Below are 64,249 nucleotides of genomic sequence, written 5' to 3'. Positions count from 1 at the left end.
GAAACTTGGTAATTCCCTCTTCTACTAGTGCATCTTTGAACAAGAAAAAAGCTGACTACTGTTGACCAACAAACAACACCAACAAGAAAAGAAAAAATCACTTGTCAACATGTGATTTTCAAGGTTCATAAATAAAACAACAAATCAATCAAATAAATAAAACTCCTTCCACAAATCCCAAATATTGACCTTAACTCCCATATTCACTTCAATCTCATCCCTAATATCCCAATGTTCAATTACGTAGGTGGCAAAGGGTATTATATAACATTGTAAGAAGCAAGTAGAAACATTTTTGCAATGTACTATTGAAATGCCTGTGCTATTACGCCTCATGAAAGCTCAAGGTTCAATTTTGGACACAACCCAGAATAATCTAGCATTATGCATTACGTAAAATGGAAAAATCTGAGGATTTCAACGTCCCAGGTTCAAATTTCATTGAATCGATCAAATGAAATTCAGGTTGAACTAAATGACAACGAAAAGGAACGGCTTTTTTAGCTCACAGGGACAAAGTAACAACATTTGAGTAAAGAAAAAAAATCACAACAGCGACAGCAACATAAACTAGAACCACATGCATTCAACTGGGAAGAGAAATGGCACACTACACTTCTGATGAATGGCAAAAATTACAACTTTCTTAGAGAGAAAAAATGAAAAATAAAAAACCAAAGGGAGAGAATGAAAAACAGAATCGGTGAAGAGAGGTGTACCAAATCACTGGGCGAAGGTGAGAATTGGAAACGTTAAAGTATTTACACAGAGAAATTGAATTAATCCGAATGATTTTGCCAAAAAACAAAACCAGAGAAGAATGAGACATATGAAACGAGTTCTATTCAATCGAGGCAAAATATAAAATAGAATAAAAATGTCTCTTTATTTATGTTTCTGATTAAAACAGGTCATTTAGTCGGGAAAATATAAATATAATAAATATTCTAAACTTTCTAAATTGTCCTCTGAATACATGAGGAGGGTAGACGATTAAGAAGGTTACTTTATTTAATCTTTTTAATAAAATGTGGATTTAATAAAAAAAATTGTGTAATTATTTTAAAAAAGAATCCAACTCAAAATGCACAAGTTAAAATTAGTTGATAAAGTATTAATTAATTTTTATATTATATAAGAAAAAATAGGTGACCATGTTATCTTAGTTGAGGTTGAGAAACTAATATATTGAAAGATAAAAATTTATTATTTAAGAATTTGACTCAATGTATGGAGATTTGTTTTATAAATATGATATATTTAATAATCAATTTAAGAATTAAAATATAGTTTAAGATTAAAAAATTGATATCAAACAAAAATAATTAGAAATGAGGTATAATTTAGTTGGTTCAACATGGTGCATAAGTGTTATAAATATCTTAATATTATCTTTAATTCTTACGATAAAAAACCAAAAAATAATTATAATAATTTAATAAGTAGTTTCATATTTTGAAAAAGGGGAAAAATATGTGAATGTTTTGGACTTTGGTATAAGCTTCATCGTTTAAGGGGTAAGAGTGACCTAAGCTCCTTTTTAGTGTTGATGTGAATGTTTTGGTATAAGCTTCATGGTCTTAGGATAAAGGCTGACAACCCAAAGCATTTAAGTGTGTGATATCCTCTTCATATTAGATTATGCCTACCTTCGTAATAAGTTTGTTCCTTATATTGTTGGACGATCCTATATCATGATATAGTTATCTTTTGTAATCTTTATGGTAGCAAGCTAAGTCATTACAACTTACAACAACAACAACATGTGTTTCCACCACAAGTGATACTATATTGGTGCCTCACATGCACATGATAAGAGTTTGTTAACCATCGAGTCTACAACTTAGAGGGCACTCAATTAGCAAATGACCCAAAGGATTTGTTTTGATATATCAAAATAGTCTTATTTTGCTTAAAAATCAAGGCCAAAGGTAGTTTATAAAAACCCTTCTCCTTAACCCAACAAGATGCATTTTACCAAGAACAAAATCATGACAAAGCCACTAAGCACCAAAGCGAACAATACCTTGGATAAGCTGACCTTAATGATGCTAACTAACTTGAGGGTCAAAACATTGACACTAAAAGGAAGGGCCTAAACTACACATGAGGGTTGGCAGGCTTCCTAGTCCCTTAACCTCGACTAGAGGCTATTGTTCCACTATACCAAAATAGTCTCTCATTGGTTATGAATTAAGGCTAAGAATAGTTTATAAACATCTTCCTCCTTTAACCCATTGAGGTTCCTATTAAGGACAAAATTGTGAACTCAAACCAACACTAAAGTGAACAATACCTTAGATGTAGTGCTCCTAACTATGTAGTGGACTTGAGTTCGAAACATTGAAAAATACAACAAGTTTTTGAAAAGAATTTCAAAATAAAATACGAATTTGGTTTAGAGACAGGACAAATGGAATTCAAAGGACCAAAATCATGATTTTAAAGTATATGGACTAAAACCAATTTTGACAAAAAAAAATTAGGAATTTAAAACATATTTTACCCAAATGTTTAAATTTTGAGTAAGAAAAAAAGATTTGTAGAATAAATCTAAATTGGAAAAAAATGTTTTTCGTTTCTATAGTTTCAAATCGAGGAAATTAGTCATTTATCTATTAGAAATTAGTGACAATGAATCGCCCCATCTAACCCGACTACTAACCATGCTGATATGGCAAACAAAGTGCAATTTGTGATAATTTATAGTACAATTTTGGACGATTTAGAACCCTTATAACTTGCATTCATATATTTTTAAACTTAACATTTACCAGTATTTTTTTACCACCATAATGTCATCACATGTCATGACTAAGCCAAAACAAATAAAATAAAGAAGATAAAGTCAACAAGAGACAAGAGATTACCAAAAGAAAATAATATTTAATTTAAAAAATAAATAAAAAACATAATAAAAAAAAGGAAGTATAAAAAAAGAGAACAACCATTATTGTCATCGCACGTGTGTTCTTGAACTCTTGGCAGTCACACCATTTTTTTTCTTTGTCCTTCATTCTATTATTTTCTTTTTGCTTCCATTTTCCTTTTCTTCTCTTTTTTCCCCTTTCTTTCCATATGTTTCTTTTTACAATTTCCCTATTTCTCTATATTTCACTTTTTCTCCCACATATTGTGCGTTAATGAACAAACATTTTGGAACTTAGCCACAAAAGCATTATGGTCTAGCTCAATTAAGAATTTCATTGCCCACATGCCATGAAGGGAGTGTTTGGCATGGGAGAAGTTTTTACTTTCCCAAGAATCATGATTTGAAAAACTTAGTTTCCTATGTTTGGTATGTATTATAAGAAAAATATTTATATAAAATTATGTTTCATATAAATCATTTTTGTCCCACTGCCCCATAAAAACATTCCCACAAAGAGGGGTAAAAAATCTAACTTTTTTGACTAAGGGGAAAGTTTTAAATATATAAGAAAAACCAAGTTATCCATTTTTCAAATAAATTGAATAGTTTAACAATCTATAACTAAATATCAAAAATCATTTTCAAATATATGTTTTATCTTAAGAATTCAAAAATGCTCCTAACAAGATGTAACTTCTTATCTATTTCAATCTATCATTTTCAAATATACATATGAAAAAAAATTTCTCATATCAAATGTCCTTGGAGAGTTTCAGCTTCATCTCAACCTAACTAAGGTTGAATTTTGAAATTGACTTTTAGGACCTAAAAAAGATTGCTCATCTTCTTTGTCACTATCGTTTATGTTAACATGATTTGAATGAAAGAGTAAGAGGTGGATTTGTTGAAGGTTACCATTTGGTTTTATGGGTGTCTTTGTTGTCATGGAGATAAAGCAGGTGGTATTTTTTATAATGAGTAAATAAGAAGTATATGAGGTTGAAGGCTTTGAGCTTAGCCTCCATGTCATTGAGCATGACATGGTTTTCGCTCTCCATTTGAAGTTTTATTTGCTCCAACACTTTGATTATGAACCCATAATGACATTTTCAATTACTAATCTTTGTAGTATTGTGCTTCAATATAACTCATAACCCAAGCTAAAGGAAATTTGAGGATAAAATATCAAAAAAAAAAAAAATTGATGTACATGTTTCACAAAAGAATAGTATAGATCTAGGTTTCACACATGCATGGGAATCCCCCTTCCTTTTGTATCTTTGCCCCTTACGAGGCACCTAATTTCTCCCTCTTTGCACACAACCCTTTTATTTTGTGATGGTAAAAATTGTTATGAAGATTTTATATCATCACAAATCTATTTTTTTACCACATAAACATGATCCCTAATTGAGTTAGAGATGAGGAACCCGAGTCAACTTTTTTTTTATAGATGGGGGACTAATTTTATCGTTTTGAAAATTCAAGCACCGAAACCAAGTTTGCCAAATATATGGAGACCAAAATACATTTTTATCATATAAATTTATATTGTAATTGTTTCCTTGGTTATAAATAATATCCAATTTTATGTTGAATAGGATGATTAAATTCATCAAATTTAAATGTATATTTTCAAGTACAAAAATACATAAAACTCATTGATGACAATGGATAATTTGATTTCATTGAATGAAAAATTTGTAAAACTTCATAAAAAGTAAAGATTTGTATGTTTATCTTCTCTTTGCAAATACCATAATTTTATACATGCTATTATTTTTAATAATAATATGCATCACAAAAGTTTAAAATCAAATATTGAAACAACTCAAATTGTATTTGAAATTGAAGAGAAAAATGACTATCATAGGTTAGAATTAGGGTTCATAACATCCATCAAATCAGAAACAAATCTTCATCGAGAGTGAAGAGAAAGTGATATCTTTATCTTTTTATATACAAATCTAATTGAATTTAGGGTAAGATATTATAAGGATAATTTAGCAAAAATTCTTATCAATATATTGTAGAATGTATTTGGAAATAAATAAAATTGAAGATAAAAAAAATATTTGACTTTTTAAAAATAAATATTAGCAAGTAACTCTGGTCGTTGACAAGAAAATCAATGATTGATATTTCATCATTTTTTATCTATGTTCACCTGATATTAACTATTGATTTCCTCATCAATGGTTTAGATTTGTTACTCTAATTTACCATCTAAAGTAGATTTCTTATTTTGAAGTACCTGAATTTGAAATTAAATATGATATTTCATTTAATATAATAAACGGGGGAATAAAAATGACAATTAAATGTGTGTATTACATGTTATTATATAAAAATAATAGTTTTGATACATTATCAATGTAAATATTATCAATCAACCATTTTTTAAAAGGCAAAAAATATTATTAACAAAGTTTCAAGGTGTGTCCAAAAGTAGTTCTTCCAAAAAGTACAAATATATCTTAAAATAAATTTAGATTTTAACCCGTCTTGGAGCATCTCAAGTGGAGAGTGCTCACATGAGTTACTTAATTTTAAGCAACATAGCTTAACTTTTTTTCTTCCACTAGAGTAGATGACTTGGAGTTGCTCTGTTGCTTATACAAACAATTGTTGCTTATACAAACAACTGTTGTTTAACAATGTTATTTCTCATTAATTCTTGACAAGCATACCAAGTCACGTAAAATAGTATAAAACGGGAAGTTTGAGTATCGTATCTCTAGGAATTTGCGTAATATTTGACAAAATAATAATGTTCACTAACTATCACTTTTGGAAACAACAATTATAATGATTGGATTGCGGAAATGTAAATAACAAGAGTATAAATAAACAAAAACTATTTTTGACATTTTTACGAATACATGAAGTGTGATAAAAAGTGTGACACCCTCTACCCTTACAATTATAACTAACTAATTAAATAAATCATACAAAATTTAATTAAAAGATTATAAACACATAATAATAAAAGAAGGAAAAAAAACATGCAAAATTAATTAATAATTTTCCTTTTTAAACACATTTAATTTAATCAATTCAAAAGGATAAAGGTTCACATCCACTTAGTGAAAACATAATAGAATATTACTTTTTTTAATAAAAGATAAGATTATCCCGGCTCAAAACAAGGCTGTCCACTCTAAATAAATAAAAAAAAAATCTAAAGTAGAAAAGTATAACACAATTATATCATTCAGTAAATCATAATCCCTATCACAGACTAAGTCTCTCCATCTCTAGCATGTGACTCATCATATGAAGGCTCACCTGAAACAAAGTGGCAATCAGCCCAAACACAAACACACACCGGGAGTGAGTTATCACATTCGTATATAATAAAACATTAGAGCATGTGAAACATATAATACTTAAAGCTGAATTTATATAAATAGCATTACTGCACAAAATCGCACACATTATTCACACCCATTCAAGTTTACACACTCCATAAAATAACATCAACCACAATTGTTAACTCAGTGAAATTCAAACACAAGCGTTATGCAACAATTACACTAAGACTCAAGCCTATATGCAATGTGGTACCATGTCAGTGAAAAACAACACTGAGGCGCTTAGGAGTACATGACAAAGCACACCACACAATGGGTATACTCGGTCACTCTCACTAAGTAACATCATAAGGTGACCAGTCAGGGTTACTCTGTTTTGCGAGAATGCCCCAACCACATGGGATCAACATGGGCTTAAAGGAGCACTCAAACCGAGTATCTTTACCCCCAAGGCCTAGACTCCGAAGAATCCGTTTGGGCCTCACCTTCCTGATTCAGGTCCAACCCCTAAAATATTATTTTTTTATTTGCACGCAGACACTGTTTATGAGTTATATAATACCCACGACCTTACTCTTATATTTCAAACATATTTAACAAATTGCGCTATAGTTTAACCCTTCAGGATCCTAACTAGGAATCCTACAATTTTCTTTAACACTGCGCATAAAAGTTCTCTCAAGGTACACACTGGTCGGGTTACTGTATAACTCATAACTCACATGACAAGTAATATCTCTACAAATATCAATCACACACTCATTCACAACCATGTTTCATGTCTACAGTTTAACATTTCACACTCTAACTAATTACAAAATATACTCAACAATTAGATAACAATGTATCATAATAATAATAACATACAATATTTAACTTCAAGGCTTATAAACAAGTAACTATAAAATACACATAAAATATATATATAAGTATATTATATTCAAAATATATAACAAAATATATATATTAACGTAAACGTAAACGTACATATCACATATAACATATAAAAAGTATTAAATATATATTAATATAAAGTAATCACAATAATATCAAATATATTATTAAGTAAATACAAATTATATATAACAATAAAATATATACTCATATTGATTTCTATGAACAACATGTATACCTATATTTTAAATATATTTCAACTAAGTTGTCAACATCAAGAAAATGCCTAATTACAATGTGAATACAATTTTAGTTAATTTCTTTAAATGATTTTAGTCAATTCAATTATCCAACAATCCCTACACCTATGAATTTCATGACAAGAAATTACCCACGTGAAATAAAATATACAGTTTGTAAAAAAACAGTATCAATATATATGTACACGTATACATTGCGGTGTAAAAATAATTATCTGGACACAATATACATTAGCACAGGAACAAGATTGAAAGGCCAACATATCTGGTATAAACAAAATCACCACCACACAATTTTTATGTTAATTATAAAGAATTCTAATTCCTAAGGTACACACCTAACAGAGAAACACATCAATCCTACAACAAACTCGCAACAGAACACATCAATTCTACAACAAACTCGCAACAGAACACCAATTGGTTCATCAAACACACTCAATCCGCGATTAAACATGAAAACATAATTAAATTCATAAACACCCCAAAATAACCCAAAAATTGATCCTCTAGGGATCCCTACACATGTTCATTCTAATCCCCAAGCGTGAGTAACTCATCCCTTACCTCGAGGTAGTCGCTTAAATGTTCTCTGTTAGCAATGGTGGCGTCTTTGGTGCTCTCTAGAGCTCCTCCTCTGATTGCTCTGTTAGGGTTCTTGTGCGTTAGAAAAGAAGAAAGGAACAAAATGTGTTTTCCAAAAAGCTGCTCTAGGTTAACATTTGGCTTATATATTGGGAATTTATGACCTAATAATTTTTATTTTATTTTTTCTTATTTATTTATGTATTAATTTATTATTTTCTTATTTACTTATTAAAGTTACGGCTGTTACAATTCCACCCCCCTAAAAAAAAAGTTTCGCCCCCGAAACTTACCGGTATCGAATAAGGTAGGATATGCATCACGCATCTGACCCTCTAGTTCCCAGGTGGCATCCTCGCCCGAAGCACTTCCCCATACTACTTTGACCAAGGGAATCTCTTTCCCCCTTAGCTGCTTAACCATACGATCGTCGATCCTCAGTGGTTGTGTTTCATATGTCAAGTTCTCTTTCACTTGGACATTGTCTAATTCGATCACGTGCGACGGATCATGGACATATTTTCTGAGCTGAGAGATATGGAAGACACTGTGGAGATTTGAGAGAGATGGTGGCAAAGCCACCTAATACGCAACTGGGCCGACACGCTTAAGGATTTCAAAAGGACCAATGAATCTAGGTGTGAGCTTACGGGACTTCAACGCCCTACCAACCCCAGTCCACGGAGTGACTCTCAGAAATACATGATCACCTACAGCAAATTCAAGATCCTTTCTTCTCTTATCATAGTAGCTCTTCTGCCTACTTTGGGCTACTCTCATCCTTTCTTGGATTAACTTGACCTTTTCTGTGGTCTGCTGAACTACCTCAGGTCCTAAGACAATGCTCTCACTGGAATCTACCCAACATAGAGGTGTCCTACATCTTCTACCATACAATGCCTCGTAAGGCGCCATACCTATACTGGAGTGAAAACTATTGTTGTAGGTAAACTCTATCAAGGGTAAGAAACTATCCCAACTACCCCTCTGCTCTAACACACAGGCTCTCAAGAGGTCCTCTAAGGATTTGATAGTGCGCTCGGTTTGACCGTCAGTCTGTGGGTGGTAAGCAGAACTCAACCTAAGCTTGGTCCCCAAGGCTTTATGAAGACTCTCCCAAAATCTAGAGGTAAATCTGGGATCTCTATCAGAAACTATGCTAGAAGGAACACCGTGTAGTCTAACTATCTCACTGATGTACAAGCTAGTCAACCTCTCTAAAGAATATCTGATGTTTATTGGGATGAAGTGAGCAGATTTGGTCAACCTGTCTACAATAACCCAAATGGAATCTAAACCTTTGGGGGTCCTAGGTAACCCCACTACGAAATCCATGGAGATGCTATCCCACTTCCACTCAGGTATCTCTAAAGGTTGCAACTTCCCTGAAGGCTTCTGGTGTTCTATCTTAGCTTTCTGACACACTAGGCATGCAAGGACAAACTCATTAACTTCTTTCTTCAGACCCGGCCACCAAAACATCTGCCTAAGGTCCTGGTACATCTTAGTCGCTCCCGGGTGGATACTCAGACTACTTCTATGGCCCTTTTCCAAAATCGTTCTTCTAAGCTTGGGTACACTAGGAACGCACACCCTATCCTGAAACCTCAAGACTCCATCAGTTCCCACTCTAAAACTACTCTCTCTCCCTGCGACTATGGACTCTAACAGGGCTGACAAGAATGGGTCAAACTTCTGACCCTCACAGATCTCGCTCAAAAGTTCGCTGGTGACTCTCAACATACCCAACTTAATGCTACTAGAGGTGATCTCACATGCCAAACTCATGTCTCTAAACTGCTCTAAGAGGTCCAACTCTCTAACCATCAAAGCAGACATTTGAAGGGATTTTCTACTTAAGGCGTCAGCTACTACATTGGCTTTACCTGGATGATAGCTAAGCTCAAAATCGTAATCCTTAAGGAACTCTAACCATCTCCTCTGCCTCATGTTAAGCTCTTTTTGATCAAACAAATATCTAAGGCTCTTATGGTCACTAAACACCTCAAATTTAGATCCATAAAGGTAATGCCTCCAAAGCTTAAGAGCAAAAACTACGGCCGCTAACTCAAGATCGTGTGTGGGATAATTCATTTCATGTATCTTAAGTTGTCGAGAAGCATAGGCCACTACCTGTCCCCGTTGCATAAGCAATCCACCCAAACCCATCTTGGACGCATCACAATACACCACAAAAGATTCACTCGGATTAGGTAACACTAAGACTGGTGCAGTGGTCAACCTTTCCTTAAGGGTACGGAAACTACTCTCACATTGGGCATCCCACACAAAAACTTGACCTTTACGAGTAAGCTTAGTCAAAGGTAAGGCTAGCTTAGAAAAACCCTCTATGAATCTACGGTAGTATCCTGCTAAGCCAAGAAAGCTCCTAATCTCAAACACTGACTTAGGACTCTCCCAACTCATCACTGCCTCTACCTTGGAAGGATCTACTGCTATCCCTCCCTTAGATATAACGTGCCCTAAGAAGCTCACCTCCTCTAGCCAAAAATCACACTTGGACAACTTAGCATACAGTCTATTGTCTTTAAGGGTTTGCAACACAACTCTCAAATGCTCCTCATGTTCCTCTCTCGTCTTAGAATACACTAAGATATCATCTATGAAGACCACTACAAAACTATCTAGGTAGGGGTGAAAGATCCTATTCATATAGTCCATGAACACACCAGGGGCGTTGGTCACACCAAAAGGCATAACCAAGTACTCATAATGACCGTAACGGGTCCTAAAGGCAGTCTTCGGAACATCTTCAGGTTTCACTCTAATCTGGTGGTAACCTGACCTAAGATCTATCTTACTGAACACACAAGCCCCTACTAATTGGTCCATCAAGTCATCTATCCTAGGCAAAGGGTACCTATTCTTAATGGTTACCTTATTCAACTGACGATAATCTACACATAGCCTCATGGTCCCATCCTTCTTCTTAACTAACAACACCGGTGCTCCCCAGGGTGACACACTAGGCCTCACAAATTGTTTCTCTAAAAGTTCCTCTAACTATTTCTTAAGCTCGCCCAACTCCACAGGGGACATCCTATAAGGTGCTATGGATATGGGTCCAGTATCGGGCACTAGGTCTATCGAGAACTCGACCTCTCTCTCAGGTGGTAATCCTGACACCTCCTCAAACACCTTTGGAAACTCTCTCACCAATGGTATATCACTCACAGGGGTTTTGGTCTCAACACTCATACTAGCTAAGATCATGTATACCTGTGCATCCTCCCTTAAAGATGCCTCAACTTGGTTAGCAGACAAAAACATATCACCTTCACTCACACCAGACTCAGGAAAGACAACAGATTTCTGAAAACAATTTAATAAGACATGATTGGAAGATAACCAGTCCATACCAAGAATAACATCAATCTGACTCAAAGGTAGAACAACTAAGTCAATAAGAAATTGTCTATCAGAAATTAAGACAGGACATTGCAAACACACATCAGAAGTTAAAACAGACCCACTAATAGGTGTATTCACAATCAAGTCAAATTTCAAGGAAGACACAGGCAAGGCAAGTTTTTCAACACAGACACGAGAAATAAATGAATGGGTCGCACCTGAATCATACAATACAACCAAGGGAACTTGACTTATGAAACACATACCTTGGATGAGTTCATCAGACTGTGCGACATCAGCATCACTAAGAGCAAACACTCTCCCTGTGGTCCTTGGTCGTCCACTCTGATTATTCAGACTTCCACTCCTCTTCTCCCTCCTCGGATATGGGCAACTGGTACTGAGGTGGCCCTTACCTTGGCAGTTAAAACAAGTCACCTCTCTATCTGTGCACTCACGTGCAATATGCCCAAGCCGACCACACTTCCCACACCTGAGTGGTGTAGTAACAATAGCAGGAGCACCACTACCACCACTACTTCTACCCGCAGATTGAGACACCCTGTTAATTGCCTGAGAACTCCCACCAACTGGTTGAAGTCCTCCACTAGTCCTCTGTCCTCCAGAATGGTTTCCATATTTCCCGGGAGGGGCAGAATATGGCTTAGCACGATTGTGAGTCACAGGCTTCTTATCTTTCCCATGACTAGCATTGGCATTCATGTAAAAAGCAGTCTTCTCCCGCTGATCTTCATCAAAGATTCTACACATGTTGGTCAACTGTGCAAAGTCATGAATACCGTGATAATTTACCATCATTTTTACTTCTGGTCGAAGGCCATTGACAAATTTCACACATTTGGACCTCTCCCCAGCTTCCCCCTGATAATGAGGAAAATACCTTACAAGGTTCTCAAACCTCGCCGCATACTCTGCCACCGTCATACTTTCCTGTTTCAGCTCGAGAAACTCCATCTCCTTCCTATTCTTCACATCTTCTGGAAAATACTTCTCCAGAAAAGTTTGTCTGAAAGTCTCCCATTGGACAACAACACCACCTGCTCCCTCTAAACGTGGGCGAGTGTTCTCCCACCAGTACTCCGCCTCATCTGCTAGCATGTGAGTAGCAAACAACACCTTCTGATGGTCCTGACACTCCATCACCCGGAAGATCTTCTCAATCTCCCTCAGCCAAGCCTCAGCACCCTCAGGATCATAACCCCCTTTGAAAGTAGGTGGGTTGTTCCTCTGAAAGCGATCTAACCCATGGTACATAGTTGCTCCTCCACCGCCTCCCTGATTGGCCATAACTTGCGCCAAGTTGTTCAAGGCCTCGGTAAGAAGTCGTTCTCGCTCATTTCTCGCAGCCATTACTTCCTATGTCACGCAAGAAACAAAACTTTGAAGAAAAAAAAAATAAAATAAAAATATACTACACAATAGAGTACACCTCTAATCAAACAAAACAAACACAACACATCAGAGTACACAAGGAAACACAGAAAGCTCATAACACACATGGCCGAAAGGTTCGACCTGCTCTGATACCACTAAATGTGACACCCTCTACCCTTACAATTATAACTAACTAATTAAATAAATCATACAAAATTTAATTAAAAGATTATAAACACATAATAATAAAAGAAGGAAAAAAAAACATGCAAAATTAATTAATAATTTTTCTTTTTAAACACATTTAATTTAATCAATTCAAAAGGATAAAGGTTCACATCCACTTAGTGAAAACATAATAGAATATTACTTTTTTTAATAAAAGATAAGATTATCCCGGCTCAAAACAAGGCCGTCCACTCTAAATAAATAATAAAAAAAATCTAAAGTAGAAAAGTATAACACAATTATATCATTCAGTAAATCATAATCCCTATCACAGACTAAGTCTCTCCATCTCTAGCATGTGACTCATCATATGAAGGCTCACCTGAAACAAAGTGGCAATCAGCCCAAACACAAACACACACCGGGAGTGAGTTATCACATTCGTATATAATAAAACATTAGAGCATGTGAAACATATAATACTTAAAGCTGAATTTATATAAATAGCATTACTGCACAAAATCGCACACATTATTCACACCCATTCAAGTTTACACACTCCATAAAATAACATCAACCACAATTGTTAACTCAGTGAAATTCAAACACAAGCGTTATGCAACAATTACACTAAGACTCAAGCCTATATGCAATGTGGTACCATGTCAGTGAAAAACAACACTGAGGCGCTTAGGAGTACATGACAAAGCACACCACACAATGGGTATACTCGGTCACTCTCACTAAGTAACATCATAAGGTGACCAGTCAGGGTTACTCTGTTTTGCGAGAATGCCCCAACCACATGGGATCAACATGGGCTTAAAGGAGCACTCAAACCGAGTATCTTTACCCCCAAGGCCTAGACTCCGAAGAATCCGTTTGGGCCTCACCTTCCTGATTCAGGTCCAACCCCTAAAATATTATTTTTTTATTTGCACGCAGACACTGTTTATGAGTTATATAATACCCACGACCTTACTCTTATATTTCAAACATATTTAACAAATTGCGCTATAGTTTAACCCTTCAGGATCCTAACTAGGAATCCTACAATTTTCTTTAACACTGCGCATAAAAGTTCTCTCAAGGTACACACTGGTCGGGTTACTGTATAACTCATAACTCACATGACAAGTAATATCTCTACAAATATCAATCACACACTCATTCACAACCATGTTTCATGTCTACAGTTTAACATTTCACACTCTAACTAATTACAAAATATACTCAACAATTAGATAACAATGTATCATAATAATAATAACATACAATATTTAACTTCAAGGCTTATAAACAAGTAACTATAAAATACACATAAAATATATATATAAGTATATTATATTCAAAATATATAACAAAATATATATATTAACGTAAACGTAAACGTACATATCACATATAACATATAAAAAGTATTAAATATATATTAATATAAAGTAATCACAATAATATCAAATATATTATTAAGTAAATACAAATTATATATAACAATAAAATATATACTCATATTGATTTCTTTGAACAACATGTATACCTATATTTTAAATATATTTCAACTAAGTTGTCAACATCAAGAAAATGCCTAATTACAATGTGAATACAATTTTAGTTAATTTCTTTAAATGATATTAGCCAATTCAATTATCCAACAATCCCTACACCTATGAATTTCATGACAAGAAATTACCCACGTGAAATAAAATATACAGTTTGTAAAAAAACAGTATCAATATATATGTACACGTATACATTGCGGTGTAAAAATAATTATCTGGACACAATATACATTAGCACAGGAACAAGATTGAAAGGCCAACATATCTGGTATAAACAAAATCACCACCACACAATTTTTATGTTAATTATAAAGAATTCTAATTCCTAAGGTACACACCTAACAGAGAAACACATCAATCCTACAACAAACTCGCAACAGAACACATCAATTCTACAACAAACTCGCAACAGAACACCAATTGGTTCATCAAACACACTCAATCCGCGATTAAACATGAAAACATAATTAAATTCATAAACACCCCAAAATAACCCAAAAATTGATCCTCTAGGGATCCCTACACATGTTCATTCTAATCCCCAAGCGTGAGTAACTCATCCCTTACCTCGAGGTAGTCGCTTAAATGTTCTCTGTTAGCAATGGTGGCGTCTTTGGTGCTCTCTAGAGCTCCTCCTCTGATTGCTCTGTTAGGGTTCTTGTGCGTCAGAAAAGAAGAAAGGAACAAAATGTGTTTTCCAAAAAGCTGCTCTAGGTTAACATTTGGCTTATATATTGGGAATTTATGACCTAATAATTTTTATTTTATTTTTTCTTATTTATTTATGTATTAATTTATTATTTTCTTATTTACTTATTAAAGTTACGGCTGTTACAAAAAGAAGTAAAATAACAAAGGATAAAAGAGTTGAGATTGATTTCACTAAAACATCTCCTCATGCAAACAAAAGTCACTAATCTATTTCAAAGTCTAATTAATATCATCAACTCACAAAAATACTCAAACATCGATCTCTTGAATGTAAATACTTTATGTCCCTTGACCAAACTATCAATCCCTTGACTAGTCGAACCAAATGACTTGCTTTAAGAACAAAAGTTAAAAAGATGACTAACAAGTTTTGCACTATCCCTAGACTTAAAACCCATCAGGTTTTCCTCTCTATTTCTAAGTTCAAAAGCATTTCTCAATGACAATTCAAACCACAACATCAAGCAAAGGGTGATCAAGCCAAAGCAAGCATTAATGCATAGAAGATAACATTTAATAATGAATCATAAACATAGATTAATAATCAAAATATAAACATAAGGATGAATTCAATTACATCAACCCTAAAATGGGTAAACCTAACTACATGACTACAATAAGAAAAGAAGAAAATAGATGAAAAAAATGATGAGAAAATGGTAGGGAAGCCATAGAGGGCAAGGGTGAGCTTTTCACCTGCAACCTAAAACCATAGATAGTTCTCCCAACCAAATATGTCTTCTATTTGCATCCTTGGTGCTTAAATAAAGTCAAACATATTACGCTTTCATTTCTGCATAATTGAGTTGGGTGCTTAGCGCACACTTGCTCACTGAGCGGGAATGCAAAAATTGCACTAGTTCAAGTGGTTGCAAGTTGAGCCTAAGGTGCGCGCTGAGCCTAACATGTCTGACCCCTTCAGCCTAAAAAATTTCCTTTGAAAGAGCCTTGAATTGGGTCCCAACACTAGCTCTTTTTTTCTTCATTTATTTCTACAACAAAACAAACTAAAATTAGATGAAAAATCAAACATTTAAACTATTTTAAAGTTATTCTAATTTATTCAAAATTTAATTATAAACAAGGCCAAACAAGCTTAAATGTAATGAAATATTGACATAATTGCCCACAAAATGTTCATTAAAATGACATTTCTAAGGCAATTATTAGTTATACCATACATAACATATTTTTCAAGTATTATAAGACCTGCAAAATTAATTTAAATACTCATTTTAACAACCTTAGTATTAGAGTGATTTTTTGTATAAAGTGGTTAAATATTTGTGGAATCATAAAGCCAACAAAATTAAGATAAATAACTCATCTGGACAACTATGTGTGGTAGATGCTCTTACACCATGTATGACCCTCCATCACATTCCATTACATTTGTGTTCAAAAGTGTCACACATGAGTACCAACTAAGCATTAAAGTGTAGTTGTCAAAGTCACCATAAATCAACCATAAATATAATTTTTTAAAGTAATCATTATTAAATAATCTATGGTTAGATGACAACATTTTTTTTACATTCCATTATACATATAAACTTGTAAGTCTATTTACTCTATGAGACATGTAAGTTTCTCTACTCCATGAGGCATCCATTCTCCCCCATATTCACTTTTATTTGAACACTTTCTTCTCATGAAATGATGAACTTCACTTTCCTAACATGCACCTGGTATGCTTTTAAATTTTACTAGTATTTTAGCTTGTGGGTTGCACATAATACATGTTTATTTTATACGAATAACTTTTTTATTCTATAATAAAAAATGTTTTAAATACATAAATTATATTATAAATAAAAATTGTAGTAAATAATTTTTTAACATATAAATTATATTTTAGAATTATGATAAGTAATTATTGTGAAGTATTGTTATTTTTTATTATTGATAATTTTTTTAAAAAATATTCAAATGAAGATATTAATAATGATAAATTGAAACAGATAAGAAGTTAATTAAAATTGTTCAGTTCATATTAAAAGTATAAGATGATATATCATATATATGTTAGGATCATATTCAAATTTTAAAGAACATATATATATATATATATATATATATATATATATATATATATATATATATATATATATATATATATAATTAGTTTTTAAATTCAGTTACAAAATATTGTTAAACCATATTAAAATTTAAAAGCATAATCAAATGGTGAGATGCATGCTAGAAGAGTGAGGTTGTCACTTTGTGAGAGAAGAGTATGCAAATGAGAGTGAATATGAGGAAGAGTGCCAGCATAAGGAAGCCGATCAACTTAGACATTTATCTATATCATTATATAAAAGAGATAAGATTTGTGGTAGTTGTTTTAGGTCTCCACTTTTGCTTAAGACTGTTTTACCTTTGCCAATTGCATATCTCACTTAATCCATATTGTTACCTCTTGATTAGAATAGTTTATGCATTACAAATTTTTTATTATCTATACCATCATACAAAACTCCCTTGCTAGGCCATCACTCACTTCAAGTTAGTTTCTCCCATCCATCTTCTTATCTCTGTAAATTTCATCATCTTTTGTCTCATTTGTCTTTGATTTTTCTTCATTTGAAACTACATATATTTTTTATCTCACAAAAGCATATTTATTAAATTTTTACTCTGTGCAAGTACATATTTGAGTAGGGAAAGAAGATTCCTTAGGTGGGTAATTTCATAGTCTTTTTTTCTCTTTTCTCTCAATTAATTTTCTTTATCTAAATTCACATATATTTATCTCATAAAAACATACTTATTTCTTAATCAGTGAACATAATTGAGTTACCTTCTTTATCTCTGAAATTAAGTGATCACCCTTATCTTTGAAATTTGAATTGGGAAAGAGACAATGGAAAAACAACAATATAGGCAAAAAGGTTGATTATTTTCTAGCTTCAAAAAACAAAAAGAAAACAAAGAGAGAAAAAAAACTTGATGCTTTGATCTAAAAAGAGAGACTTGATAAGCAGTAAGATAAGCGGAGAAAAGAAATAAACCATCTTGCGGTACCCCAATGTCCATGCATGCTCTATGATTGTGATTAAGTCCTAAATCTCAGTTGTCATAATAAATGAAGTACCCAATCTCTTGGACGAACCTACAACCCAAAACCCAACCTCGTCATGTAGACCTCCCATAAGATGATGTATGTCCACTGTTCCTAACAAAGCCATCAACATTATACTTTAGCTAGCCAGAAAATGGAAGTTTCCAACACACATACTCATCTTCCACCTACCTTAATCTATGGGCATCCTACACCAACCCGTGATTAAATTGCATACTAACAAAACTAGCCTTATTAACCACTTAAAAGTGTTCCAAACCTTGTCTTGGAAGACCACTTCATTTCGTTTTTGTGAAATAGCCCACAAAGCAATCCCATTCAAATTGTGCCACTATCTACCTCCATTTTGAATATTGCGCAAAATCCATCTTTTAATGTCTATGATATGAAAATCAACATTAAAACCAATAAAAGAGTTGTCAAGGCTATCCTAAATAGAACATACCAAATGACAATCCCTGAGTATATGGATGATTGATTTAGAGCAAGCACCACATATAAGACACCCATTGTCACTTGTCAGGCCACACTCCATTGTCTTGACATTTGTTTTGAGCCCATTGTGCAAGACCATCCAGAGAAACACCTTCACCCTATAAGGACCCTTCTAGTCCCACACAACATTCCACCTTAAAGTAGGGGCCTGGTGGTTAGGAGTAGTTAAAAGGTTGTAGGCTAACTTCACAGTAAAGACCTTATCGGGAGTCAATCCCAAAATGATCTATCTTTTTCAGCTTGAGAATCTGGTGGGGGATAAGTAGATATCTCATCAAACGCACTAGTTATTAGAAGATTAAAGAAAAATTGAACCTTCTAATTGCCATTGTGATCAACCATATCAACCACCTTAATGGACAAATCTTGCAAAGGAATTTGCATAAGAGTACTACTAGACAAACGAGCTCGTGCAATGGTAATCAAACATCCATCCAAAAACAAACATCTCGACCATTTCCAACAACCTATCAGAATCATTGCAACACATACTTCTAGATAGAGGAAAAACCTTTCCAAACTTGAGAATCATAGCCCCTACACAAACTAATTGGTATAATATTGTGATCACATTTATACTTCCTTCCCAAAAATAGAACCTATATTGTCGATTGGTTAGAAATGAGTTCCCACCCCATCTTCAGAAGGAATACCCCGTTGAAAGATAATAGATTGTGAAACCCCAGATCCCATGAGTGCCTTAACTTTTTAATTGATTTTTGAATTATTGGTAAATTAAAATTTAAAATGTGTTTTATGAAGTTTTATTTTTGATATGTTTATTGTTGTTGGCATGACATCTATATAAGCATGTGGTGTGACTTATCACGTGTAATATTGTTGCTGATGTGACAACCATGTGGATTTTTTTATTATAAAAAAACGTGTTCGCTTTTAAATTGCCAATTTTTTATTATCTCAATTTGCATTTTTAATCCCTCAAAAAAAGTTTAATTGTTTTTAGTTCCTAACCTTTTTTTATCGGTCATAGTCTTTAAATTCTTTTAATGTTTTTAGTCTCTCCTGTTAACTTATACCACTAAACTTAATAATTAATAAATCATTGTTTTTACATAATAATATTTAAGCCTAACCTAGGTTTCTAAGGATTGTGCCACATTTCAAATTCAAACATTTCCGTTGAAATTATCCATGGTAATGCATTATGTTATAACATATGATTTTACACAATGACATATTAAAGACATCTTATATAAGCCTAATCTTACATTATTGTAAAATAATCATTAATTAATCATTAAGTTTACCAATTTAAATTAACACGAAGAACTAGAAACACAAAAAAATATTTGAGGGACTAAGAAGTTCAAAATTTTGTTACACGGATTAAAAACAAAAATAGGATAAATTTTTTTGGTGGATTAAAAATTACCAAAAAAATTTTTTTTTTTTTAAAAATTCATTTAGTGTGTATTATTAATTGAGTTGAAATCACTAAATATCAATATTATAATAAGTTTTAACAATATTATAGGATAAATAGGTAAATTCATTCCAAAAGTATGTTATAGTGATAAATTAGTTCATGAAAATGTATAAAATATACGATAAATTAGTTCTGCTATTAAATTTGTGAGAAATTGATATATTTAAGGATCAATTTGACGATAAATTTATTTTTTAAGACCAATTTGATATTAAGTTATAAAATTTATAAATTAATTTGTTATTAAATTATATAAGATTAATTTATCACACTTTTTACACATTTAGAACTAAATTTAAATTTTTTATTTTTCAGGAATCAATTTATTAATCCTCCCATCTTCATAGCCGAATTTAACTATTTATCCAATATTATAATTATAATTACATAGGATTTTTTTTAACTCTACTTTTAATTGTAAAGTTTTCAGTTTTTTTAAATTTTTTTTTTTGAAGTAATAAACGGAAGACGAGAGAGGTTTCGCGATTCCATTTTCACTCGGTCCTGTTGTGTGTGCGCAGAATAAAATTTCTCATCGACGATGGCGAATACCTTACAACGCGCCCTTCGCGCCACCATGGCCCGGCCGTTCTCCACCGGCGCATTGGCCGAAATTAAGCGAGGCGAGATCGGAATGGTTTCTGGAATTCCTGAAGAACACCTTCGTAGGAGGGTATTATACTCCTTCTCAATTCTCTTTTTATTTATTCTTTATTTTTAATTCACTGCACACTCACTCGTTTAAAAAACCCTAGCATTGGTTCACCAATTTTCTTATCTTAGTCTAGTATCGTCTATTTTCATGTTTTTATGATTCTAATCGATCAATCTTAGCATAATGGTTATGACTTTGGTAGATTCAATTGCATTTGCAGTCATATTCATGTCTATTAGAGGATATCAATGTTCAATTGGGCGTATTAACTGAGAGTGTGAGAGGTGAAGGAAGCTAATCTTGACCATTCAATCTTAATAGGGATTCGGTGTTCGTGATTAGCTTCTTTCACCTTTCCCACTTTCACCTAATAGGCTCTCCCAGATTCTATTTACTGTCTTTAAAGTTTACATATAATAATTGAGGCATCACTAGATCGCTTATTGCTAACCATTGTAACTCAATTAGCCCTTTTGTATTGTGCTTACACTGCAATGCAGGTTCTAATTTACTCTCCTGCTAGAACTGCATCTCAACAAGGATCTGGAAAGGTTGGAAGATGGAAGATCAACTTCTTATCAACCCAAAAGTAGATTCTGTCTTTCTCTCTCTTGCTCTCTGTCTTTCTTTTCCTCATTGTTCTTTCACTGCTTTTTTAAAACATTATTGTCTGAGTTATAGAATTTGGGTCCTTTTGTTTCTTTCTAAAGTAATGGGTTTGATAACTGGTTGGTGGGATGCTTTGGATGTGAGTTGTCTCAATATACTGACTTATTTATGATTTAAATTTATTCATAACGGTGGAACTTATGCTATCATTGGCATTTCTTGTACTATGGCAATTTTCACAGGTTTTAGTTTCAAACTTATTACACTTATGATTCCAGGCATCCCTGGATAGTTTAAGGACTCGCTAGAAATTTCAGTATAATATTCTAAATTCAAACAATTATTTTGTAATCATTAATGATGGCTCAACAAATAGTAATTTTCAACTAATGTGTTTATAGGTGGGAAAATCCACTGATGGGCTGGACATCCACTGGGGACCCCTACTCTCATGTTGGTGATTCTGCCTTGACTTTTGATAGCGAACAAGCAGCAAAAGCATTTGCAGAGAAACATGGTTGGGAGTATTCGGTATGTCTTGTTGTTCAAATATTGGGTCAATGAGAATATCTTTTGTGTTTTTTGAGTCTTCAAGGTGTCTCTTGATATGGTTCATGTCTGTTCTTATTGAAATAAACTTTTTTTTTGCTCAGCAAAAATAGATAATATATTAATTGAGTACCAGAGGTACAAGCTTACAAAGTTTACATATTAAGATCACAGACCACTAGTTCCATTATGAAACATATGTAGTCTTGATAGAAACCAAAAGCCTAGATACAAGTGTCCGGTGCTCTGCAACTATGCACTGTACAATCTTCATCTAACACACTAACCCTGATCGAAGATTACTTGAAATAAACTATAAATTATAATGGAGCTGGATCAGAATATGGGAAGTAAACAGTGTTCATTAACAGAAACCTTTATCTTTGCCTCTGTGATGTATCATTATACAATATTAGAGATGAGGAAATGAAGAAAAAAAGCTAGTGCAGAATAACAGGTCCCTAACCCTCCTATTTTGAGAAACTTTTACTCTCCCCTAACTTCCTCTCAATCAAACAATAACTCCCTTAATTAAATCCACATCTCCCCCTCCAAAAAAATATTTGTTTCACCTCGTCCAATTCCTAAGATAATGTCCTCAAGGTGAAATTCAGCAGCCTATCCTCTGGCAGCCATACCATCTCCCTCATTCTAAATCATCCTATAGTAAAATTACTGCAAATTGCTTGTTTGGTACACATAATCCAGGCAATATTTCTTCTCACACTTAAAACATAGCCCTTCTTGTTATTTGCTTGTAATTTTGAAATCATAAAGTCACTTGAACTCCCTCCTTGACTTCTCCAAGTACCATTGGGTCTGATGGCTGCAAAATCTACCACTGAGCTTTCTGTTTGTGAGTTAGTCTGTGCAGATAACCTAGAACCAACTTCACATGTTGCTGTTTGGGATGATCGATAACTTTTGAATGTGGCTCCTCCTTGTCTGAAGATTCCCCTTTGTTTAATATTGAGTTCTTCTCAGTGATTTGCCGAGCATAATCCATCATTTCTGGTAAAAGTTCTAGTATGTGCTACTTCATTTTGTCCCTTCTTCCTTTAACCTATTCATGCAAAGGATGTACAGAATTCAAATTACTCTCCATAATCTTTCATGGATGACACTTGTTTCAAACACAACTTGTATGGCTTCTGCTTCATTGAGGGTTGAAATGTCCTAATCACAACTGTTTGAAACTCTTCCCAAGAGTGACACTTCTCTGTGAACATAATTCCCATTTCCCACCATTGGAAGCTAGAAAGTGCTCGCCCTTCTTTGCCCACCGTCACTGCTTGTAATTTTCCCCATCTGGTATCCCTTGGAGCTCTTAGTAATGCTCAACTGTTGGCTATCCATAACCAGGTTTTAAATAGTGTGCTACAGTGCCACTATAGTGGCATAGTGGTACGGAGCGGCCCCTGCCCACTATGGGGGCCTCTGTTGTGGAGTGGTTTATTGTAGCAGTCATAGTGGACCAAATAGCAGCAGCCTGAATAGTGATAATAATGGTGCTAATGTGTTGATTCCAAAAAAGACCTCTGAGCAGGGACATTAGGGCTTTTTGGGAGCTATTTATGGGGTTTCAATTTCCAAAAATGAAATCTGCAGCTGTAATAGTAGTGAAAATGATAAAGACTTGGATTTAGTAGATGATGAGTGATGATTCTAATATAAGAAACTTGTATTTGATTTTTGTTGGTATTTATTGTATGTTTTGTTTAAGACACCTATGGTTTTTTATTGTTAATTATGAAAGTCATTAATTTTGACTTTTGAGTATATTTTATCATTTTTGAGAATTCATATGTATATAGTTTACATTATAGAGTATAGACTATATAAAAAAAAATCAAAATGGTGGCTATCCTGCTAGAGTGTTTTGGAGCCCGGCACTTTGCGCTACTATTCAGGATTCAAACAATTTCTCCCTAAGCGTCTTCTGGAAACGGGGTTTTCAAGCTTCCTCTAGTGGTCCACTCCCATTTTCAATCCTGAATCAACCCTCAGGTTATTACTTCATCTCTTAGTCAAATGGCTGCAAAAAGCTCCTTTAGATCAGTGGTGATCTTCCTCTCAATAGCCCACCCATCGCACTGCTGCCTTCAGAAATATTGCTATCTTCATTGAAATGTTTTAAGATTGCATTTCCAAGTTCTGACATCTCTTCAAGCTTCTTTAATTGAGTTTCTTGAAACTTCAGCCCCTTTTTGCTTGAGCCTAGTCCTCTTCCACACATTTCATCAAGGACTCCATCCTAGTATGCCCTCTGTAAACTCCTAGATGAGGAGCTATAATGCCATTTAATAGAACTGGATCAGAATGTGGAAATAAAATAGAATGTTTATTGACAGAAACCTCTATCTCTGTATCAATGGGTCACACACAACTCACAAGATCAAAGATGAGAAAATGAAGATACAAATATAGTGCAGAATAATAGATCCCTAACCCTCCTATTCCAATTATTTGAGAGACCTGGACTCTCCCCTAACTTGCTCTCTCAAGTCTCATCCAATTCATAACTCCCTTGACTACCCCCCTTCCTCTCCCCATCTCCCTTGCTAATTACATGTATTTTCTAACTTATTAGGTGAGTTGATTAATCTTTTTTCTTGCTCATGGTTCAACTTCAATCACGATATTACTTAAAATTGTATTAGTATGGTACTGAAGTGACTGAACTATCTACCAATGGAGAATCAGCATATCTTGCTTTTCAAATGATTGCTAGACGTTTATAATTAGAGTTTGCTTGTTAGTCATTAATTCTGTTTTCAAGAATCAGGCCGCTGAATAGAAACATCCACTTGATTGTGCATTGGTATTCCTCATGTTTAGGCCTTTAGGGTTTTATTTTTTTTATTATTAACAAAAGCTCTGAACTTGTTGCAGGTCAAGAAGCCCCACACACCATTGCTGAAGGTTTGAACATCTTTTACTATTTGTACTTTAAATTTACTATTTTTGAATGACAGTGGCATTAGTTTCTTTTACAACCTTGTTTGTGACAGCATTGTGCTGTGCCTTCAATAATAATAGCTCTATACGTGTGTTAATGCTTACTTGTCTTTGCAGGTTAAATCATACGCGGACAATTTTAAATGGAAGGGCCCCCCCAAATCTGGTGAAGAGTGATTTGTTGGTTTGTATTCATGTTAATGTATTCCGTCTTCCGGAGTTTCAACGTGCAGCAGTTTTTCTCTGCATATTTTCTTGGAAAAAGAAAGTTTAATGTGAATTACTGATTGAAAATAAAAGGGACTGATCTGCCATTGGTTTAGTTTTCTTCTATGATGTAGATAGATACTGCATCTGTTTAAGATTGATTCGGCCTACCGTCTTTAACTGAACGCTGAATGAACAATTGAGCAACAGTTTTTATAAACTCGAGTACTAATCACAATGCCCTGAACTTTATTATAAAGTATTATCTAACTAATCTAACGAAGGGTATTTAATTTCGGTGTTATTACGTTTCGATTGAATGGACATGTTACTTTCAATGTGCACAAGATGTCACCTGAGAAATAAATGTGTCTGCCCCAAGGTATGGTTGTCATGTTCTCCAGTAATTTTGGGATGAAGGTTTTAGAGGAAAGGGAAACAAGGTTAAAATTTTCTTCTTAAGAAAAGATTTTCTAATTTTAAAAGAATGAATTGCTGTATTTGTTTTCTAATTTATAGTAACATGTTCTAAATGGGAAATTATCGTAAGAAATTTCAGTTGTCTTAGCAGTGTGTTGGATTAAAATTTTAAAAAAATATTTTGATGTAAAAATTTTGTGGATTTTAAAAGATTAGTAAGAATGTTATGGCATTTTAGACTTTTATGATTAATGAAGTTGTATTCAATTGAGATTTTAAATGATTTTAACAGATTTTTTTATATAAAAAACTCTGGTGATATTTAATCAAAACTTTTAAATTAGATAAAAAAAAATCTTATGATATTTAATTAAGATTGTTATGATTTTTTTAATGTCACCAAAATCTGATTGTATTAAATTAAGATTTTTTACAACTTTAAAAATTTTTTTCCATATTCAAAATAATACATACATATTTCAATATATTTTTTAGGATGGATTTCGTGTGTTTCTAGTAGAAAATATAAATACAACACCTATCAAATAATTTTATTCAAAACTTACAGTTTCCTGGACCTTTTTCCCCCTCTTTCTAACTTTCCTTACTCATCAGTTTGTTGCACTTCATAACTTTTTCCGAAAAAAATAATAATGAGATATGCACCGTCAAGCCGAGCCACCTTCTGTATAGTGAAGGGAAGGCCAAATTTCCCTTATTATGGTGACACATTTGAGATTAGGGTTTTTTATTTGTCACTCTGCAACTCAGATAGTGTGAATTGACGACTGGACCTATAAACAATCAAATTGCTTCGTTTGATATGAAACATCAGTTTTGTGAGAGCAAAATTGTCATTCGACAACAAAATTACTTGGCATAATTTAAGCACTAGTTGTCAGGCTGTCAGCCAAAAACTGCATCGTAAATAACTAATTGGAATCCAATGTTAAAATCATTAGAATTGTGAAGAATAACCTTTTATAACTAATTATTACCGATGGAAATTACTTGTTAGTATCAAATGTTTTCTCTTTCATGCATCTTTCTCCACACGTAAATTTTATCAGAAATTTATGCATTTATATATAAGCATTTGTAAGCAATACCGGAGTAATCTTTGTTCACTCTTGTCATTTTGAATTTTTTCACACGTACACATGTTTACATTCAGTTAGCCTAAATCCTGATAAATAATCAAATCACAGTTTTTTGAACTTCATCAAGCAATGTTTGCCAAAACTATTATTGGTCCAGCGGTCATATAAGTGGGAATTACACACACTTGAATACTCTTCTCATCATTATCTAGTGATACATGTAAACATAAAAAGACACTTGAATTAAACTAATGGAAATAGAACACGAATCTCATTTAAATCATTGTAAACTCTCCTTTGTTTCAAAATGATGGTGGTGATGATGATTGTGCTCTGCTGACTATCAAATGTCAATAATATAGTTTATACAACCATAACTTGTGTGCTTGCTTGTGGTTGATACCACCAGACTGCTATAATACTAAATCCTGATAGGCTGATATACAACAAATATGCTCACTAAAACCCTTTCAATAAAGAAAATCAGATTTCCTATTTAAGTGCCATGGAAGCTTAAGTCTCTGTAATTTATAAAGTTCCAAGAGCCCTTTAAGTAAAAAAATCCCTAAGTATTGAAGATTGTGCATCCTGCTTTATGTAATTCACTCTCCTCACTAGTCACTTGTGTTAATTTCTTTATCTTAATGTAAAGAAGCTACAAAAGAACTATGAGTCCATGTATGTGTAACAACTATCAAACCAACATACATTGATTGATTTGGGGTGAGAGAGAAAAAAAAAACTCAAAATCTGGAAATGAAATAATAGCTATTGATTTTCTAGCAACCATATAATTAGGAGATTATTACCTACACTCTAAGAAAGTGCCAAACAACTTGATCCAACCAACCTTTCCCCGGTGGAAAAAAGATGCGCTAAGAGGATGTAAATCTGCTACTAACAGTTATTCCACTCTTATTAGGTAGAAGCTTCTTCATGTAATACTTGGACTTGCGGGATAGATTAATCGTTTTCCTTTTCTTCTCAGGTATATAATCAATTGAACATTCTGAAAATCCACGCCTTACAAACCTGTCAATACATTGGGAATTCATGTCTTTAGAAAAGCATTTATGGAGTTAACAAACCATATGCAGCATTAAAGAATAGATATAGAGTATGCAGTAAGTAACAAGCACTGAAAGCACAAAATGACATTGACTCTAGAAAAATGTATTGACATATGCTTGACGTGCATTGAGGAGGGTATGTACCAATCTGCTGTCCGAGTTGTGAGCAAGAAAAGCATTTCAAATCCTATAGATGATGCCTTCTTCTCTATATAATCTGTTACATTTGATCATAAATTAAATAGATACAGTCAAAACATAAGATAAACACTACTATAGAGCAACAGTACCCAAAGATTATAATCAAACAGCTGCTAAAAAATGTGTTTTACCATGCACTGCATGAACCTAACACGACACCATAGAAGTAGTTTCTGGAAGAAATTGGAAACATTGTACCCTTAAATTTTTTTGTCATGGTCTGATATAGAATATTTGCAAACAATTTTGGATACAAAAATTGCACAAAGAACTAGTCAACAACTGTAGGTATACTCTTAAGAAACCTACCTGCTTTGTAAGATTCAAAACTTTCCAAAGCCAACATAGCAAAAATATAAGAAAGGAAGAGAAGTCAATGATGCCTTTAGATTGAATACCCTAGTAAGGTAATAATATCAAGAAGGTGAATGTATTATGAGTAATTGAATATGTGCTAACATTTTCTACTTTGACAAATGAAATTCCCAAAACTTTCGGATTCTGAACAATGTTTTCAAAGTCAAATTAGTGATTGAACTGACATTGTGAGAAATTTAAGGATAAACCAGGATTTCATGGGTACATATATACATAAACGTACATATGTAGCAATACGTTAGAAAAATATAATGCATGTTAGTGTATAAATAAATTAACCATGCATTATATAATATAGGTTATAAAAGGAAAATATTAATAACTTCATGTATATTTATAATACTTTAATTTGATTAAATGATTCAATGGTAAGTATGAATCCATTTTCAATTTGTTTTAACTGTTTAACTCAAAAACTATATGCAATATTATATGTGCATCAAAAGTAAAAGCCAAACTTAGCATAGTAGTTCGAGATGTGCTTAAAATGAGTTGGTTTGAAGTAGTCCTCATTCCTCTCTAATAGTTTCAGGCTTTCAGCACAATAATATAACCTGGGACAGGTTGAACCTGTTTAACCCTGCACAGTTTGGACAGTTCAGTACCAATTCACGTGGTCAGTAGCTTGGTATCAGAAAGATGGTTTCAGGACACTAACCAACCACAGGTCTGAAGTTTGAATCTTCATTTCCTGTCTTTTGGTTTCAGGACAATAATATTAACCTTGGACTAGTTGAACCTGTTAAACCATGTGCAGTTGCATGGTCTTGACAGTGCAGTACAGGCTCATTTGGTCTATAGGCATTTTTAGAATGCCAGTTTTAGAGGTTTAATCGGAGCAGCTCACATTTAACTTAGTCTAATTGGGCAGTCTGGGTTTAACTATGGTGCTGAAATATGAGAGCAGAAGTAGTTGAAATAGTATAAGTACAAAACCAGTCCCAGTCTAGTGCAACAATATGATCCTTTTTGAGTATCAGAAATGAAAAGACTATGAAAACTTTGGAAGAGTCCTTTAATCCCCAATCATTTATGCCATCTTTGGAACTTCTGTAGAACCCATATTAATGAATTTGAATGGCCGGTAGACTTGAGGGAACTGAAGTCATAATTTAAAGTTTCAAACCCCTTTATTAATGCTACTCTCTGAAAAGCTCTTTGCGATTAACATCATTTCAAGTCATTTAATACTCAATGAGTCAGAATAAACAACAATAGTCACCATGGAATTTCAATATATTCCACAAATTATTAATCACTGGTTTGTTATCAATTAAGAACAAGAATTATCAATCCACAGCGGCAATAAATAGCATTAACATACCAAGTAATTTGTCTCCCTGTCCTTGGCCTCTACAATCAGGAGATACTGCAATTGCAGCAACCTCTCCACACTTCTCCTCAAAGAAAGGAAAAAGTGCAGCGCAAGCAATTATCTGTCCTTCTCTCTCAACAACAATGAAGGAGCCTAATGATTGAAGCAGCTATAAAAAGAGAATAGTCAAATGTATGAGACTACTTGAGAAAATCACCAGTAATGGTTATAATATGGGCTTTACAGTAGCTATGAAGAATATATCAAGAAAAGTTACGCAAACCTCTTCATCAGTCCGCTTAACTAATATACCAGATTCCTCCAAAGGCTGGATAAGTTGTTTTATTCCAGAAAAATCTGTTACTTGAGCCATCCGGGTGCCTTCATAAAGGTCACTGCAAAATTAATTTAAGGCAAGCAAATAAAGATTAAGACTCTGAGAAATAGAATTAGATAAAAAAGAAAAGAAAAAGATATCATCATATCAGTCATGTATAACACCATCAACAATCTGCCACATATAGTTTATTACTAGTAGGCAGCAGCATCGGAAACCCCATGAACATCATTTTGGTGCTAATTTATTTTTGGGTTTTGAAAATAATAGCAAGCAAAAATTTCTTCAAAGGTATAATATATTGTCATGGAATAGTAGAATTTAACCAGTTTGTTCTCTTTAATTTTTAACACTAACATAGCCAATTATTTCAACTAACTGATCAATGGTTTCATTAAAAAGGAAAAAAGAAGAATGGTCTAGAGACCCAAATCAAATATTTGGATCCTTCAATCTTAACAAACATCCATGTAACCATTGGCTCATCATAGACAACTACAGACAAGTTTGAATCTCACTGTGATATAACCAATACAGGGATACCAACTAAAATTATGGTTTATTAATATTAATAACTGAAACAAAATCAAGAAACGGAACAGTTGATGAATGAATGAAGGATACAACTTACCACATATTGCTCTTACTCTCACCTCCTAGTTACCAACTCAGACAAAATATTTCATAATAAGAATTTTTTTTTCAGAGATAGAGGGCAAAATTTGCCTACCTAGCCACCATTGTTCCCATCCCATCTCTCTTGAACAGTTCCAACAACAGAACTCCACTAATAGTGCCATCCAACAAATGAACTCTTTGAACACCACCCTGACAAACAGAAAAAGTTTATATTATTAGTATCATATAACTGGGATTTCAAGCAATGTCATCATATATCAAAAAGCAACTTCTCATGGAATAACTAATCAGTGATAGGACAACTGACTACCAAAAACAGGTAATTTCTCATAAAAATGTTACATTGGGGTCATTATATCTATAAAAATCAGTCTCTTGAAAAATCTTTAAGAACTATAGGGTTTTTTTTTTAAAAGTAATGAGATGGACCTGGCTGTCATGATTAAACAGAACAAGAGACAATAGAAATAAAAATTTCAGACTTTCAGTGACTCAAGATGCTAAGGCAATATTGACCTAAATAACCAATGACATTAAGGAAAGGTTGAACCATCAACTCACTCTACAAACGAAGGCTGCAGCAGCCAGTTCTGACAGGTAACCATTCGTTCGACTTAGTGACTCTTGACCTCCAATAGCAAAACCATGCTTCCCAGATAGGCCATTCCCATTGTCAAAACCAACACCATTATGAAAGGTTGAATTATGATATTCTGAAAATGGTTTTCCGTTCCGTGGAGAATGGACTGCCCCATTAAAATTTTTAAGAGACTTGAAACTTTCTTCAGCAACAGCTTTCACATAGTTAGCAGCTGTTTCACTTTCCTCAACCTGTTTACGAATTAGCATGTCTGCCTCTTGAAGAGGCAAGAAACGAATAAGGTGTCCACTTTCATCCAGTATTGGACCATCTGTAATGCATATAAGCTTGTCAGCTCGTACAGCCAAGGCACAAGCTGTCGCAACTTCATAGGCACTGTGGAAAACAAAACTCATCAAAATCCAGTATTTAAGCATTTTTGCCTCTGTTGGATCACATCCAAGTACTATATAGCAACATTCAAGAGAAAAATAAATTGAACAGATTGACACAGGTGTAAATCTGATTCACATAAAAAAATGGTTATTTAAAAACTTGTGTCACTATTTTCTCAGTATTTAGTTTTTCACATTCCACAAGATGTCAAGTTCTAGAATCAACTATTTTATGCACTAAATAACTGCATAAAACCTTATAAAATCTCTTTACTAATTGTTTCCCTAAGAAACCAACTTCCTATGCTTTTATTTTAACACATTCTCCATGAAGTTGTTTCTTCCAAACTATACCTAACTCCAATCCTTAAAAGCTAGCCTCACAAGAAAAATATTAATATTCACCAAGATATTCATATAAGAAACATAATTGATGATAGATAGGAGGAAGCTTCTACAGTAATGGGGTTTGGGGATGGTCACATCTACACAGCCTTACTCCCTTGAGAGAGAGCCTGAACCACAACTAGAACCTTTGATCTAGTCGCATGGCAACAATCTCACCAATGGCCCATGGCTGACCCCCCAAATTGAAAATATGAATGTCTTAGAATGTGGATTTAGGCCTAACTTAACCCAAAAAAACTGACTTGTAAGGTGGGGGTTGCCCTCCACTTATATATACTTTAATTTGGCCATATCTCTAGTCGATGTGGGACTAAACCACCACCCTCAAGGTTGTACTTCAAGCAACCCCAAAGAGGCCGCAACTAAGGCAAGCTAAGGGGTGTCTGCAATTAAGGAGGCTTTTCCAACACTCCTCCTCACACCCAAGACGACTTCCAGCCTGGAGCATGCCAAATGCAGGTAGTCCAACAATGGATTTAGGATAAGCTCTGAACCATCTTAAAATGTTGGTTTGGGCTTAACTCAACCCTACAAAACTGGCTTGTAAGATAAGGGTTGTCCCCCACTTATGCACTTTAATTTGGGCATATCTCTAGTCAATGTGGGACTAAACCACTAAACCACCACCCTCAAAGTTGCACTTCAGCCATCCCCGAAAGAGGTTGAGGCTTTCTATAACAACCAAATAATAATAGAGCATGAATCAGAAATATAGCAGATTAAAAATCAGAAATTACAAACATGTTATAACAACAGGATATATGTCAGGAAGCAATCAAGAAGAACCAAGTTGTAAAAGGTAATCATCAGAGACTCTAAAGCATACTTGCAATTTAATACTTCTCCAGAGCTGGAGTAGCCCAAGTTGCTTAAAATAACAATACAGTTGCCATCAAGCCTCTCACGCATGCGAGAAATATCTACTTTTTTAACCTCCCCAGTTGACCCAAAATCAATTCCTTTGACAACCCCTCTTCTCTGCCAAACAAAAAGTTTTAGAAGACTTGCTCTTAACACAGTGACAGAAGCAGAAAACAGTGGGAAAACATCAGAATGCCATCGTTATCGCAACAACAGCACAAGGGAATTGAAAGAAACCAAAATCTCCATATGGTATGAAAAAAATTGAATCACGGAATTCAAACCTTGGCTGCAAGAAAGTTCCCACTTGCAACACTGACACCAACTTCATGCAAACGGCTATTGTCACCATGTCGACGAATATTGTAAATGGAGGGTCCAGGAGAAAGCTTTGCTTCAATCATCAATCTTATTCTCCCAGCTGCTTCCATTGCAGCTGCTAGAGACTCATCATCAGTTATCCTATATGGACCAACATACTTAGGCTGTCTCCCTACAAAATAGCAATATCACTAGTCAATGCTCATGCACACTAGCTAAAGTTTCACTTCTCTCTTGTGGGTTTGGCAAGTAACAGCACAAGGTGATAATAATCTGTCAGAAAATTAGCCACTAGCACCCAGTCACATTCAAACCATGATGATTTCATTTCATTGTGATGCAAGTATGACTAACCTCTCTCACGCAAAAGATTGTCAATTTGCACATGGGTCCCCGGAACAAGAACAAACCGGATTCCCAGGTGATGAAGGAAGGCTATATCCTGCACGCACCACATTACATAGCTAAATATATAAGATCAATTGAACGGTGCAGTGAGTAGAAAGCATTTCTTCATTTTTTTTTTTGAAAAATACATTTTTACCAATTTTATACATAGTTATTGACCATAGTAATCCTACTAGGCTCAAACATTGCTAGGAGAAATTATTACATGGTCTAGAACTTGGTTCCAACTAATCCCTGCATAACACGTCATCGAGCTTCATTAATTCTTGTTCGCAAATTGAAAAACTGAATAATGTGTGACATAGATATTAGTCGGGATCATAGACACACGAGTATCTAATAAATTTATTTTCCAGTAGAGAATACCTGTGATATTCTAAAAAAAAAGGTTATACATTTATGGTCAATGTTAATCAGTGTTCTTAATACATTGTTTAAAAAACTTAAAAGGAGAAAGGTTTTTATTGGAATACGCAAAATTGTGTTACTCATGGTTTTTTTTATTCTCTCGTTTGATTTACACAATAAATACTTCCTTCACCAATGTCCTAAAGTACTCGTTAGCAATACCCTACATTTATTTATGTATGAACTGAATGACCCAATAAAAAAATAAGTTGAAAAATTTGGAGATGCCTTGAGAATGGGATCCAATAAGGGACTAGTGACAATTTCACCGGAAATAATGACAACGAAGGTAGCGCCACGGTGGGCCCACAAGTAAGGCCACGTCTCGCGGAACCAACGCACGAATTGCTTGTCGTCCATGGAGCTGAAACTCTCCTCTTCTGCCACGCTTCCGTTGAATTCTTCGCTGAACACGTTGCGGCGTTTGCAAGTTGTTGAGAGTGATAAGGGATTGTTTGGCATTGATTTTGGGGGCCAAGGAGGTAAATTTAGGTGGTGTGGATAGAAATTGAATCGATGGGAGGAAATTTTGGGAAGGGATGTGCTACAGCTCGAAGACAAAGCCGCCATGGGAAGTGTTCTGTTCAGATGCAACTCAACTCAAGAAGCCGCCAATGTCGATATTTTTTTCCTCTTTATTTATTTGGATTTTGTTGGATGCGATTTTGTTCACAGTAACACACTAGATTTCATGAAAATAGGATAAAATGGTATAGCAGTGAATTTTAAGTTTTTAGGATTATTATGCAGCGACTGCAATTATTTTTGATAATTTTTAATTAAGTTTTTGAATTAGTTTTTTTTATTAAGTTCCCGAACTTCAAAACTTGTAGTATTTGTTTTTAATTGATTCTGACTTAAGTGGACATACCATGGTGAAAATAGTAGTTTATTTTTTCTGCAGAAAAATAGTGGTTGAATAACCTAATTGGGAATGTTGATCTGGAGATGACAATACTTGATTTAGAGATTAATTAAGTGTTTGTGTGTTAATTTTCTAAAATAACTTTTTACTTTCACTTTATTTTTTTTCTTTTTAATATTTTTTAATTGAAATAGATTTTAAAATATTTTAAGGAATAACAAGTAGTTATCAAATATGTTAATGAGAATGATATTCTTAATAATAGTATTCTCGATAATATAATTTTTAGGAGTATAATTTAATCCGTGAAATAAACGTTCCTTAAAATTTATAATATAATAAAAAGTTGTAAAAATAACTTTTGAAATGTTTATTTAAAAAATAATTAAAAACTATCTAAATTACATTTAGAAAGGTATGATGTATTTGGTAGAGGAGATAAACAGTATGAATGAAAATAGGTAGATGAAAAGAGAAAAGAAAAATTGATGAAATAAAGTTAAAATATGAGTTGTTTAGTTTAAGAAGAAGAAAAAAGTGGAAATAATATTGGGAAGGTTGTTTGTTTTGAAAGAAAAATAAATAAGTCATTAATAAAAATAGCACTTTATTCTTACTCATAATTTTCAGATTTTTGTCGCGAAAATATTTTTTAATGCAACCGATTATGCATGTGTACATAACCATTATCCATGCATACATAATCATTTTTTTATTTAATTTTTTTTAGTCTTTGATATCAAGTAACAACATTGTGTTGTAGTAATGACATTGATAACTTTTTTTAATTGATGTTGTAGCAATGACGTTGATAACTTGTTGTTAATAGATGTTGTAATAATATTAAAGAGTTTGATAGAATGATCAAATGTAATTTTTTTGATAAATTGTATTTTTTAATTCTATTATCAACTAGTTTAATGTGATTAATTATTTTAAATAACTAATAATACAAAAATAAAGTTTATTGAAAAATATTACATATGATTATTAGACTTAGACTTATTAATGACGTGACAAGTCAATGAGCTATTAATCATTGTTACAACATCATTTAAAGTTGTTACTCAACAACATCTATTAAATAAAAAAATGAATATTCAAGGGATTAAAATAAAATAAAACCTTTTATTTTATAGGGATCAAATTATTACTGAAGCACAAAAAATAAAATGGATAGCAATAGAGTAAGGTCAAATTAGATAACGTTTTCTATCAATATCATATTTTCATGTTTTCCTCTCACTTCAATGTGGAAATACTAGTTATAAGAACTAGATTGGGGATAGACTCAATCAAGATAATGAGTTAATGAATTGTTGATCAAACCAGTGAATTAGTATATTATTAAATATATGATTTTATATTAAACATATAGTATAATTTTATTTTTGTCATACTAAATATAACTTGAGATATTGCCATGTTGGTGTAGTGGTTTATAACTTATTAAGGAGCCCAAGGATTTGAATTCTATTCTTGTCTCAAACAAAAGGGTCATCCTAGAAGGTCGCCATAAAGAATTGTCGTGCATTGAAAGTTCTTGATTTTAGTTATAGAGAATCAATGTACACCGATTTGAGTTTTTCTTTTGGTGTTTAAATGTGTTTTATAAACCTCAATTGGTTGGGGCTTTGACTTTTAGGAATGTCAATTAGTTAGGGAGTTAAGAAGTGAAGAAAAATAGAGAGGGAAGATGAGTCTTGGTGAAGGTTACAAAAGGAAAGAGAAATTAGAGGAAGAGAACCATTTGATAGGGAAGGAAACGAATCTCTTTGACCAAGAATAAAACTTTGGAAAATTTCATGGTTTAAGCTCAAATTTGTTGATGATTTGTGAAAAATTGTGGTGCCAAATCTATATTCTAAAAAACAATGGTAATGCATATTGACAATCTATATGTAAAACAATAGAGAGTATTGTGAGTAATGTTTAAAAAACATAAGAAGTGCATGTATGTAATATGTACAAAACATAAGGGGGTGTGTATGTAATTGTGAAAATAGGGGTGTTTTGGGAAAAATACTTATAAGTTAAAGGGTGTGTATGTAATATGTATAAAACATAAGTCACGTGACTAGACAAAGTTAACTATGTTTAGGGCATAGAGGGTGCCACTGTAACATGAACATAAAAGTTAGAAATTTTTTATAGGTTGAAAAAAAGAAGGAATGTTTGTGTAATTTGAGTAAAGTATAGGGGTGTCATTATAATTTGTTCAAAAATAAAATAATACGAAGACCAACAAGTCAAGTTAACGTCACTTTTCATTGGTTTAATACCTAGTTGAATGGTTTGAAATGAGTCTTCTGTGTAAATGATTAAATTATGAGTCGATCACTAACACACCTTACAAAGAAAGTTATTGTAATGGTTAAAAAAAATTAATTAAGTGTTTGATCCCTCAACTTCTTTTAGATTCCAATTTCAATCTTCCAATTTTTGTAAACCTTTAGTCCTTCATTAATTTGTTTGTTAATGTTTTTAATCCCTCTAAAACTTTTTGTTCTTCATTTTCTATTTCTTAAAATTAGTTTGGAATATAAAATAAACAAAACACTCAAAATGGACAAAACATTGATCATTTTTTAGCAATAAAAATAAATGAGACTAAAATGAGCAAATTTTTTAAAGGATTGAAAATGCTGACAAAAATTTAATGAAAAGACTAAAAATTGTTAAATAATTTTGAGGAATTAAAAATTAAAATCTAAAAAGTTTGAAAGATTGAAAATTTAATGAATCCTGAAAAAATATGTTTGTATAGTTTTACCAAATCTGAAGAATAGTTAGTGTAATTTATTATTGAAAATTTATTCTTACTTTTATATAAGAATTGTCACTTCAATTGTTTTGACAGTGAAACTATATAAAAATTGGATTTTATATTTAAAAATCCGGTAAACAACTCTTATCAAAATGTTCTTAATAAGTAATTATGCCTCGAGACAAGAGATTGACTTGTAGCATGAAAAAAAGAAAAAGTGAATGGCGTAAAGTCCTTGATCCCAACGCCGTAAAAACAATCTCTCCGGAATACAAGGCATGTGACGAAGCAAAAGGTTCCTTCACGTGCAATAATGTGATTCTGAACTCAACATGTTGAATCAAATTTACTGAACGAAAAGTATGAAGCTGAGCATCAATTTACTCCCTGAAATCAGTAAGTGAAAAATTAAGAAAATGAATAAAAATAGAGAAAAGATTAAGAGGTGGAATGTAGAATGATTTGATTGAGATCAACTAGTAAAAGAGATAAATTAAAAAGTGACGAGCCTCAGTTAAGACTTTCTATACTAAAAATAAAATGGTGATAAATGTTAGTAAAATGCTTCAAAGACTAACCACTTTGGTATGTTTGGTTTGGAGGATAAAAATAAAAAAAAATAAAAAATACTTTTTTTAATTAAGAAGGAGTGTAAGAAATATAGATTCTACATAAAAAATATTTTTTTCTCATTATAATTATTGTATAAGAAAAAAAAGAATTCTAATTTTTAATATAATATTATTATTATTTTACTTATATTTCTTATAATATTAATAATGAAAAATAAAATCTATATATGAATTAATGATATTATAAAATTAATTTTATAAAATTATTATTCTTTTTTTTTGTATTTATAAAACATGACAGTTATTTAAGACGGATAAAATAAAAAAAACTCTTATATATTTATTTTATCCTTCAAAACAAACACAGCACAGTCTTAATCTATTTTATTTTTCACTTATTTTTTCAGTTCTTATCACAATTTCCCTAAATTTTATCTATGTATGAGAGAGAGAGAGGGGAGAGAGAAGTGTTACCTTGAGAGTAGCATCCAAACAAGGACTAGCAACAATTTCTGAAGACAGGACAGCATCAAATACTCTTTGGTATGCACAGACATGTGAGAGTGGACTTGCTGGAAAACCTTCACAAACTTTTCTAAGTTTTCTTCATCTGATTCACCCTCCACACCACCACTTTGCTGTTCACACCCCCAGCATTTCGCCACAAACCTTAACTCTCTTTTTTCTCATCTGTTGGTGGTATGCCACACTTTCACCATAGTTGAAGACATAATAATTAGAATGTGTGAGGCCACGTGAAACCCAATTTTCTTCTCCATGGCTATTCAGTGACTAGGGTGGCTTCCAACAACAACCACACGCAGCCATGTCCTCGAGATTTTTCTGTTTCAGCAAAGAGTGTATATTTCCTAAATGAAATGCGTTTGGTGAATGGAAGAAGAAGGAGGGACAGAAAGAGAGTGAATTATTTGGTCAAGAGGATCATAATGATAGATGCAATGTTTTTTTTTTTTTTTTTCTTTCTCAGGCTCAGGTTCAGCCTTGGCTTTTTGTTTGTTTGCACCGTGCTTCTCAAATAAATAAATAATCATACACAAATTATTTTTTTATTATTTTAAATTAAACATCTCATTGCAAAATGTTAGATAGAAGATAAAAAAAATATTAAAAATTACTTTAAAAAATTTGTTTATTAAATAGTTAAAGAAGTTTTTTAGTTTATAAAAATAACTAAAAATTAACTTAAATAACTGGTTAAATATAATCATAATGTTTGTAATGATATTAACAATTATGATTATGTTTGAAAATTATATTTTAATAAGGGGAATGTTAGTGCACTCACGTATTTTTTTTAGTATAACTACATTAGCATTAAGTTTTGGGAAAAAAAACTATTGAACCCTTTTGTTTTAGTGAGTTTAATGTTAGGAAATTATATTTAACACATTTTTCTCTCATTCTTCATCCCTAATTAACATTGAATTTTCAAACACTATCTCATGTCTTCTCTCTCGATAACAATCAACTTTTAATCTCTTTCCTCTCTCATCTCACCACAATATGAATTTATTATGAAAATCTGTATATTGTGAAAATTAATGTATATTTTAATTTATTTATTTTTAGTGAATATGTATATTGCAATTTATTTTGTAAATTGATAAATGACGCGAATATGTATATTGTGAAAATCCGTACATTATGAAAATGAATGTATATTCTAATTTATTTTAGTGAATACATATTGTCATAATCAGGTGCATTTACGTGGGAGTCAATTTTTTTAAAAAAAATTTCAGGTACATTTTCGTGGGATCAAATTTATAGTTTTTTTTTCCCTAAAAAACTAGATACATTTACATGGGGTCAAATTTATCAATTTGGTTGAATAAAAAGTTGATAAATTAGTGGGGGCTTAAGTTGATAAATCATAAATTACGCGAGGCCAAATTACCTATATCAAAGTGAACTATTATTAATAAACTGAATCAATCATATAATTTAACAAACAAATTTCAACCAAATTTCCTGATTGCTTTTAAGAAATTGAGGAAAAATGATTAGAAATATATTTTCATATTAATTTGATTTACTTTCCTTTAGTATGTACCTGAAATTAAAAAAGAAAAAAGAAGCTATATATATATATATATATTTATAGATTCACTAAAAAAATTTAAATATGCATTAATTTTCATAATATATAATTTTTTTATAATAAATTTATAATATGGTGAGATGAGCGAGGAAAGGGATTAAAAATTTATTGCCGGTAAAAGAGGAGGGAGAAGATAATGTTTGAAAACTTAACGCTTAGCAAGGACATGAGAGAAGAGAGAAATGATTTTACTATAATATCCTTATATTAAACTAAGGTTATATTCTACAAATCATTTAAGTTTGTTTTTAAATTTTTTTATTAGCTAAAAATTTTTGAAAGCAAAAGCTTCAATGATTTTTTGGTGTAACTTATTTTATGTTGAATTCTAATCCACTTCCAACTAAGGTGAATATTAACCATATATATATCGATTAAAATAATTTTTTTATTGATTTTGCACAGAAACATAGACGTGTTCAAATTAAAGTTAAAATTAATTTGTTTATTGAAATTTAAGTTATCGAAACAATGGATTGTTTATAATAACAATTTAAGCATTTTTCTGTAGTGTGTAATTTGTCATTAATTGAACATATGATCTTAATATTACTATCTCATTTGTCATCTAATATTGCACACCAAAAGATAGGATTCTACTCTTATCGTATGTTCTTATTCTGCTTTCTTATCTTACCATATTTTTTTTTTCTAATCATATACTGCAAACCAAATCAAACATGCCCTTAACAGAAAACTCTTGAATAAGAGCTTTATCACAATTTATAAAAATTTAACTTCAGTAATTAGTAATCGCTGCATGATTCGGGATCAAGCACAGAGAAGCATAAATCCAGTCCCTTAAATTCAAAGTTAGAAACCAACCCATGAACTAACCAGTTTAAATACAGAATTCATAGACTCATAGACACTGCAAGAATTTAAACCTAAACAAATGTTAATATTCAGTTCTACTATTGAATTAACAGAACACAATATTGATGAGAATGCCGCTTCACAGAATGTCTCTGATTCAGTCACCACCTTCCACGTCTCTTTCAGAACTTAAAAGCAAGCATCAAGCATGCAACAGCAGCAGAGTGCAGCCAAACTGCAGAACAAGACAATAATATCAGCCTGTGTCATTTTTCTTCCAGTTTCAACATTAAAAAAAAAAACTAAACATTAGCAACAAAAAATGGAAACGAACGACACATAATTGATTAGATCTGATGGCTCCTATCTCCTAATTTAACAAACTGCGTCAAAGCGATCACATATATTATGATCATGTTGGAAACGTATAAGAAAGACAGTGCCGCCTTCAAAAATTTGGTCTTTTTTTTTTTAATTTCTTTTTCTTTATCCATCTAACAGATCATTAACATTGAAAAAAAAAAAGAAACCCAAAAAGTTTAAATTAATTTCAGTCCAAAAACTAGGAAAGGGAAAAAAGGTTCTCGTCTGTCGACAAAAACTAACAATTACCATTTGGTCATAAAAAAATTTAGTCCAAAAAACTCTAATAAAACAAGAGAAAAAGGAAACAGAATCAACACATAATAGGAGCTAGAAAGAGAAAGAGAGACATACCATCCTTCAAGAAAACCAACTTCTTGCCTGGGAGGAGGTTGTTGAGCATACTGTGGGGCATAGCTTTGGGGAGGGTACCCTGGTGGAGGGTAACCTTGTGCAGGGTACCCTGGTGGAGGGTAAGCGTCCTTTCCTGGATACCCTGTTGAGTTACAAAACAATCATTCAATAATTCAATCAGAAAGAAAGAAGATATAAGATTGGTGATGAAGGAAGAAAGAAAGAAAAAAAAGTCACATTTTGAATCTTCACATTAATAAAAATTAACAATATTAATAAGTAACATCTGGTGATAAAAAAATAGTTCAATCAGAAACAACCAAGAAAAATAAAAAGAATATGAAAAAAGCAAAACCCTTTAAAGAAAGAAGTGTTAAAAACTTAAAGTAGATAGAAATATACCTTGAGGGGGAGGAACACCAATTGGAGGCTGTTGCTGATGATCGTAGTAGCTCATGTTGGTGAAGTTTCGAAAACGACCTTGATCGAAGAAATAATTTGATAACGAAAGAGACTGAATTGAATAGTTTATGTTGTGTGTGTGTGATGCGGGGAAGAGCAGGGGCAAGGGTTTGTATATAAAGAGGATTCAGTGGCGGTGAGAAAGAGGAAGTTTCCTGTTTCCTTCGGTTAGCTGAATGAGCCGACTAAGGAAACAAAAACGCGTTCACAATCTGCAACGATTCCGATAAATATTTCAAAGATGCTTATTGCTTTATATTATTAAGATAATAATAACGACATTCCCGTTATACCTGTTTTTCCACTACGCCCTGCCACCTTTTCAAAGGGCCTTTCTATATTTTCCTTCACTTTTTTTTTTTTCCTTTTTTCTTCTCTCTCATGTCAACACTTGACGTGTTGTTTAACGGCAAAAAGATTCAAATCAAGCGCAACTATTATGGCTGTTGCTTTTAATTTTTTCGAGAACATGATATTCAATTCATCAGATCATATATTAATCTCACTTGTCATAAGTGTGTCATTAAAAATAGAAAAAATCAAATATAGATTTATTGTTAAATATATCGTTTTTCTGAATGTAAAATTTAACAATTATGTTAATCCTTTGGATCAATCCTTTGGTTTGATAGATAATCTAATTTTATTGTTCTATATATTTATTAAATATATAAAATTACTTTGTTCAAGAGGTTCCTAACTTGATTACTCAAGCTTTCTCCATTGCCACTTTCCCTCAACTGGCTAAGACCTTGATTGTTCCAATCCCTAAAGTGGCTACCATGAAGGAGCTGAGGCCTATAAGTCTTTGCAATGTCTTGTTTTAAATTTATATCTAAGGTGTTGGTTCAAAGACTTTGTCCCCACATGTATTCTATTATTAATTGGACCATTATAGAGTAGTTTTATACCTAGCAGAGACACAATTGACAATGCAATTATAGCTCAGGAGATAGCTCATCACTTGCACAAAAAGAAAGGGAAGTCAGATTATCTTCTTTTCAAAATTGGGATTTCTTGAGGGCTACTTTGATGGATTTTGGATTTCCCTCCCAGATGATCAGTCTCATTATGAATTGTACTTGCTTAACTTCTTTGGCCTTGAAGTGGAACAATGAAACGCTTGACAACTTCAAGCCTAATAGAGGATTGCGTTAGGGCGACCCACTTTCACCATACATGTTTCTGTTATGTCTGGAGAAATTAGCATTGCTTATCCAGGCAAAGGTTAGCAAGGGTACTTGGCAGCCAGTGAAAAACATCAATGAGGGGGGCAGAGGTTTCCCACTTGTTCCTTGCAAATGATTGCCTACTTTTTGTCAAAACAACCTGTGCTCAAGTGAGACTTGTCAAGGAGGTTTTGGGATTGTTTTGCAAGGCCTCATGCTTAAAGGTTAATGCCCAAAAATCCATCTTCTATGCCTCTTTCAATGTTAAGAGATAAAAGATTACTAGGTTTGTCTCTATTCTTTAGCTCCGTCACATTACCAATTTGGGTAAATACCTGGGGTTTACTCCATTGAAAGGAAGAGTTCGAAATAAGAATTTTTCTCATATTATAGACAGAGTGAATAACAAGCTAGCTGGGTGGAAGAGTAAATTACTAAATAGGGCGAGCAAGGTGACTTTAGCCAAATTTGTCTTATCTACTATTCCTACCTATACCATGCAGAACTTGTGGAGTCTTGAGGGCATATGTAATCGCATTGATGCAGCTGTTAGGAACTTTATTTGTGATAAACCTTCTACGCATTAGTTAGGGTGGGACAAATCACTTGACCCGAAATCTAATAAGGACTTGGCATATGCAAATCTTGAGAGGCCAATATCTCTTTACTTGGGAAACATGTTTAGTCTTTGATGCACCATCCAGAGAAGTTATAGGTCAAAATGCTTACGGATAAATATATGAATGGGTTGATGATTATGAATGGCCATGTTACGCCAAGTTCTTCTTACATATGGCGTTCACTGATGAAAGCTTATGCAGGTTAAAAGATGGATTCAAGTTTAGACTACGACGAGGAAATGCGTCTTTGTTCTATGAGAAGTGGTTTAATGGGGACCTACTTTGTCAACATCTAGAGGAGGTGAATGAAATGGACATCCATCTTAGCATCAATGATGTGCAGTGGGATAACACATGGCATTGAGAGCTTCTTCGAACATCGTTGCCCGCTGCTATAAAATAGAAACTTTCAAGCATCATTCTAGACAACCATACGGAGGATAAAATGATCTGGGGTCACTCAAATGTGATTGCATATGCTGTATAAAGGTTTTGATGATGTCAAAGATTGAAGCAATTCAAAGTTTACTACAAGTTCAAGTCAAGATTAAGAGATCAAGAGAAAAGATTCACGTTAGTCCATTATTTGTTAAAAGAATCTCTTAATGGTTGAAAAGGTATGGCCTTAAAAGCTTAATTCTCAAAATCTTTTATAAAAAGTTTTTAAGTGTTTTACACTTTTGAAAATAATATATTTCTCTGGTAATCAATTACCAGAGGCTGTAATCGAATACCAGAATCCAAAATTGATTTTACAAGCTGTTTCAGAAAGTTTGAATTTAAATTTTAAAAGTTGTAATCGATTACTACCTTTGTGTAATCGATTACCAGTAAAGGAATTTTTGAAATTCAAATTGAAAAGACATGACTTCTCATTAAATAACTTTGTAATCGATTACCAAAGATCTGTAATCGATTACCAAAGATCTGTAATCGATTACCAGTGAGAAAATTTCAAAAATAACTCTAAAAAGTCACATCCTTTCATGAGTTTTTGAAAAGTCACCAAAGACCTATAAATATGTGACTTGTCTACGAAAATTTTCAGAGTTTTTCATAACCTCATTGTCTTATTCTCTGAAAAAAAAACCTTTGGTCAAACACTTGCAAATTAATTAAGGATTCTTCTAAGTTCTTCAATTTGTATTATACTTCTCTAAAAGAGAGAAAAACTTTTATACTTCAAAAAGAAAATTGTTGTTGTGATCAAGAGGCAACGAGTCTCTTGATTTATGAGTTTTTTTGAACACAAGGGAAATGTATCCCTAGGTGGTTTAGAAGTTGTAAAGGAATTTACAAGGATAGTGGAAATCTCAAGTGGGTTGCTTGAGGACTGGACGTAGGCACAAGAAGTGACCGAACCAGTATAAACTGAATTTGTAATTCTCTCTTCCTTTATCTCATTTACATTATTGTAATTTAATTTTGTCTTACGCATTTGAAGAGCATCGATTAAATTGTTCATTGCTTTTTCTTCTGCATATTAAGTCTACATATATCATTTAAAGAGAGAATTAAAATTTGTTAGGGAAAAATTTTGAAACTTAATTTACCCCTCTTAAGTTATTGAGGCTACTTGTTTAACATCAAATTCTAAAGAATATTCCGCCAAATCTTCCTTTCAGTGGTTAATCCATGAGCCTAACGTTCATAGTGCCTCTCTAGGAGAGTGGTGGTGCATCTGGAAGTCCAACAAACCATAAAACATAAAATTTTTCCTTTGGCTTGCCATGCATGGCAACCTTCCTACTAACCTTTTCCGCTTTAAGGGGAATTTATCTGTTGTTTGTTCTTGTTGCAAGCGTGGCTACGCAGAAGAAGACTTCCTTCACTTAATCCGAGATTGCCCTCGGGCTTTGGTTATCTGGAAACATTTCCACCTAGACTTCGATGTCAACTTTTGGTGCAATGATGTCAAGAGCTAGATTCTTTATCTGCTAAGAAGCAACCATGTCGTGTTGTCCATGTGCATATGCTGGTACGTCTAGCGGGCTAGGAATGCGCAAGCTATTCAAGGAGATGTTTGGACAACGTGGTACACGACCAACCAGATTCAAGTGCTCAAGAAGATTATCTCTACAACAACTACCTTAACAACCCTTGGGCCACCTAGAGAAGTTGTTTGGAAGCCACCCACTAATGCAACTTTGAAGCGGACTGTGGGTGGCAGCTCAATAGGGAACTCAGGACCTTTTAGCTTTGGAGGGATTATTAGGAACAACGTTGGAGATTGGATCACAGGTTTTGTTGGTCACTGTGGATATGCTACGAACCTCTTCACTGAGCTCATGACCATTCATCAAGGATTATAGTTGATAAGGAGATTGGGACACCGTGATGTTGTTTGCGAATCAAATTCCAAGGCCACCCATCATCTGATTTATGATGCAAATACCGGGTATCTTCCTCATGCTGCTATTATTAACAAGATCAAGGACTACAAGTCTAAACCATGGATACTTCACTTTTGCCACATCTTGCGGGAAGGTAACAAGTGGGCCAATGCATTAGCTAGGATAAGATCATCTCATGAAGACAACTTTGTTCAATGGGATACTCCTCCTCAACAACTTCACTCCTTACTATTAGCAGATGTTGTTGGGGTTGTTTAATTAGATTGTAGTTGCTTGCCTTTATTTTCTTTCCACATCAATTTTTTTAAAGAAAAAGTACTTCTGAAAAATGTTTTTTAAAAAATATTTTTTTAAAAAGTAGATAAAATGTGTCTTTTAAAATACTTTTTTAAGCAAAATAATTTAAATAAACACTAAAACACAAAAAAAAAACAAAAAAAATGATTTATTTATTAATTTTTTTAGCAAATAAATTTAAATAAATAGACACATTATATAAGGGTACGCGTGTTCAAGATAACAATATAGATAATTATTATTTTTATTTATTTTAATCCTTCAATTCATTAGAAGAAAAAAATTCTTATTAATTCAAATTTTAATTTAACTGAAAAGTAAGTAAAGTCTTATCTTTTTTCTTATTTTGATATATATATTTTATGACTTAATAAGATAAGTTTATATTGCTAACTTAATTTAATAGTTCAAATTTAATCTTGTATGAAAATGGATAAAATGAAATGAGTTATGAAAAATTTCATGTCACATTTACCTCATTATCACATGCTTTTTTTTTCTATATTGAATAAACAATTTCATTCCTAAATTTGACGGACACACTGTCACATTATTAATATCTAAAACTAACAAAATGTGAAATAACAAGTTTATGAAATATCAAATAGGTCAATCAAGAGAACTACCTAACAAGCTTAATGAAACAAAATTGGTGGAAACTCAAAGAAATATCATCTGAAGATCTATGCCTAAAGCATGCTTGGTGAGATAGTCTATCAATATCGCACTATTCACCATCTCCTAGTAGACATGATTGATTATAACAGGTACTCCATCAATGCAAAGGCGCTTAATGGTATGAACAAGAGGGAAGCTCGGGTGGCGAGAAGAGCAACACTCAAATTCAAAAGAGACACGACAATGCTAGTTTCGATCTTCACATTAATTTTGTTCGTAAACCATGAATTAGGCCCTGAATGCTCAACTTGAACTATTGTACAGGTTCCAGTCGAGCAAGAAAAAACATTAATGAAAGCACCTAAGATATCATGAATCACACCATCGCATAACGCACATCTAGATGACTTGAAAAAAGCTACGTTGCAATTAAGTTTGATGAAGTCTTCACCAAAAAGAGACCAACAAACTAATCTATTGACATTATTGTAACTGCAAATTGAAATCACTAAAAGCGAGGGAACTAAACCCAATAGGTGTGATTCGGTTGACAACACACGTAAAAATACCAGACGAATTAAATTCGATTCCTAGGTAATAAACTTTTGAGGAAGGATGATGATTTTCAAGTATGATTAAGTTATAATTGAGGATTGATCTCATAGCCGATCCAAAAAATCAAAAATTGTAAAAATACCTTAGGATACCACTATGAGGAGCCTAGGACTCAAATTATGGTGATATCAAATAAAAAAATAAAACCATAATGCTTTTATTGACATTATTGTAATTACAAATCAGTTGAAGCCTGAAAATGAAGTGGGTCAAAAGATCACTAGAAGAAGATTGAACAATGACATTTAACACTATGTCTTTTTCTACGTAAAAATAAAGCTGCTGATACTTTTCCCTCAAACTAGCTTGGATATCAAAAGTATGTTAGAGGCAAGGAAATTATTTCTTAAACTTGGAAATGAAAATAGTAATAAGATGTAAACCACGTTTTTCTATGAGAAGTTACTTGTCAAATATGGTACATATGTAAATTCTCAGATCCTATTTTGTTACAAAATTTAGTTTTATCCTCAGATTTAAATTTTTTGCTTAAGTCTAATATAATTTGGAAACTTCTTTTAAGAATTAGATATAAATTATATCAATAATTAAGGAATTTTTTTTTAACAATTATAAACCAATCATCTAGCAAATAAATATGAAAAAAAATGAATGGATACACAACACAAAATTTACGAGTTCACCCACAAACCTTGGATTACATCTGAATCCTATACTTCTAGATCGATTTTTTCACTAAGAGTCTAAGACAAACACAATTTACACCTGGTATGTTTTTCTCTTAAGACACTTCAGGCTTTCAAAGTATTATTTCCTAACATTTTCAAGCTGCTTCTTAAATTAGTATTCTTACCTTTACAGGTCTGTACTTAGTATTCCCACATCTCTAGGTCAATATTATTACTTTTGCAGGTATTTGGAGCTTGATAGTGGCAACAATGATGATGATGATAGATGATCATGATGATGATTGTAATAGTGGTCATGAAAATAGTAATAGTGATGATTTTGATAATGATGGTGATAAATTTCAAATGTTTTAAGACGTGATAAATTAATTAAATTTTTGGGATATTTGATTTTCAATATGATAAATATTTTGAAAATTTTATGGTTAAATGATATTTTAATTTAATTTAAAATACTTTTAATTTAGATCTTTTATTTTAATCTAATGATCATTATTTATTCTCTTATAAAATATCATTCTCTACTATACATCCTTTATATGTATATATATAACTTTGTACTAAAATGCTAGTTGTTAGTTAATACCACGTGATTAAAGATCAAACATAAAGAAGCTTGAACTCCAATTACTTCAAATTCAAAGTTAAAAAGGCCAGTATGTGAATTAACCATTTAAGATACATAATTCACAACTATTGTCATAATTTTTACTGGGAAAAATTTTCAAATCCTCAAAGAGCGCACATTTGAATAAAAATGTAAACAAATGTTAATTTTCTAGTTTTGAATTGACAAAACATATAGACAAGGACTCTGTTGATGCCAACTAGAATGTTTTGATTCAGCAACCAAATACGTCTCTTCGAAACTTAACAGCAAAAGTCAACTTGCAACAGCAACAAAGATAAAATTAAACTGCAAAATAAGACAATATCAACTTGTGTCATTTTCCCTCTAGTCACGAGTATCAATATTCAACAAAAAAAAAAAAATTAATGAATTATCAAAACAAATAAACTTATAATAATTGATCTAGCAAATCTGTTAACTTTTATATCCTAATTTAACAAATTGATACAAAGTGATCACATATCGTGGTCATATACTTAGAAAAGAAAAAGAAAAACATCGCATTCAAAATTTTGTAAATAAAAAAAAAATCAAGGGTAAGAAAATTTATAGAGCCTTGATTGATAAAATTGGACTCGAATTTGAAGTCAATATGTTTTGTCTAAACAACCGAATATATGCATATATTTTCTTGTGATTCATGTTTTGAATGATTTAAATGAAAAAATAGCATGATTTCACTAGTTTTTATTGGATTTTAAAGTAAAAAAAAGAGTAATATTGAAAAGCCTGAAGTTTAATCTGGACTTCGATAGTGGGATTGTTTTTTTAATATTATGCAAAATTATATGTTAGATATATGTATTTGAATGTGTGTGTGGGCAGATGTATATTTACAAATGTTACATGTATCATTGTAATTTATATAAATGTATCTTAATGAATTGTCATCATCATTATGTCATAATGTAATGTTGTTATCGAAGATTAAAACAAAAAAATACAAATTTTAAAGAGCTAAAATAAAACAAAAAATATTTAAATGACTAAAATAAAAGTTCTCTATTTTAAATGGACCAAATTAAAAAATTATTTAACTCTATTATGATCACAATATTGTTAATTTGCGAGATATATATATATATATATATATATATATATATATATATATATATATATATATATATATATATATATATATATAAATTTGAATCTTTATTTTAAATGAGAATGATTTTAGAAGCTATTCTTTAATTAGAACATTTTTAGGATTTTTCTTATATGAACACTTTCGTTAAGCCAATTGTCTTATCCTGTTCTCATATATTGATCATTTATTATTTATTTTTATTTCTTATTCCTCACAAACGTACTTCTTAATTTTAACTTAAAATTAATTAATTTAATAATTAACTCAAAAAGTATTTTTCTTGTTTGTTTCAAACTATTATCTTTTCGTCTATATTTGGACATTTAATTTTCTTAATCACTTGTCTCTTTCAAACTATCATTTTATTCTTTATTTTCAAGGTATATTTTAGGGTGAACCATGGTTCATTTGTGGAAAAAACAAAAAGTAGTGTTTTAAACTTTGTAGCAAGTGATTTAAGTGTGATTATGATGTTTAATAGCCTTTGAATATATAATAAATAATTCAAACGGTTAAAAATGTGTTTTTTAAACATAATTTATGGATCGAATTAAAAGATATAATTTATCGGAATAACCTTGTGCTTAAAAGTTGTATTTAACGTTTTTAAAAGTGGTCAAAGTTGTCATTGACCCCTGAAATGTCAAATGCTAATTGCACCTCCAATATTTCTTTCTTCACCTCTTACTCAATTATTTTACAATTATATTCTAAAAAAATTATTAAATTTATAACATTATAATTCATAAGAAATATTTTGAATAATTCACTAATTATTAAATTCTCTAATATATATTCTCAAGTTCAAAATATTATTCATTTATTGATTTAAAGATCTTAATTTTATAAAATATTAAAATTATTACTAATGAGAAATATAATTAAAAATATTAGTTAAAACGATCACCAATGGATTTCGTATTAATATGAGACATGATATACATATGAACTTTTAAGTTCATTATTATTATTATTATTATTATTATTATTATTATTATTATTATTATTATTATTATTATTATTATTATTATTATTATTATTATTATTATTATTATTATTATTATTATTATTATTATTATTATTATTATTATTATTATTATTATTATTATTATTATTATTATTATTATTATTATTATTATTATTATTATTATTATTATTATTATTATTATTATTATTATTATTATTATTATTATTATTATTATTATTATTATTATTATTATTATTATTATTATTATTATTATTATTATTATTATTATTATTATTATTATTATTATTATTATTATTATTATTATTATTATTTTAAGCTTTAGGAATACCTAATTTGGAATGCAAAATGATATTCCTAAAATGTCTCTTTGAAATGTAAAAATTTATATTTAAAAAAAGCATTTCTAGTAAATTATATTTTGGAAAGGCTTTTCCATAATGTAAAATTTCATTTCGAAACGACTTGCAAAAAGGACATGGGAATATAGAAATGAAGTCGTGTAATACTTTTGGTTGTATAAGAAAAAAAATATTTATTGGTATTAAAATACATATTTTAAAATGTCTCTTTTGGTTGTATAATAAAAACTGATTCTATATAAATTTATTTATGAATAATAAAATGCATTTATTAAATAATTTATAAATATAATTTTGAAAATAAAAAACTATATAATTATTGCATATAGATATATTGATGTTAAATTTATAATCATAGTATAATAATAATAATATAAATTGTATTAACATGAATTGTAATTACGTACAAAAAAGAAAAAAAGAAAAGAAAAGAAATTAAAAAAATAAAAGAAAGAAAAAACCGAAGAAAAAGGTACAAAAATAAAAAGGAATAAACCTAATAGGACAAATAAATAAAAAACAGTAAAGGTGTTGTTTTCGAAAAAAAAAACAGAACGAAAGCAAAAAAAATATTATATGATGATGAAGTTAACCAATTTTTATAATAATATGGACAATAGGATAACATATTTTTTTAAAAGGGACATAGTTGTCATTTACTTTTTTTTTTTTTTGCAAAGAGGGGTCAAAGTAATCATTTTGTTTTTTACATTCTAAGATATAAACAACCTGTTATAAGTATTTTAACCTACAGTATCAGATTATTTCACATTTTTAAACTCCCTCAGCATAGGCCATTTGACAACTTCTTTACCGTAGAAGGCACCTATTTTTAAATTAAATTTTATATTTTAAAATAAAATGTTAATAGTTAAAAAAAGAATTTTTCTAATTATAATATATATTATAAATCCAAAATATAACTTATATTAAAATATTAATATATTATGAATTTTAATTATTATATAATTTATATATTAAAAATAATTATTCATTACAAATTTTAATGATATAAAAATAAAATTTATCGTGAGCATTATAAAAGTGAAATACTAGTATATTTATTAATAATATCATTAAGAAATTTATTTTTTAGTTGATTCTAATAAAATATTCTATAATATTTTTAAATATTATTTAAAATTATTAATAAATTTATGCCATTGGAAAACATATAAATTTTTTTAGATACTTGGAGTTAATAAAAAAAAGAAGAATGGCATGGCATTGTTCAAAACAATCGATTTCTGCGTTGGGAGCAAGAGGTTGTTGAACGTACTGTGCAGTCCTTGTCCTTTGCTGGAGACTCTATTGAGTTACGTTTAGTGTTCACGACATAACAAACAACCATTCGTTAATAATTCAAAGATATGGTTGACTAGTGTCTTTAAAGGAAAATAGGAGAAAAAAAATAAAATTATTTAATTTTATATATTTCAATAAAAAATATTTTAATTTTTTAATCGAGGTATTGAGTACATTGATTAGCCCTTAGCATAATTTAATACCCAAATTAAATAATCTAGAAAATATGTAAAAATAATACAAATCCTTTAATATAAAAAGTATTACATAGATAGTATGAGAAAGAGATAATATGTTGAAAGTGTAATCATTTAATTACAACCAACAATTATGTATAATAATTATTTTAAAAATCATAATATAATAATAAATTATAATTAGATAACTGAATAAAAATATTTTATAGTGAGATATGACCATTAAATTTTAGTACTATACCTAGCAGGGCAGGAGCAGGGATTGAAGGACATTAAATTGGGATGGTGTTTTGATTTGACAACAACCTTTTATGGAATTAATTTGTGATGATGAGAGGAATGATAAAAACACCAAAAAGGGTCACTTTTACATTTTATTTATCAAATAGGGGCTGTTTTGCAATTATTTATCTGGGGGTCTGTTTTTTTATTACAAAGCATCCCCCAGACAGGCGCTTCCATGGAACACGCGACACGTGGCACAGCGCGGCGCACGAGGCAGCATGGTAGCGCCCCTGACGCGGGCGCGTCTGGTAGCGCCCTGCCGCTGGGCGCGACTGGTAGTGCCCAGCGCGTGGGCGCGACTGGTGACGCCCCTGACGCGGGCACGACCCAGACACCTATGTATTTTTTTAAATATATTTTAATAAATTAAGCTGATTAACGATTAAATAATTTAAAAAATTATTTGTCATTTAATTAAGTTTTCTAATTTACGACGAAACTCAATTAAATTGTCATTTAATTAAGTTTTCTGTGGTATAATATGAATTTTATAACTTTATAAAATATGAAATTTCCAGGTTATGATCTTTTGTTTCTTCAAAAAAAAAAAAAAAGTTATGATCTTTTGAAACTTTATAGCATATAACAGATGACTCATTGAATTGATAAGTAAAACATTGATTCAGTACGTTGATTGAGTTTAAACGTCTCTTAACATTAAAAAAAAAAATTAGATTTAGACCCACTAAAAAAATACATTTTCTCCCAGACTCAACGGAACTGGGAAGGGGGCGTGTATTTTTTTTTTAATTTAAATGTTTAATTTTGTTAAAATACAATTTTTGTTCCTCTATTCTCTTATATTTGTACTTTTAGTCCCATTATTTTTTAATGGAGATATTTTATTTTTTACTTTTAAAAAATCAACAATTTTAATTTTTGTGATCAGTTTTAAATGTTGACATAAGTATTCTATAAACCTTAAGTGATAACTATTTATTTATTATGTACATGTTAAATATTTTTTTAAATTATTTAATCGTTAATCAGCTTAATTTATTAAAATATATTTAAAAAATACATAGGCGCCTGGTCGTGTCCGCGTCTGGGGCGCCACCAGTCGCGCCCACGCACTGGGCACTACCAATCGCGCCCAGCGGCAGGGTGCTACCAGACGCGCCCGCGTCAGGGGCGCTACCCTGCTCCATGGAAGCGCCTGTCTGGGGGCGCTTTGTAATAAAAAAACAGACCCCCCAGGTAAATAATTGCAAAACAGCCCCTATTTGATAAATAAAATGTAAAAATGACCCTTTTTGGTGTTTTTGCCGAGAGGAATAGGGTTGTATTGTATATATAGAGAGAGGTTCATAAAATCGTAGTAGTGTGAGAGTTTGAGAGAAAGAGGTGATAGCCTACGACGACTACGAGGGAGATTAGATGACTATTTCCTTTGATTAACATGATACACGTTTTAAAGGGATGCTTTGCTTCCAAAACCAGCAATTATACGATTCGGATAAATATAATATTTTCAAGGTGTTTTGCTTTAAGAACAACATTCCGATTAATAATTTCAATTTTTTAAACTTCTTCTTTCTCAGTCTCTATCTCGTTACTTCTTGACGCGTTATTAAACGACGACAAGTACATGTTATATAGCTATTATTATAATTCTCTTTCAAAGTATCATTTCTTTTTTATATCAAAACTTCATAATCACGGGGAATTGGATTCCCAACGGGTGTTAATTGATCTGCGTGCATCAAATGCAGTGCTGTTATATCTGACGTGAGTTTTCAAAAGGAATAGTCATATATGGTTTAATTTAACTTCACTAAAAAATAAATTTTTAATATTCATCATGAAGAACTTTTAACATAAGTTATTAATTAATATTAAAATTATAAATGTATTAATGTTAACATCGATTTTAGAAAATTAATATTAAATTAATCTCCACAACATTGATTTTTTTATAAAATTAATGTCATATAGTTTAATTTAACATCAATTTTTTAAAATTGATGTTAACGTTAATACTTTTAATATTGATAGTTTTAACATTGGTAAAAAGTAACAAAAAATATAAAATATGTATAAAACAACATTGATTTTTTCAAAAACTAATGTTGTGTTCTACTCACCAACATTCATTTTTAGGAAAACTGATATTACCAATTAATCACAACATCCATTTTTTCTAAAAATTAATGTTGTTTTTTGGTATACAACATTGATTTTTTCTAAAAACCAATGTTGTTTTTTTGGAATTTTTTAATATCTTGTATGTTTTTTTTTAATTATCACACATTAACCTGCAAATTGCAAAACAGAACCAATCCAAGAAGTTCAAATTTTGTTCATAATAATTGAATATTTACTATCCATTAAAAGAAATATTTAAAGTAATGAAAGTCAATACATAAAATCAATTGTAACCTAATCTAAATTAACATAACTCTACAATTCTCAAATGACTTAAACACCTAGTGTTTCATTCTTAACTTTTAGATTATATCTTGCCCACTAAATGCAAATTACCTTCATGGTCTTTGGTTCGAATGGTCTTGGATCAGTAAAATACTGCATGATGTAATAAAACATAAGTTAATAAGTATAAATAATAATAATTATGACAAATTGAATTAGTTTTGAAGTAAACCATTATCGTTTTCCAATTATCCTCGAAACCTACTAGGACTATCGTTGACATCCAATGCATTACGTAGTACCCACACTTAGTGCTTCTTTTTTGCTTATTACACTAAATTGAATAGGATATTTATATATTCAAAGTTAATCGAAAATTAGTGTATAGAGTAATAAAATTTAATTTTTAAGGTAACAAACATTGTTTGAATCACTTCCTTTAGCCTTGGATTTACTTCCTTGATTTTCGTTGAATCCCTTCATAGCATTGATTAAGAGAAACATGCATGCGTATTGTATAATTAAAATATTGATGTTAAATACTAATCATAAAGTAAATGTATAACGAAATACAACTAATCTGTTAAGAATTCTTTTCAAGTAATTGTCGGGCCTATTGTGCAAGGAACAAAATTAGATGACAACATTGTCCTTATGACATATAATGACCATTTGTCAATGTGCACTCCATTGGAGAATATTAAGTTATTATAGTGCATACATTATTTAAATTGATTTGTTCAGTTTAACTTACCCATTTAAGTAGGCTCCTAGGTAGACATCTCTCTATGAATTCTACATCCATTTCTTAATATAATCTTCTGATTCAAATTGCGATCGCTCAAATCTTTGTATGGACTGTGGCTTCAGGAATCCATACACAAAGGCATTCCCAACTCGCATACTTGTCTCAGTCATATGCTTATTGTTGTTAAAATAGAATATATTATATGAATTTAAAACAATCAATTAGCTAATATACATTAATGTAAAGTGACTTACAAAATCCACAATTGTATAACAGAAATGTTGAGATATTGATCATCGTGTGCTATTTTAGAAAGATCTTCATGCTTTATGTACAAGGAAAAATTATCATTATACACCCCAAACACGATAACATCCCACGACACCTGCAAAGGCTTGAGGAAAAGTTACATGATGGTCAATGTCATCAGGTATAGGGGATCAACATTAGGATACAGTCTATCTGCAGGTTTCATCGATCCCTCAGTTCTCTGTTTATCCTACACAGTTAATAAACATAATTGAATGATAGTCAACACTTTATTTGTAACAAATTTTCTTTTAATAATTCTTAAAAACAACAATATGAAATATTTGTTCTGAAAAACGCTTCACAAGATGTGTCGACCAAGCAAGGAAGGTGTTATGTGCTTATCCCACAAATTGAACCTTTTGAGTGGGTATAGAAACGCGAGCATTGGCATCTCGAACTTCCTCAATACTGACCTTGACTTGATCATTTCCCAAAGGGATGTTATGGACGGGGTTCGACCCTTCATAAACTCTTCCAAGGGCAACTAAGCGGGGAGGATTTTCATTGACATGCAACCCACATTTCTCGAAGTCACCCATGTCTAGGTCTTATCCCTAGAGATCGACACAACTTTCGTTTGTGCTGACACGAGCAACAAAATGACCAACTTCAGGCTCAAGAGGCAATGCAAGTCCCTGTGATTGTATATGCGATTGCATTTGTGATTGCAACTAAGACTTCATCTGGCTGAAGGACAACATTAGTTGTCGAGTCACTTTTTGTGCGATTAAATCCTCCAGCTAGTCCCTGATCTTTTGTGTTAGCTACTCCAGGTCTTCGGGAGCCATGGATGTAAACATAAGGGAGTTCCTTGAAGTCGGTCTAAAGTATTGTTTGATCGTGACACTGGCTTCAGTAGCACAGACACGACCAGGGTATTCTGGTCGCCTAATGACAACAGTCAATACATCCTGACATCCATGGGTGACAAAGCTTTCTTGTGAGGCCTGTTCTTCCAGGGAATCCCATAGTCAACAGATGAAACAAATTTGGTTTACTTATCCAACAATTATTATAAAAAATGACCACTGACAAATGAGAGTCACTTACAATCCTATCTGTAATTTCCTTTGTTGCCTCAGACATCATTTGACCAGATTTTTTTGTGTGGGTCATCTTCCACTTCATGTGTCGTCTAATGAGAGATAGAGGATCAACGATTGTGTTAGTGCTCTCGGATTGGGCTGCTTCCTCCAATCGTTTCTTTTTCTTGTCCTCCATCGACTTTTCTTCTAAATAATCATAATCCCTACGAGGCAACACATAAGGGGCAATGTTTTGCTTCTGAATGGCCTGCGCCTTTTTTCGAACATCCTGTAACAATTGCACATTAGCCTAACTTAATACGCTTGACAATAATATGTAAATATAAAGTTTAAAACAATGAAAATAAACTAACCTCCCATGAAGGGTTTTACAGTTATGACAAAACTGGTTCCACTTCTCCTTGCTTATGTCGTACTTTTGACATACTTTATCATCCTCGCCCTCCTTGCTATCTGCCAGAGCTTATTTGAAGGTCAAATCTGACTTAAACTTCCTCCACCGCTCTCCTACGGTCTGAAGTATTTTTTCTTCATTCTCAAATTGGATGCTTTAGGAATATCAAATTTAGCCTATGATACAATAAATACATTTTATATTTAGTCAATTACAATTTAAGATTTTTAGTACAACCAATTACAACATCATTCAACATTTAATTGAAATACCTAAATATCCTACTAGATCAAATCCTTTTGAGTTGCAGGGACTTGTTTCCAATTATCATATGTAACATCCACCTTATCACGAGCGACAATCCTTAAATACGTTCTTAATTTCTTTCTCTAGGAACCATCTGTTTTCCCAATGGCAAGATCCACATGAACCACTGGTATCTCTGCCCTAACTGATCTAGTAGCTAATGATCTAAGCCATGTTGCTTTTCTTGTCTTCTTCGATGTAGATGGCGAAGGTACTGCTGACTCATAAGGAGGATGATGGGAGATGGTGGTGTAGCCATGTGCCTGTTAAAAAACAACATTAATTAAACAATGTCTGAAAACTATAGTAGGTTGTGTAATTGAACTTATGAAAGCAAGTAAATTTTAAAAAAATTACATTATACGATGTTAATTAATTCTCCTTCGTCATTATCATTATGATTTGCATGGACGTCATCAACTTCTTCTTCTCCGTTGACGTTAGGCAGCATTTGTGGGGAGAAAGAACTAAGACCATGTATCAACAATTGAATCATTATCTTCAACATTAACACCAATTGTTTTTTTGTGTAAAACCACTGACAACCTTTCATCACAAGGATCTTGAACATAAAACAACTGTTTAGCTTGTTCTGCCATGATGAAAGGCTCATTCTGATAAGCGAGCTTCTTTAGATCTACCAACGTAAATCGAAAATCATCGATTCTCACACTGATATTGCTATCAACCCACCTACACTTAAAAACACAGACAATGAATTTTACATAATTAAGCTTCTAAATTTCTTCAATGACTCCAAAGTAAAGCATGGAAGCTACACGAGGATTGTTATCATGGATAACAGTAAAGTGTTGAGATTCAGCCCTTAGACTAACCACATTGTTTTGCATTGTACTCTTCTTGTCTTGTGATTTCATGTAGAATGAAAACTTGTTGATATTGTATCCTTGCCAAGTTATAACATTTCTTTTAGGCCCATCTGCTAACTTCCTTAGTGTTTTAGAAGTATTATCGCCACCAAAGATTATATCCTTAAACCAATTTAGGAAAGTCTTGTTATGCTCTTTCAACACCCTATTCTTAGTCATTTTTTGGTTACTTTCCTTGACTAAAGCTTCGTGATGAACTATGTATGACAGAACTTCATTACTGTTATTTAATATATACAAATGAGCTTGTTGCAATTCTTCTAAACATGGAGTGATAACATTGCAGTCCTCTTGAACCCTTACCTCCCACTCTTTTGTCATGCCGAGACTCGGGAAGCCCAACGGGTTATGCCTTTTCAATGTACTTTGAACAAAACTTAATAACTTCTTCTACAATGTACCTTTCAATAATAAATGCTACAAGATGATGTAGATTCTTTGTATATCCTTTTAAGATCTTCACGTATCGCTCAATCAGGTACATCCACCGCAAATAAACAGACCACAACATTTAATTTCCTTCACTAGATGAACAATTAAGTGAACCATGATGTCAAAAAATGAAGGCGGAAAATACATCTCCAACTGACACAAGATAATAACAACCTCCTTTTCTAGCTTATCTAACTTAAGAGGATCAATGACTTTGCTACATATGGCATTAAAGAAAAGCACAGGCGAGTTATGACATGCCCTACTTTGTTAGGCAAAATGTCTCGTATCGCCACGACTAATAGTTGTTGCATCAAAACGCGGAAATTATGAGACTTTAAGCCAACTAACTTTAGATCTTTGAATTGCACAAGGCTTTTAATATTTGAAGAATATCTTTGTGGCACTTTGACACGGTGTAGACACTAACAAAAACTTATCTTTTCTTTTTTGGACAAAGTATGACAAGTTGGAGGCTAGTATATTTTCTTACCATCAAACCTAGGATGTAACTGGTCTCATATACCCATCTCAACTAGATCTTGATGAGTATTCAAATCATCCTTTGTCTTGCCTTGAATGTTAAGAAATGTGTCGATGACACTATCACACACATTTTTCTCCACATGCATAACATCAATACAATGTGTGACATCTAGATTAGACCAATATGGAAGATCAAAGAATATCGACCTCTTATTCCATATGCAAGTTTTACTTTTTTCTTTTGGGTCTTTCGAAATATCGTATTAATGTCCTCAACCCGCTTAAGAATCTGCTGACCAATTAATAGTATCGGTGCACTTTCATGTTCTTGACTTTCGCTAAAAGTTTTTTTCAATCGCTGGTAAAGGTGATAAGCTTTTAGAAAACGTCAATGCCGAGAATATTATGTTTTTCTTCCATGTTTCAGTTGTACGTAGCTTGTGTCTTCTTCATAGATAAGGGCATGCATGATAGCCCTTAACATTATATCCACTCAAATTCTCGTATGTTGGAAAGTCATTAATGGTACAAAATAGCATTACAAGTAACTTGAATGTCTCATTTCGATACCCATCAACCACGACAACCCCTTCGTCCCACAACTTTGTCAAGTCTTCAATCAAAGGACTAAGATAAACATCAATGTCATTTCTTGGTTGTCTTGGGCCTGATATCATCATAGACAACATCATGTATTTTTGCTTCATGCACAACCAATGAGGCAAGTTGTAAATTACTAGCAAAATAGACCATGAACTATGCTAAGTGATTAAACTGCCATAGAGATTAATTCCATTAGTGGCAAGTCCAAGCCTCAGATTTCTTGCTTCTTTCCCGAAATCTGGATACAAACGATTAATCTTCTTCCACTGGGAGGAAGACGATTAATCAGCCGAATGGGGAAACATTCAATTGCAATTTCTCCCATCTGAATGTCATGTAAGGTCTTTCGCGTCATTTGCATTGGTAAACAAACGCTTGAACCTTGGAATGATCAGAAGATACCATAACACCTTCGCTAGGGAGCCTTTTGTTGTGCTTTCATCACTGCTACACTCATCATCATCCTTCGCTTTGTACCATGATACCCCACACCTAGGGCATTTAGACATTTCTTCTTACTCATGTCTATACAATATATAATCATTAAGGCATGGATGTATTTTTTGATATTTCATATCCATCGGACACAGTATCTTCTTCGCCTGATAATAACTTTTTGGCAACATGTTTTCCTATGGAAGCATTTCCTGCACTACTTGAAGGAGTGAAATAAAGCTTTTGTCACTCCACCCATATCTGACCTTGGCATTAATCAGACTTTACACCACTAGCAACAGGGTCAAAGATTTCTTGCACCCTGGATACAAAGGCTTCTTAGAATTACTCTCCAGTGTATCATACATAGGGGCATGTGCTTGCTTAAAAGACTTTTATCCAAAATCACAAATCATTTCCTCTAGGCGATCTCCCATTTCTACATCAACCAGTTCAGTTTGAGACCCCTTCTGCATGTCTGCCAATTCACTATGCCATATCCATGTCGTATAATTCTTCTTAATCCCATCACACAACAGATGTTTCCATATGTCATCTAGTACTTGTTGTCTCTTATTCAAACAGTTTAGACAAGGACAAAAATATTTTCTATCCTCATCCGGTCGACTTCTTTTGGAAGAAAATCGCAAGAACTATTCAACGCCTATCTCATATGCAAGGCTGATGCGACTTGCATTCATCTAGCTTTGATCTATCAAATTAATAACTCTATGATACTCACAAAGCTAGTGATTCCATGCATGAAAATCTCACTTTTTTCATTGAAGGTGTGAGCCTATCCCATTCAGGAAGACATTTATTTATAATAGATTCATGCGTAAAGGTTAACTTTTTTTTCTTAGATTTGATGAAATTTTGACAATATTACACATTGATTTTCAAGTACACGACATGAAAGTGGTGACATGAATTTCACCACAATCAAGTATGCACCCAGAGAACAAAGTGAAATTCACTAACCAAAATTTCATCAAATTTAAGAAAAGAAAGTTAACATTTACATATAAATCTACTATAAATAAATGACTCTTCCCAAATTGTCCAAACGAACAATTCAAGATTCAAAACAACGATTAATGCAAACTGTCCGCAACAATCATTATATTGAATCTCAAACGGAAATCTAAGATTTACTCATGATGAACATAACTTGTATATAAAACAATAGTCATTAATCACATTCAATAAGTTATAAAAGCATTGCTAACAAAAAAAGGCATAAAAAATTTATGAAAAACATTTATACCTGTACGATGGTCACTATAATGTCCAACATGGAATGTCGTGATCACGATACAAACAAGAAAATGAAAAGTTCCTACAAATTAAAGATTTGAATGCTAAGCAATGTCTAGTGTTTTTTATTAATACCAACAAATTAAATATTTGAATTTAATACCAAGAAATTAAAGATTTGAGAAGCAACTAACTTTCGCTTGTCCATACTTGAGAATGAATGAAATATATCTATCATGAATAATGCATTTCATATAATATATTAATTAAGATTGTTAGGTAACACTTAAATGTTTGATAATTAAGAAATTGGAAGGACAAAGAGATGAAAATTATTTTATTTTTTGGTACGAAAAATCTAGAGTGAAAATGATTTTATTTTCGCCTAAGAGTCTAATACAGTCTATATGTATATAACTATCATTTATTTTTACTAGGAAAGTCAAAGGTGGTTTCTCCATGTTTGATGGTTTTGGGGACATGATGCCAATAGAGTGGCTCATAGGTCATAACCTAGCTAATATATAACACTATTTGAAGGAGAAGATCAAGAGTATTTATGGATTAAAACCAAAAAACATCTATCAAGATTTTACATTTTCATCTCATAATTTAATATAATTTTATGATAATTCTTAACATAAAGAAATTAAAAACGAAGTATTTATTCTTTATTACAAAGGCATAAAATTAAACCATGCCCAAATTGATTAAGAAAAAGAGATATAATATTTATACAAAAAATTTATGCAACTTACATAACACTCTATTCTCTTTCTTTTTTTTTCTCTCTGTCTCTGTCTCTCTCTCTCTCTCTATATATATATATATATTACTTCTCTCTCTTATTTGTAAAAAAAAGTTGTATAGTTTTGATGTATAAATAAAGTTTCTCTTAAGAAAACAACAACTTGTTAAATAGATGCTCAAATTTAACAAACAAATTAAAAAGGAGAAAAGAACAATTTATTCTATAACTACTATTTCATTTAATTACAGACATAGATATATGTATATCAACCACCTGATCATAATCCAATGAAAACAACAGATGTGGTTGTTGGACCTTGGCTTACATATATAGTAGAACCCATCATGCATTCGTAGCGAACAATATTGCAACTTTTAACCCTGCAAAGCTTTCCATCTTTAGGGAAATATAGATGGCTTTTGCCTAACTTTTGATCCTTCCATTAACTTTTTTGTTAAAAAATTGAATATGCTAGAAGCTTAGATAGAAGTACTGGAACGACAAGCTCCACAATAGTTAAAGTTTTGCCCTTTGCGTTTATTGTGTATAGACACTTAAGCAGTACTTGAAAGTGATGTTTTTAGCTAAGTACCCTATAATTAGTAAGTTCCCAAAACCAATATATAAAGCAACTACTATTTCCACAAATCAATTAGGCAGCTGGACTTTGATGTTGATGCATTTTGTTCAGGCACCACTAACCTTAACATTAATTAATCACTTCATCGATTTATTAATTGATTT

At 32.1% G+C, this 64,249-nt stretch overlaps 4 protein-coding genes across 6 annotated transcripts in view; 1 reads left to right on the top strand and 3 right to left on the bottom strand.

The window, feature by feature from the left end:
* LOC114394004 (telomere repeat-binding factor 2-like) overlaps positions 1–869 on the bottom strand; it is a 9,530-nt gene extending 8,661 nt beyond the window's left edge. For 2 of the 3 annotated variants that reach the window (XM_028355539.1, XM_028355542.1), the window contains exons 1-2: positions 720–869; positions 1–58 (exon numbers count right to left, since the gene is read on the bottom strand). The exon at positions 1–58 is cut by the window's left edge and continues 214 nt beyond it. The gene's annotated coding sequence lies outside the window, so the exon portion shown is untranslated. Of the gene's footprint in view, positions 59–189; positions 646–719 lie in introns of those variants that run through there. The other variant, XM_028355540.1, reaches the window with a different exon arrangement.
* Positions 870–20,583: 19,714 nt separating this feature from the next.
* LOC114391919 (NADH dehydrogenase [ubiquinone] iron-sulfur protein 4, mitochondrial-like) lies at positions 20,584–25,355 on the top strand. Its single transcript, XM_028352933.1, has 5 exons — positions 20,584–20,830; positions 21,313–21,401; positions 21,823–21,952; positions 24,863–24,892; positions 25,046–25,355. Exons 1-5 carry the CDS (start codon positions 20,699–20,701, stop codon positions 25,103–25,105), a joined length of 441 nt encoding a protein of 146 aa, XP_028208734.1. The 5' UTR covers positions 20,584–20,698; the 3' UTR covers positions 25,106–25,355.
* A 1,543-nt stretch (positions 25,356–26,898) lies between these two features.
* LOC114394155 (probable amino-acid acetyltransferase NAGS1, chloroplastic) lies at positions 26,899–34,656 on the bottom strand. Its single transcript, XM_028355770.1, has 10 exons — positions 34,205–34,656; positions 33,515–33,602; positions 33,124–33,332; positions 32,805–32,956; positions 31,157–31,571; positions 30,687–30,784; positions 29,903–30,014; positions 29,629–29,788; positions 27,870–27,942; positions 26,899–27,687 (listed from the first exon to the last, which is right to left on the bottom strand). The coding sequence occupies exons 1-10, from the start codon at positions 34,544–34,546 to the stop codon at positions 27,531–27,533; spliced, it is 1,806 nt and encodes a 601-aa protein (XP_028211571.1). The 5' UTR covers positions 34,547–34,656; the 3' UTR covers positions 26,899–27,530.
* A 6,332-nt stretch (positions 34,657–40,988) lies between these two features.
* Positions 40,989–42,511, bottom strand: LOC114392490 (cysteine-rich and transmembrane domain-containing protein WIH1-like). The gene is made up of 3 exons (XM_028353646.1): positions 42,238–42,511; positions 41,836–41,977; positions 40,989–41,353 (listed from the first exon to the last, which is right to left on the bottom strand). The coding sequence occupies exons 1-3, from the start codon at positions 42,290–42,292 to the stop codon at positions 41,308–41,310; spliced, it is 243 nt and encodes an 80-aa protein (XP_028209447.1). The 5' UTR covers positions 42,293–42,511; the 3' UTR covers positions 40,989–41,307.
* Between the last annotated feature and the right edge of the window lie 21,738 nt (positions 42,512–64,249).

This window comes from Glycine soja, chromosome 17 (genome assembly GCF_004193775.1).
Source record: "Glycine soja cultivar W05 chromosome 17, ASM419377v2, whole genome shotgun sequence".
NCBI classification, from domain to species: Eukaryota; Viridiplantae; Streptophyta; class Magnoliopsida; order Fabales; family Fabaceae; genus Glycine; species Glycine soja.
Note: the sequence above shows the minus strand (reverse complement) of the source record. Positions and strands in the feature narration are given on the sequence as shown.

What these genes read in the sequence shown, in the direction of transcription:
- LOC114391919 (XM_028352933.1), top strand. Translation starts at nt 20,699, where the DNA reads ATGGCGAATACCTTACAACGCGCCCTTCGCGCCACCATGGCCCGGCCG. An exon ending in AAGAACACCTTCGTAGGAGG is followed by an intron (nt 20,831 to 21,312) that starts GTATTATACTCC and finishes ACTGCAATGCAG; the next exon opens with GTTCTAATTTACTCTCCTGC. An exon ending in AACATGGTTGGGAGTATTCG is followed by an intron (nt 21,953 to 24,862) that starts GTATGTCTTGTT and finishes AACTTGTTGCAG; the next exon opens with GTCAAGAAGCCCCACACACC.
- LOC114394155 (XM_028355770.1), bottom strand. Translation starts at nt 34,546, where the DNA reads ATGGCGGCTTTGTCTTCGAGCTGTAGCACATCCCTTCCCAAAATTTCC. An exon ending in CAATCTTTTGCGTGAGAGAG is followed by an intron (nt 33,333 to 33,514) that starts GTTAGTCATACT and finishes GCTATTTTGTAG; the next exon opens with GGAGACAGCCTAAGTATGTT. An exon ending in ACAACTCGGACAGCAGATTG is followed by an intron (nt 27,688 to 27,869) that starts GTACATACCCTC and finishes ATGTATTGACAG; the next exon opens with GTTTGTAAGGCGTGGATTTT.
- LOC114392490 (XM_028353646.1), bottom strand. Translation starts at nt 42,292, where the DNA reads ATGAGCTACTACGATCATCAGCAACAGCCTCCAATTGGTGTTCCTCCC. An exon ending in TGGTGTTCCTCCCCCTCAAG is followed by an intron (nt 41,978 to 42,237) that starts GTATATTTCTAT and finishes GTAACTCAACAG; the next exon opens with GGTATCCAGGAAAGGACGCT. An exon ending in GTTGGTTTTCTTGAAGGATG is followed by an intron (nt 41,354 to 41,835) that starts GTATGTCTCTCT and finishes CTTGTTCTGCAG; the next exon opens with TTTGGCTGCACTCTGCTGCT.